This window comes from Strongylocentrotus purpuratus, unplaced genomic scaffold (genome assembly GCF_000002235.5).
Source record: "Strongylocentrotus purpuratus isolate Spur 01 unplaced genomic scaffold, Spur_5.0 spur5_scaffold_21, whole genome shotgun sequence".
Classification (NCBI taxonomy): Eukaryota; Metazoa; Echinodermata; class Echinoidea; order Camarodonta; family Strongylocentrotidae; genus Strongylocentrotus; species Strongylocentrotus purpuratus.
This window is the reverse complement of record NW_022145607.1, coordinates 26039721-26111809: the sequence shown is the minus strand read 5'-3', so window position 1 is coordinate 26111809 and position 72089 is coordinate 26039721. Positions and strand designations below refer to the sequence as shown.

Sequence of the window (72089 nt, the reverse complement as noted above, 5' to 3'; positions counted from 1 at the left end):
ACCTGTACCATAGTCTTCTTCTCCTCATGGGTGTCAATGATTCCAGTCTTCCTGGCGGCTACAGTCGATCACTGGTGCGAGGTAAGTTTGGATTCTTTGTCCCTTACAAATCGGGCACATCTTCCATAAAATTTCAAGCTAATTATCAAAGAGGTCAACATTTGATTCAAATGCAGAAATAAAGAATCTCTGTCTTGTAAAAAATTACATCTATAGTTTTGGTGTTTTGGAAACGCGGTATAAGATTCGAGGTATCATCTTCATTTGGCCGTTGGTATCGTAGTCGTGAGCTATCTTGATAGTACTTATAAGTCAGTTCGAAAGAAATATTATAGAACAAAAGTATTCCTGAAAATAAACAACTAAAAAGTTTGGAACAAACTACCATGCCATATGCCGTAGTGTCTACGATTTGAAACCCATTCGGCTGGTATTAGTTTAAATGCATTTAAATTCCGGTTGTTAGCATTCTGATCATTATTAAGAACCTAATTCAGGAAGATGATGTTTGTTTAGATTTCTATATCTAATATAATTGTAAATTTCTTCGAAAATAGGATCGCATTATAAAGATATTTTTTAGTGTGCGGAAGGCTTTAGATATATCATATCTTTATCTATATCCACCTTCAACAGACCCCCGAATGGACTCCTGGATGTGAGCAATACGGGTTGTCAGAGGAAGCTTGTGCACTAGCCCAGAAGGAAGGTAGCATCCCATCAAACTACACATCAGATGGTGAGCTGGAGTACGCACAATGTGAGAAGTATAACGTGTCAGGAGTGGGATTCTGGCCTGGGATCGATCCATCCAATTACAGCAGCGAAACGATGTCATGTGACAGTGGATGGGTGTATGATGACTGCAAATACGACACGACAACAGTGACGGAAGAAAGATCTTTCATTAAACATAATTCCTCCCCCATACACACCTTTCATGAATATGTGAATATATTAATCAAATTGAACAATAATTGAATACACTCTAGTATGTTACACTAATCTCCAGATGATAGTTCTTTGCTTATTCGTACAATACAGAAGTACTTTTAATATCCGTTATATTGATTGTATTGTATTGTATGGAATTAATTCAAACATTCAGTAAAAACAAAATATGTCTGGGGATGCAGCAAAAAGGTTTGAAAGGTTTGTGACCCAATTAAATGATAGGCTAATAGTAATCAAATATAACGAGATACATGATCATACAACCGAGATAAAACAAAGAAATACATAGGTTAAATAGTAAACACACACAATCGAAATTTAATAGAATGTTAACTTTAAGCTGATGACAGCAAATTATTAAAAATAAGTTATCAGAGATTTGAATATTAAATTGCACGAAGGTGTCATATTAGGTATTATTATTTCAAACAGTTTATGAGTAGATAAATGGAAAACTGACAATATGAATACATTATGAGAGACAAAATAATAATATTATTACTTATACCAATATCTCGTTTTATATGGGGATGGATCTTTAGTGAGGTTCTAAAAGTTGGGCTATTGATTACATTGCATGCATGTTCCAATCGTTGGCAGTTCTTACATAAAATATTTGTTTGTAATAATCGGTCTTTACAACAGGTACGAATTGATGAATGAAGAATAATGATAATTTGTTTTACATTGCAATTACTTAATGATTTGTTTTGGTTCATCAGTGTGCATAAATTCCATTCATAACACAGTGATGGTAGTAGTAGACTTTATTGGATAACTTCTTTAGCACAATGCTAACATGCCATCACAAAGTCCATGATTTATAAATATTTCTTGAAATGTTTTGTGTTTCTGTCGTAATACGGAGTAAGTAAGGCACCATGCATGCAGCTTGAATGTGAAGGGTGGGTGATGAGCCTATTTATTTGTGAACAGCAATATACATCAGCATGAAGAAAACCCCGGCCTGCAAATCAATCAGATGTGCCAAACATAAATACAAGACAAGTATAGATTCTTATCAACATATATCTGATAGTATACAACAATGTGGGCGAGGTAAACAGACAGTAAATTATCACACTGTTGGTTTTAACTGTGGCATCATGCATCAATGACAATATAATAATTAAGACAATATCATTGTCTTTAATTAACACATATTATATGAAAGTACATATTCAAAATGCATCAATAAACAACATTACACCAATTAAACAATGTATGTATATTAAATCATATCCTACCCAAGGTCTCTGAGATACAAGCCGGAGCAGCTGCCGGCTCCCAAAAGACAAGACAGTCCCAGCTAGACCACACTAAGACAGCTCCCAGCAAACCTCGCTAGCATGTCATCTATAACAAATCGTTAAAACATCCTTATAGTATACTAATAACACATTACATAAAGTAACCCATCAATTAAATTATCAGACAAAGATTCCATGGGCGCCGCCATCTTTATCACAATATTAACATCATACGCCCTCAACGGCGAAATCATTACAATCAATAATTCACGCACTAAATACAGGTAGGCGTTAACCACTAACCATTTAAATGACAATTTATCTAAACATCATATAGAATAAATGTAATAACATTTATTTAAACGATCAATGTAATTTGATTAACTGGATACCATGTCCCTATGAAGACATACTATTCTGACTAACGGAAGTTGTCAAGTACAAAATCAAATACATTCTCCTTCCAAAATAATCCTTATTTTCCTCTCCTGAAGGACATAAAAACATTTCATAGACATGTATCAAAGCTTACAATCTTTACTATCAAACTGACTTTTAAAGAAAACAACTTACTTCTTTCAAAGGTGTAAAACGTAACAAGGGCGCTGCACACTAATAGACGGCCCGACACACGCACAACCTCCTTCGCCCATGACAAGATGCAATGTGTGCCTACGTATCTGCTATGTCAGGCAGATTCCCGCGCCCACATATAAAGACCTATCACAGTTCTATAAACAAAATATCCCTCCTTATTTCGCTATTCTTATACAAACACCTTTTGAATGAAGTAAAAATTAGTTATTACACATTATATGCAATCTTATTCCTTTTTTACATAAACTCACAATATAACAATTCTTCCTTAAGATAACAAAACAAACTTATAAATCGAGGAACTACATTTCATTCACCGTATTTTTAACAGCAGTTTTATGCAAATTATACAAAGTCATTTGGATAAGAAAAACACGTATAAATCCAATTTCCTACATTTCGGTCAGACAAGTCATGAGTATTTGCTTTAATAGATTACAGGATTGGGTCCTTCATCCAGCGGGATACGCAAATATCTCTGCAAGGTGTTAACCATATAAAGATCCGATAAAAGTATATATACATTGTTAATAGAAGTGTTTTTCGAGACTAGACCATTGCCTAACCTTGCTTATTTGTTCTCTCGCACACACGCACACACGCGTTGGTATCTTAGTTTTATACCTATCTAAGGATTGCTGTATCTAATGTTATTATAGGTATAATTATTATACTACGATATTGTTATTGCAATTGCTTTTATCAAAATTATTATTATTTGTATCATTATTATTATACTCATTGTTATTATTGTTTATGATGTTATCTATCTATATCTACCAATCTATTTACGTATCCAACCTTCTATGCCCCTCTTCCTATCTGTCTGCTTGTTTTCGTTGTTTTTCTTCTCTTCCTCCCTCCTTCTCTCTCTATCTCTCTCTCTCTCTCTCTCTCTCTCATTCTTCTCTCTCTGTTCTGTACAGTTTGATCTTGTATGTGGCAATGGTGAACTAACCTAAGTATATCAATCTATATACTACGGGGGATTCTTAGCAGGATCTATCTTCTTTGGTATCCTATCTGACGTGTTAGTAATCATTTTATATGAAAAAGTATTGATAAGAAAGAAAAAAAATGTTATCTACCCAGGGAAGCCTAATCGGCTTGAATGCTCTTCTTCCTGATGGACCCTCAATTATCATTACCCAAGCGATTGCCACATATCCGTTAACACGTGGGTCGAGAAAGGTTAAAGATATACTTGAGTTCTGGTAAAAAAAAAAAATGAATTCTCACACAATCAAACGAAACTTACACTGAATGTTCAAGATAACAAATAAATGTCATGTGCCAGACAATTTTGGTAGAAAATGTATGCTGGTTAAGTAATGAGCATAGAAAGATAAGGGAATCAAGGTAAGTAGCCCAGACACCATTAATGTAGTCCCATATACATCTTTCTGTGTACAGTGCTTATTACTTTACCAAGACTGGGCCAATTTTGTTATGATTTTGATGACTCCAGAACCTTGCAGTACACACCAATACTTACAAGCAATGCTTATGTCGTGGTTTTTCTTTCGCTGCAGGATTGGACGCTGGTGGACTCACCTGCTCGCTAACCTCGTTTCGCTTGTTTCTGGAGTTGCGATTGTCTTTTCACCCAACTGGTGGTTCTTTGCCACTATGCGTTTCTTCATTGGTTCTGGAAGCATTTCGTTCAACATCACTTTGTTCGTTATAGGTGAGCATATTGCCACACCACTTTAGGTCACATGCCGTGTGCATCATTCATTCAAATGATTTTGTTTATATATTTTGTATTTCTCATGCAAAACATAATACAATGAATAATTATATCATAGAAATATGCAATGAAACGACAAATATAGTGGAAAAAAGCACGAGAAAAATTATCAGGGCTTTACGAGTTTTCAATAAAGGCATGTCTTTCGAGTGATGATCCACTATCTGACTATTTATATACATGTCTTTAAAAACCAATTAAACACGCATCTGAACCCCACCTTACCCTTCTCTCTGTCTCGCCCTGTCTCTCTCTCTCTCTCTCTCTGTCTCTCTCTTTCTCTCACTCATGTGGTCTCCCCTTTTCCCTTAGGTCAAAGTATTTGAACCACATTTGTATAACTCCCGGCGTATATCAACGACTTTGCAATTAGATATTTTGATATTACTCACTGGCAAACAAAATGACAGTCTATTTATTATTTCATTTCAATATTTGACCTTGTCTTTCTATTTGGCTGACCTGTGACCGAGCTGTACACCAGGCACTGTTATCATTTAGCTTCTATGTGATTTATTCCTTTATTAAAAGATTTCCGTTATCACCCAATTTTTGCTATCGTCGCCTTGAATTTTAAATGGTATCTTTATTCACAATGTGAGTATTAAAGTCGATAAATCGTAGATATAAACATAAAAATTGAGCATAAGGCCAATAAGAGGATACTTATCGATATATTCATGTCATGTTCCTTGTACTTTGGGTTCAACAGGGACGGAGTATATTGGGCCATCAAAACGATCCTTGGTGATTGTTATCTCAATCAGCTACGCTGTAGGCTACATGTTTCTCGCTCTACCGGCCTATTACATTCGCTCCTGGCGCCTTCTAACGCTAACCATGACACTGCCTCTCCTGTTTCTATTCATATTTTTCATGTAAGAACCAACTTTGTTTAAAACTTTCTTCTTACATTGTGTTTGATAAAAACATATATACAGATGTAATTCTGATAAACTATTCTTCGAATATATTGTTGATAAAACGATATCATAATTATCTGTAATAATTATGTAAAAACCAACTAAAATAATATAACCAAACACAAATTTGAAAGGGAAGGTTTCGAAGTTTTAACTCTTTCCTCTGTCTGAATTTTGCAGAAAAACTGCTGAAAATTAAACTCACAACAAATCTCTATTTACTATTCCTTATTTACAACGTATCATCAACTCTTAAAGCTGGCCACCTGAGTCTGCAAGATGGCTTATCTCCGTGGGGAAATTCGACAAGGCCGAAAAAGTTATCACCAAGGTAGCCGAAGTTAACAAGGCCGAACTGCAGAAGCCCCTGTTTACCAAAGAATTCATGGTAGAGCAGGTAAACAAAAATAAAGCCCTTTAAATTACTAAAATTGTTGCCATTTTCAATTTTCAATGGTTTTATTCGGTCGATAATACCACATCGAGCATGACAAGCACATTGTAATTAGCGATTGCTTAACATTTTTCACACTTCACACTTTTGAACATTTTCAATTCTCATTATGCAAGTCGAACCTAATGATGTCAATCGAAAATTTATTATGGAAAATGATAGCGTAAGTAGGAACAGTACAGCCTGAGGTTATTTCAAGGAAGATTAAACAATTTGCGATTGATTCTATTGTATCTATTTCGAAGGGCTGTATAATGACAGTCGGTCATTTAAATATATCATTAATGCTGCATAACGTAGGTCGAACGGGATTCTGGTCAAATTAACATATCATGGTCTTCGTTTTTTAATTGGGAATAAGAGGTTGGCCAACATTGGAGGCTTTTTTTTTGCCAAGGTTTCGTTTCATAGATCATGTCATAAACTCTCTACCTCTTTATTTCCCACTCACTCCTTACCCCATTTCTCTCCCGTCATCTTTTTTCCGGGTTTTTGTTCTTTTCTTTCTCACTACCCCAGGAACGAATCCGCAAGGAACATAGGCCCACAGGTCTCGATTTGATCCGCACACCCAGGATGAGAATGCGAACCATCAACCTTGTCTTTATATGGTAGGCCTAATGACTCTCAAGGATCCTTCAAATATGACGCGGCAAACCGCGGCGGTATGTTTAAATTTTCCTTATTATGATGATGACATAAAGTGTACTACGCTTTTAATACAATTCTGTGTATATATCATAACATAGAGCTCAGTGTGAATTCGCGAAAGTCCTTCGTTGCGCGCAAATGACATTCATTGTACGTTTTTTTTTAAAGGCGGCTGTTTTTTTTTTGCGGCGGTTAACCGCACCATACCTGAATCATTTCGATAACGTTAAACCAGGGACGTGATTGAGAAGGACTGCAATCAAGCCGCTCTCCTTAGACCCCATGCTCCAAGCCGCCGAAAAAGTTATGCGCTAATCTGCAACTGTTGACCAGGTGGTGAGATAAAAGAGCGAATGAAATTTCAGGACTTAGAATTCCTACATCAGAAAATAGTATCACAGCAACTGTTCGCTGTCCCTTTTAATGATTTATCATCCATTGTTAAATGTGTAAATAGTAGAACAAGCGAACACAAACTTGTGTAATATCATCCTTTTTTCGAACTACAAAAATAAAAAAAGACACGCGAAATCACGGATTAGCAAAGTAACTTAAAGTTATCGAAGATTGTAAATCATGGATTACATGAAGTGACATTCTCTTACCATGCCACAGGGCTAATCCCCATTGTGCCAAGCCCCAAACCCCCCAGTGCCATGTTGTTTTGGAGATAATCTGATTAACGAGATGGTTCTATGAATAGCGCTTGCGAAACAAAAGCACAGTCCAATAAGCATGAACAATAACTGCTATTACGAATGCGCCCTTGCACGCACATGGCAGTGTATCAATGGTTAGCTTGCATGTGCAAAGCACTATAACAGTAGCGTGCATGCAGTATCATGGCATGCTATGAGTTAAAACATGCACACATTAGCGCATTATCCTAAAATATTTGTTTTTCTTTTCAGGATCTAATTTTTCTTTTACCAAGGGCGGAGTCCAAAATGTGACAAATTATTTGATGCACTATATCAAAACAATCCCCATATAAAGTATATAATTTACACTGAAATTTTGCTGGTAATTTAATATTTTGTAATAAATGTGAAACTCATGCCTGGCCTCCGAAAATCCCCGCAGTGGAAGCGCGGCTCGGAGCATGGAACTTCATAGCCAAGTTGAATGTTACACATCCCATTGTTACGCTTTAGAACTCATGAATGCGTTTGAATAAATCGCAAGAGTTTCGACTCCTTTCTTTCACCTCCCTGGTTAAACTAACAATACCAAGCTTACATAACCATGATAAAAGCAGAAAAAAAACAATAAAGTGCCGTTAATATCCGCAATATAAATGTCAATTATTATTAAATTATCATGATCATTAGTATTATGATCATCACAATTTTATAATTATTATTATTATTATTATTATTATCATTATTAATATGATCATTATTATTCGTTTACCTAACATGCGATTTAAATTGTCCAAGAATGCGAACATCGATTTTTAAAAACATATGTACCTCGTGATACCTCTCTTACTCTCTCCCATCTCCCATCCCAACCTCTGTCTTTCATTGTCTCCTCTTTGTTAGGATGGTGAACTCCATGGTATATCACGGCCTGTCTTTGAATAGCTCAAATCTCGGCACCAACGACTACGTCGCTTTTGCCATTACGGGTGGTATCGAGATCCCGGCCTACATCATGGATATTTTCATCGTCGAGTTCTTTGGCCGGAGGTTAAGTCTTTTCTTCTGTTTGATGCTAGGTGGGGTAGCTTGCTTGTCAACTGCATTTATACATAAGTTGCTTTGTTTTCTTCAATAGGCCATTAAACTACATGTGGACCCCTAAGAAAGAAAAAAATCGTGCTAATCAGGGTGTGCAAACCCATAATAATATAAATAAAATAAATATGACAAAATGCTTGTCAAGAGCCATTGCTCAAACACAAATTAAGCCAAAATTATATAACCTTTTGAAACTACTTTAATTCATTGGAGCAAGCACTGGCAGCAAGTTTACCATAAGATGGCGCTGTGCATTATGCAATAAACAGTACGTTAGGGTAGAAAGTTCATCATCGTTTTAACATGTATCTCCTTTGATATTAATCGCATCTCTTAATGAGACGGGTCCTAGAACAAATAAAGGTAGTACTTATCATGTTTAATCATGTTTACGAGAGATAGACAATTGTATGGTTGCATTTAACTTAGATTCATGCGATTGCAACTCATTATAATGCAGGGCCCTGAATTCACCTTGCTTAATTATATAAACCTTTAATAGTTCTGTATACACCAAATGTTATGTAAGAAATTAATGTTATATCTGCTTCTGATGATTTCATATTATCCTAACCCACGCTTGCCATAATAGTACTGTCTGAATATCATTGTAGCCACCGGCGTTGCCCTGACAACTGTTTCTATGATAGGAAAGTTCGGGATCGCAGGCTCGTTTGCAATCATATATCTCTACACCGTGGAGCTTTATCCAACAAATATAAGGTAACCAAGGATCAAAGGTTTTTAGAATATACCTCAGTTTACGAGTAATATGCAGATTATTTATTATAGATGGTGTTCATCACATATAGTTTCAACTGTACTGTATTTAATTAAATCAGGTATTGAACAACAATTACCGGATAGCAATGCTTCATGCCTATGACTGAAATACAGACATAATTTTAGACGAACATCCAAAAAGGATAAAGAACTATAAATATATAACATTTGTTTATTGCATAAAGTTTGAATTGTCGAAATTCCTGTCAAACTGATCATTTCAATTGACCATTTGTATCGTAGAAAAATGAAATAAACGCATTTTTCATGTATCCCTAGCGTCGTTTCTCTCTTAATCCTGTCTCTTATAAAGGGGCGTTGCCATAGGCAGCTGCTCTATGTTTTCCCGGGTAGCGACAATATCAGCACCTCTTGTCCTCATCCTCGCAAAATATTGGGATCCACTTCCTCTTGTCATCTACGGTTCGCTATCCGTCATCGCTTCACTGTCTGCTCTTGCATTGCCCGAGACTCGAGGCAAGAAACTCCCAGAGACACTGGAAGAAGGAGAACAGTTTGGTTTGAAGTAAATTATATCCCTTATTTTACAAACACATTAAAACGCTATATATACAATTTGCAAATTGGATAATACTAAAGATTAATGAGTGAAAACAAATCTTAAAGTCCCTCTCTGCTCAGAAAAAAGGATTTTCAAGTTTAGTCTAAGCCAAAGCACATTCCTCCATGCTTGGTATAATGTTGCAGTTCTTTCTATATACTGCTAAAATTATTAGATTGATTTTCGACTGCTTACGTCCTCGATAATAATAATGATTTCATCGGTGTCATAGATATTGTTTGATACCAACGAAATCATAAAATGCAAATGCGTAAACATATATACTATAGCAAGCATCAGCAACAGCGCTAGCTACGACAAAGTTCTGAATAAGCTGACAGGACTGCAGTGTAAAGCTCCCCCATATGGTTGAACGTCTACTGGCTATAAACAAAAAAAGAAACGTTTCTAATTGTATATCTATTACATCTCGTACATTTGAAACAAAATACCTGTGACGTGATTAACTCCAATCGTTATTATTGTTATATTGAAGTACGCTTATTTTAAATCCATATCATTTCTTGTGTCTATTCATTTAAGTGATGGAGAGAAGGGCGAAACCACAGCTGAGACCGTTCACGACAACCCAGCATTCAGCATGAAAGACGAGAAATGATGACAATATGTAGGCTTACACTTTTACAAGTTAAAATTCTTTCATGTTTAAACCTTCAAGGGTTCCAAATGGAACGCCAAGAGGGCAGTCATAGTTGATGGATCAAACCTAATTGATAATCTAGGGTGTGGCGGCAGCTGTCATGAAGTTTGTTTTATGTCGTCATCATTTACTTTTAAACCATCAACTATAATCGGCCTTTTTGGTGTTCCATAGTTCCAAACCTTGTGTCGCATTACAAATCCCAAGAGGTTATTTCAGTGGAATCGTTGAAAGAAGTTTTTTGAGGGAATCCATCAGCAGTTTTCCTCGATATCATTGGGCAGCCCAGAATAATGAAGAGGATCTAAAGTCGCATTTGTATTATTGTGATAATAAGAATGAATAATTAAAGAATTAGAGAATTGTGACTGGCGAATTGTCGCTGACCAAGACATGAAGATATGCAATAATTTTGGCCTTTATTCTTAAGCGTGTGTATATATAAGCTATTTTTAAACAATAGGTCATGAAGAAACACTATCCCCAAATACCGAGGTTCGTAGAAGAACCATTGTGCCACTAAGAACATTTTGTATTGTTTCGGGAACCTGTGCTGATACTTGCACAACCTTGAGAGGAGTCTGATTCTTTTAGACTACTGCTCCATTTCCAGAACCTTTCAGGGATTATTTAGTTATCTCAGATTGTATTACATAGAGCAAATATAGGAAGGTGTTCCTTGAATGCTTGAGCACCGTTTTATGGTAGCTCAGCTAAAGCAGGAGGTAATGGTATGAGTACAGGAACCTCAGGAGCACGGTTTGAATACTGATAAGGCTACCTTTGGTACTTTGGTAAACAGATTATTATCATTATTAGCATTATTAGCATTATTATTATTATTATATTTAAATAACATTCGTTATGCAACAAATATGAGGTTCTTTTTTACATTTTGTGTCAGAATATTTACATCCCTTTTGTACGGAATTTGATACATAATTGATTTTTGCCCATGTGAAATCATTTAAGAATGGTATATTCGTGTATATGTTTGTGAAATAGGGAAACATTGGTTGTCAAGAAATTATTAGATGTTTTCATCTCAGCTTGAACATTGAGTACTTGTTTAACCTTTAAAAAAGTCACCGTCGGTGCAGTCACCAGCTAAATTACAAATGTAATGGATGCGACAGATAGATTCGCATGACAAAATGTCTGATCAGGAAAGGTCCATTTTTTTAACGATGTTCGGGCAAGGAGGTGGTGGGTGTGGCCATGTGATGGCGTTTGTGTCGTGAAGATCGTAGGAAACGGGATATTGCGTGTGTGCGCGTAATTGAAGACATGTATGTCGACAAACCAGAGAGCAAATTTCAGCCAAAGCTAGACAGCAAATATCAAGTGACGGAGTTATTGTCTTTCTTATTAGTGGTTTTTGTTATTATTGTTCATTGGCTCGTTCCTTTATCGTAATCCCATGACCTAATGAAAATATTTGTTTTAAGAAATCTTCATTACAATATCTGAACCTAATGAGCCTGATGTATAATGTTGTCTGTGCTCGATATTCGATGTGAGAATAAAATATAATGAATTCAGTCGACGTGACCTAAAAGAGAAATTATTCCGCATTCTAACAGGAGGTGGGTGGTGGTGCTTCTTCGAATAACTTATTATGGAGCAGGATTTACCTTCTGTTTTGGCATAATGGAAATGAACTACTCATGAAGGGATGAACCAAATCCGCATCCAATGGGTATGCAAGACTGCATATTACTTAAAGTACGGATTTACGTGTATAATCTTTGCAACATTTTCCCCTTATCCCTGATCGAAATTTTGTCAAATTAAGATGATATAATACATATGGCACTGGTTTTTTTAACTATGACCAAATAGCTTAATGACCCTTTGACAGCCTGAAACTGTACAAAGATAAAGAATTAGAAATCAGTTACAACTTTTTCTTGTAGCATGGACCTAGGTTAACCTCCCATAGCTTAACAAAAAAATTCAGCGTTGCTTTATGTGCATGAGGTATCCCTGAACAGCCAATTGTTTACGGAATTTTGTAACTAAATTGACATACCTTTTTGGTTGGAGCCGAAAAAATATATACCCACAAGCAATATGTTTTTTTTCTATTGATGATTAATGAGCATGGGTGGATCTTAAAGAAAGTTAACAGTAATCTGAATTAACTCCTGTATTTTGATAGAACAGTGCAATTGAAAATGGTGTTTCGGACGTTACATTTTCCGTAAACAATGTAGGCTCTCATTTAACTCACTAGAACAATCATTTAATGAGATTGTTTATAGTTTGAATAAGCTTATTAGTTACTCCAAGTCATTAAATTAAAAGAAAATATAATTTAATTGTAGTAGCGCTTATATAATAAATATATTCAAAATTTGAAAAAGTTGTCTCATTTTCCGTAAACAATTTTGTAACGTCCGAAACAACTTTCAATTTGAAGTAGCAGATAATACATGAACTGCAGGACCTATCTTTCGTAACATTTTTTAAACATTTCATGGCGGCTATCCACCAAAAAAAAGAAATTTGCAATACATCATTACAATACTATTTTATAGTTAAAACCAATTTTCCGTTAACTGTTGTAACGTCCGAAACAAAAAATACCAAATAAATGATGATAATCCATATTTGAGGGGATCTGGAGTGAATAAGTCATTATGAAATAAGTTATTATAAGTCTTCACACAAGTCAAAACACAAATCAGGTCTTTCAAATCCAATAATTTTGTGTAAACTCAAGAAGGGTGTTTCGGACGTTACACTATTTGATTGTTAACACATAGTTTGCAAATTTCGACTAATTTTCGATCATATGTGCAAGTTACGATTTCACAATGCACACTCCTGTTAAAAACACTATTTTGATAATTTCATTTAGATCTAAATATAAAATATGAAGAAATATGATGCAAAAAATCAAATTTTCCGTAAAATATCTAGATTTTCTGCAAAATTGACTTATAAAACATAAATATTGAAATCACACTTTGTGGTGCAAGGCATTCCTGGCTGCTTTAGTATATCCTTAATTGTAATTTATCAGAAAAAATCCCAATAAAAGTGACTCATAACAATTATTCAGCCGGCATTTTAACAGCACTTTCTGTTATGCTGTTAGCACGTTTCGGATGTTACATTAAACTGTTAACAGACATTTTCATACTTTAACTAGTTCAAATGAGGGGCAAAGATAGATGTGAGAATAGCAAATTTAAATTGTTCAACCTCTCCTCTTGCTATTTACATTGCTGTGTGTTTGCAAATCTACACATTTTCACTTTTACAAAGGTTGTTCCAAATTATGTCATATAACCAAAGATTGTATGGTCAATCTAAACTATTTGGTAGGTTACAAAAGCTCAAAATCACCCACTTAATTTAAGCAATACCTAGTGTACATGTACATGACACGGGTATGATACAGGTATATAGAGTTGATAAAATCAAGCAAATTGAAATGTTTTTCTAAAAATTTATGGGAAATATGGATTTTCATTTGAAAATACCTTTTAAAAAGGGCACTCGGTACACGTAACTAATCTGTGTAGAAAGTACAAACATGTATAAAAGAAAAGGGCATTACCAGTAATAACTTATTTAATGATCCTAAACATAATTATACATGTAGTATCTTCCTCAAATGTATGCATACATACAAAATGTATAAGCTAAAGTGTAGGGATTTATTTTGAACTTCTGAAACTCCCCTTCATATCCATGATTCATCCCTTTCATATAGGTCATTCCTCATTCACATTCACCCTTTTCATCCACCATCCTTTCCTGTCTATCTCTCTCTCTCTCTCATTGGTTTCAATGTTTACCTGATGCAGTCAAGCTTATATAGTATAATTTACATATACTATGAATATTCAATATATACCCTTTGTTTATGTTTGAATATTCAAGAATACTTTGTGATGTTGATTTATACTTGTATGGGACTATATGAATATTTATTGCTTTATTCTACTTTGCATGGAATGTATGTGGAATGCTACATAGAATGCTGTAATGCCTTTACAAATTAAAACCTGGTCAGTTAGCTAGTAGTTATCAATCCTACAACATGTCTGCTGGGCTGCCTCTGTGTTAAGAGTGCTAGGAATTATCTGTTAGAACCGCAACCCTACACGAGTGTGAAATATAAATGGGCTGTCCGTTTTTGTTTTTTTTCCTCTACGAAATGTCAAAGTTGGGGGTGCGGCGCTGCGGCCTTATCGCCGGCAAATACGGTACATGTTTAACCTACACTGTATATTTTTTTTAACCGTAATATAGGCACATCAAGAGTTCAGATCTATCAACCAACCAACAGACCAATCAATCCATCCATTCATTAATCAGTCATCAATTAAATAAATAAATAAATACTTATTTAAGAGCATTAAAACATATTGTCGTTTGAAACAGCCTCCTAATACAAATAGTGGTAAAGGATGATTGTTACTACAGTAGTATTATAACCTAAAACATACACAATTTTAAAATACATCAAAAATGTCTCATTCTCGAGATGTGCATACATTAGGATTCACCTATTTCTTATAACCGTACTTACATGACTGGGGGTACTGTTTTATAATTTTATTTTTTAAAAGATGTGTCAATGTTTTGCTTACATACATGTATGTGTTAGTGATATTATTGAATGACACACTATATAGTTGAAGGCAAAGAACATCAGCAAGCTGATTAAACATCTATATTGTAGAGCTTGTAGAAATTGATGATCTCATTGAAATGTTAACATCGTGTAACATCCGAAACAAACCATAGTATACATTTCACACTGTTGTTCATAACATGCAATAAAGAGTATGTTTCTAAGTGAATTTTCTAAGGAGTTTTGATGACTACAATTGCTATTAGCTTCATATTTCACTCTGTTAGATCACATAAGCATATTTAACTACCAGTACACGTTCTTGAAATGAATAATAAACCTTACATAAATTGAGTGGTCGATGAAGACAAACTTGGTATACATGTATGTGCTAAACTAATACAAACTGCACAATTTTTTTCCAAAATGTTACAGAAGTATTTTTCTGCAAACAATTAATGTAACTGAGGTCAATAATACCTAAAGAAAAGCAATTAACTTGAATAAAGTTATAATGTTAACGGTGTGTAACGTCCGAAACATCAGTGGTGTGCCATATGAACATTATTAGGCAATGCACTGGTTCCCATTTTTTTTTTGCCTGTATTTACCTTATATCATCAGTTGTTATAATAAAATAAGTTTGACTTAAGAAAAAAGCATTTTACCTATTGAAATAAAAACTTGTTATTGTCAAAACCCTAATTTAGACCTATTTGTCACTTTCAAGGGATACAAAATCTGTATTTTTCAAGATAGAAACTCAACAATTTGCATGAATAATCTCTGAAACATATTCTTATAGACCCAACATATTTAAAGGTGTAGTTAATAGCAAATGAGTTTTATATCACAGTTATTAGATATGCTATAGTTCACAATAAAATTGTAAAAACTCAAAGTATTCATATCTGGTGAATAAATAAGGAGATAGATTAAGGTCCAGAATTTGCATTTCTCAAAAATATGATTAGTCCTGATCCTACAAATACAAGTTTGAAGTGAGTAAACACAATTTCATTTTGGACCCATTTGTGGACACATTTGGTATAAGTTAAAAAAACAGTGCCATATATATAACTGCTAGCATGACGACCCAAAAACATAACAGAGATAAGACAAAAAGAAATCAAGTGACAACATATTTTTTCTTCTGAGTCAGCATTTAAATCACATGTTGCAATTTTTCATGGCAGAACAAGGATGAATATGTCAAACACAAAACATGGTATATGGGCATATGAGCTATTTCAGTTGCACATGCCCAAGATTTGCTGTGAATCATCTGAAAGATATCAAAGCATTACATATCAATTAAACATTTTTTTCGGATTGGGTCGTCAGATAAAACGCTTTACATGTGAACAATTTGGATTGTGGTCAAAGTTTAATAATGAACAAAAATGCATGAACTAAACTGAGCACGATAAAAAGTAGCATTCAATAATGACAATGACCGTATTCAAAGCAAGAAATATGCCATTTCTGATTAAGCTTCTAATGATCTGACATTACATTAACGATTTTATGTTCCGAGAATTATTTGTTTTTCCAAATTAGTTTTAATCTTTTTGTAATTGACTACTTAGTAGCATATTCTGTAAAAGAAATAAATAAAAAAATAACTACAAATTTATGATATGAATCAGACAAAAATCAATAATATATTTTGTTCTTCTTCGACACTATCAATCCATATCATAACATTTAATTATGTTTTCTAGGACGGTCTAATTGTGAAGATCTACAATTTATAATTCCTTTTTATATACTAAGTTAAAGTTTAAGAACATAATGAATCGAATATATTATGGGACAAGAGGACATTGATGATAATTGCTCTTGTTCAACTTCTCCCCCTCTTTCTCTATCACTCTCTCTCTCTCCCTCTCTCTCTCTCTCTCTCTCTCTCTCACACACCTCTCTCTCCCCATTCCTTTCTTTCCATGTCTTTCATCTCTCTCATGTTCTATCCTTCATCTGTGTGCGATGTTTCCTTTTCCTCCCTTTCTGGTATACTCCCGTTTGAGCACAAGGGTATGCCACTCTGCTTTTTATCCTCCATTGTAAATGTTGAGTTATCATAAACTATTTCCCCCGAGATGTATTTAATGTTTCCATTTTCGTCATCTTCGTCCAGTATCCTGTGTATTGTGAATTCTCGATTGCTAGGGGTAGCTCCATTTGCAATGCCGTCCCTCTGACTTTTCTCATCCTCCTCAGTAAATACATGATTTTCCAGAGTCGTTCCATTTACAAATTTCACATTATTTACATGTTCGTCCTCTATGGTAAATGTAGGGTTTACATGGGTGGTATCAGTTGATGTGTCATTCAATATATTTGTTACTTTGTCCTTCTCCTCAACTGTGTTAGGTCCATGCTGTGACGTCATGACTTTGAGCTCCTTGGCTTCCTTGGAGCTTCTGTATGAGAGAGAGAGAGAGAGAGAGAGAAGGAGAAGTGGAAAAAGCGAGGGTTATTATCGTAGCCCTTAGAGAACCACAACGCATCTATCATATTATGAAAACGTATACCATTATACTTCTCTAAAAAAAATCTCTACATAATTAGGCCAATCATATTTTTTTTCTCTAGCAGAGCAAAATGATTACCGATATTACTATTTTTATCGTTATAATCCGATCGGGTTCAGCCCCCGAGACCTACGATTTCGCTCTAGCTAACCTTCTCAAAATAATGTTAGTCAGAACCATTGCAAAACCGACGGCCTCTGAGTCCGACAACCAACGATACCGAAATGTGGTTCTCATGTGGGTCTATGTTCCAGTTGTGCTCCAATTATAATCAATCAGTCTGAATCAATTTCGTAAAAATTCAAGTACAAATCGTTATAAAGACACAAGTTAATTTCAAATATGGCTAAAAATTCGATATGTTTTTCCCAAATCACGTTATATCTACTTTGTCATAATTATCTTCGTAACGAATTTAATCGATCGTCTTCACCAAAAAACATCACGAAGCGTTTAGAAAATATTCTTACGAGCCAAATTGTTCTACTTCTTCCACCGTCTCGGGGAGTTTCTCGCCTCTTGTCTCGGGCAAGGCTAGGGCAGACAGTGCAGCGATGACGGAAAAAGACCCATAAATGACGAGGGGAAGAGAATCCCAATACTTGCTGAGTATGAGGATGAGAGGGGCCAATATACCTGCTATGTTTGAGAACATTGAACAGTTGCCAACGGCAATCCCCCTGTCAAAGAGAAGATTAAGAAAATACCATAAACATAGTTCATCGCAACGAATTGTATTGTGATGATATTTAGAATATGTAATAAAATCAAGGTTCTCGCCTATCTTAATCAACTTATGACAAATATCACTGCCCTGTAAACAATGGTGTACACGAATTTTAGACGCCCTCATATCGTAGCAAATTTTAATATCATTTTGAAAATATATTCGGAAATATATATCTCTTTCAAGAAGTATAGATAAATTCAGATAATTGAAACGCTATCATACGACCTATTGTTACGATTCGGATGAAACTTTCAATTCATAAGGAAAATATAAAAACACAAGAAATAAAAAAATGTGAAATGTACAAAGTGAACTCAATAACTGTTATAAATTATTTAACACAGTTTTTTCGATGCCCGACCATGAAGTTTTTGCTGTGGATCCATACTCCAACCAAATAGATATATTACACACAAATAATTAATAAGTAAATGAATAAATAGATAAACAAACAAATGAAAAAGATGAAAAATTAAACAGAAAGTAATAAGTTTAGTGAGAAATACTTTGTGTTCAATATGGATTGTGATCTACCTTATATTCGTAGGGTAAAGCTCGACAGTGTAGAGATAGATGATGTTAGATGAGGCTGAAATCCCAAACTTTCCAATCATGGCGACACTCGTCAAAGCAATGCCGTGTTCTGTAGGTTAAATTTTATCAGAGAAATGTTGGAGACATTGTATTCACTCAGAAAAAATTGAAACATACAAGACCTAGAAAGATTTCAAACATGAAGTATATACAGAGAACTGAAAATTGTGTACATATGACTCACCTTAAATAATTTCAAAGTTATCAACGACAACATATCTATGGTGAATATCTCAGTAGATGAAAAAAGGAATAACTATTTCGTATTATGATAAGGAAGAAAAGACAGCTTTGCATTTATCTATCAGATTTTTTAAAATCAATTATCTTTCCAAAATAACCCTACATCCATTATAACAGTTTCCATATGACTAATGTATAGCTTATAATAAATCAATCACACAAACACTTTTGAAGAAAAATATCAACCTTAATCAATTTAAACAGTCAAATTTATTATACTATTAATTCCTTTCATCATTATCATTAATATCACTATCATCCTAACTGTTTTTCGAAAATTCGACACAATTAATACGAGCAGCATGGCCGCCGTGATCATACCTATAAAAGCAGTCGACACGCAAGCCAGCCCGCCCAACATCATACAGCCGAAGACACTAAGCTTGCGACCGAAGAACTCGACGATGACGAAGGCCAGAAGGTAGGCAGGAATTTCGACAGCGGCCGAGAGAGCAAAAGCGAGATAGACGTCGACACCCAGATTTGAACTATTGAGCGAAAGGCCGTGGTATACCAGTGAGTTCACCATCCTATGATATACAAATGTTTTATTAGGAGAAAGAAAAAGTATACAAATAGCATGAGAGAGGGAAAGAGAAAAAAAAAGAGAGAGAGAGAGAAGGTGTTATAATTATAATTATGTAAGAATACTATATTTTATATTTTCTTCAGTAGCCTCTCTTTAATTGTGATAAAAGGATCCTTGAAACGACAAAACAAATGATGATCTTTAGGTAATAGTTATATGAATGTTGATTTTTTTTTTAAAGAAAGGATTTTTTTTTCTTCTAAATCATGGCATGGTACGCATAACATTTAAACTAAAATTAATTTGTGCCATAGTACTTAAAGTCTGTAATAGACGATGAATTTCAGGGAATAAGAAATATTTCAATGTCTATAACCTTTTGAGTATTGTAGGCCTACTGGTTTTACATAAAATTGTTGACAAAGTATAGTGTTGCATATTCTAGATAATACAACGGAATTTACCAATGTCAAACCTTCCCTTTCTATGACATATTGTACTATAGGCTGTGTTTAGATTTATTGACCGAGACTAAACAGTCTTCTATCTAAAAGTGCATTTATAAAAAAATAGAAAGAATTATGATGTCTCTACTGTCATGTAAATATAGGCTTACTGCAATCAATTGGGTTTTCTGACATATTCAAATGCATAGATGTTTCTTTCCTTAAAGTAATTCGTGAAGAGGTATTCCATTAAAGTTAAACCTATTATTAATGAATGATCTACAATACTTGGAATCCAGTCTGAACACATTACTTGTTGTCGGACAAGCCTCCAAAAATATTAGGGCGTCAAGAACAACCTTTCTTTAAACGGTATCCATAACATTTGAAAATGTTAGTAAACTGGTCTATTGATTAATGAGTGATGAATGATGAGCTGCCCAAGTGGCTTACCATATACAGACAAGGTTGATAGTCCGTAGTCTCATCCTAGGCGTCCGAATTAAATCAAGGCCCGTAGGTTTGCGTGCCCTGCGTATTTGGTCCTGGAAAAGTAATTACAAAGGAAAACAAAAGAGAAATGTAAATAACAGACTAGGCTGGAGTTTGCGAGTTTTAAAGGGGAAAGTGAGGTTTCAGGAAATTGTAATCGAGCTTGCAGTTTTAAAAAAAATCCCTCTGTCTCAAATGACACTAAGGATAATGTATTCAACGTATTTTGTAGAATATCAACATTTGTATTAATTTTTTAAAGCTTTCAGCTACTCTTTGTTTAAAAAAATTTCATGACAATAACTTGAAAAAGAGGAATCAGGAACTTAGGATTGAAGTCTTGGTCATAGATTAAGAAAATAAATGCATACGACGGTGATGTCTACAAAGGACTGAAATAATAATGTAGGCAAAGTAAAATTTACACTTGCAGTTCAATAAAAGTCTATTCTCACCTGTTCTTCCATAAATTCTTTAGTGAAGAGAGGGTTTGGCAATGTCACTTCATTGACGTCAGCAAACTTTTCAATCACCTTCTCCGCCTTGTCGTATTTCCCCATTGATATCAGCCATCTTGGTGATTCTGGGAGCCATCTTGGATTTCAATAAAGAGAGATACTAGGATACTTATCACAAATATTTATCTAAATACATTCTAAATAAATAAATAAAGGCGACGCGTGAGTAGATTAACTGACACAACCGTACGCAATCCCAGAGCACAGGGCGTGAACGATTAGATTTGTTATCCTGTAATTTTATTGTTAAAGCACAATAATTCTCCGATTTCAAATTTCCGGTGGCTCTATTTATTCTTTAAAATTCTACGGTTTAGAATCGCAAACCGTGACTGATCATTTTTCTGTGCCAATGTAAAAATGGTTTCCAATCAGCTACCATTAAGAGCAGAACTGGGCAGTCGTGCAAAGCTTATACCATGCACAAAGCAAATCTTCTTTCGATTGATGCATATTGTTTTGTGCATATCGGTTCGCATGGCAAACGTGACGAATAAGCGCTTGTGCAAATTGGCACTTCTGGCAATTGAAAGGTTAATATTGCACTCTAATAAAAAAAAAAATTAAAAAATCCAACAGTTGATGAGTTTCTTACATGAAGAAGATGAAGAGGATGGAGAGAGGTGCAGTCATAACTAGCTGTAAGGTACGCCAGGAGCGAATGTAGTATGCCGGTAGGGTGAGTAACATGTATCCGAGTGCATAGCTAATCGATGCTAGTATTATGACGTTCCTCTTCGATGGTCCAATGTACTCAATACCTAAGAGTGCAAATGTTGAAAAGAGTGGATGATTAATTTATTTGATTCGTCAGAAAGGGCGAGAGTGGGAAGAGGGGAGAAGAAGTTACGGGAATGGTATTGGAATAGGAAATAGGGAACTTGGGATGAGAGTGAAAAGACCAGGCCATTTGAGAGGGAAATGGCGATATTATGATATGAGAGAGAAAGGTGGGGGAAGAGCCTAATCCGGGAATAGCAAGTTCTTTTGTGAAATATCTGTCACAATAGTCATGGTAATAAATGTGTACGATAACAAATATCAATAGTACTAATGATAATAATATATAGGATTTATAAGGCGCCAAATGCACTTTAGAAATAAATGCTCAAGGCGCACCAGTGCAAAACATGAAAATACATAAATATAGCACAACAAGAAGAAAAATCAGATCAAACTAGAAATTTAATTCGTAATGGGGACGAATTAGGTGGTCTGTTTTCAATTTTATAATCATTGAAAAGTCAAAAAAGAAAAAAAATGAAGAAAACAAATTGTTGGAGACTCCCGGACTCGAACCAGGGATCTCGAGGTCCGAAGTCGAGTTGTGCGTTACCGATATACCAAAACATTTCCCATAGCGATTACACGTAAACGGAAAATGAAATTCTCAAATCCCACTTTGCAAGTGAAATATGAGCATGATCCCGGCATCTGATCGAGAAATAAATGGCACATTTGTGATAGCTTATTGTCTCAGCTACAACATACTCGATGCTCAGCCAAAACAAAGTTAAGACGACGGAGATATTGCTCGTGAAAGACGGGAATGTAGAATCCAGTTTTGAGAAAAAGTCATGTCCCTTAGAGAATACACGCAAAATGTAAAAAATTGACATGCCTCCTTTAATCGCAAAAATACGCCATGATGCTTTCGTCAAATCGAAAATTTGTGGTAATTTATCTGTAGAGAATTGTCTCAGCTAAAACATATCAAAATTTGGATGAAAATTAATCAATATTTACAGAGATACAATAAATTTTCAAAAAATATGCTGACGTCATAATATGCAAATTGAAATTTTGAGTTCGGAGGCCATTATGATGACGTCGTGAGTTAATTGAGGGTCAAATGAGACATGAAATCATATCTCCAATTCATACTCTATCAAAATATGAAAACAAAATTGGGTTTTTCTTGCATCCTAAAGCGCTACAATGGATTTTGTATAGGCATGTTTTTGCCCATGTATGCTATGTATTACAAGACCTCGCACGCACGGACATTATCTTAAACGGACGCTCATTCCGTTATTAATGGGCAGAAAAAGGTGAACAAGGTATCAAAATGCTTGGGAAAATGTGCCAAATATGATGACAGAGAAAATTTGGCGATTCTATGTTGAAAAATACCAGTACGCGCGAAAACGCGCGCGCATGTTCGTGCGCGCGTTTTTTTGCAAAATGCTTAAAATGGCCTGAAACGTATGCAAAATGAATTTGAGACGATTTTGAGCATTTTTATTTTTTGCGCGCGCGCTGACGCGCGGAAGTACGCATGCGCGCGCGATTTCTGACCTATAATTGACCGGACGGATATTGACCTTAATCATGATAAATATGAATGAGAAATGCCTTTCCGTTATGAAGATATGATCATGAGTAAAAAGTACCAAAAATAACACAAAATGGCGCCTGGATGACGTCATGAAGACCTCATGACCTTGAAAATGTTACTGTCACGTCTTATGACAAGGACCAATGACTGCGCCAAAATTGAACGAAATTGACTTAACCGATCTTGAGTTATCCCGTAAACAAAAAAGAGGGTACAATAAATAAAAATAAAGAAATAATAATAAGAAAGAAAATTTGAACAAAAACAATAGGTGATCTGTCGAAAACGACAGACCACCTAATAAAAGTAAAGTGCAAAAGATGTTTATATCTTAGATGAATGAGTGCTCTCACCTATAATATACAATACGGTGTTGAGAGCGATGTTGCCGAATCCCATGAAGAAACGCATGATGGCAAAGAAGCACCAATTTGGCGAAAAGGCAAGAGCAAGCCCCGAAACAAGCGAGATGATGTTGCTCACAAAAAGCGCCCACCAGCGCCCAACTCTGTGGAAATTATAACAATGGTGATTATAGTGGTGAGTTAAGATGAAAATGTCACTCTCTGTATGGCCATGCATATTTTACTTTGCTAGAGCAAAGCAACTTATCTATCAAGCGAAACGGTTATCGGCATTTGCTTTTCATACATAATTCTCGACAACTTCCCGCGTTTATATATGCCATGGTCTAAGTTTCATTAAACTTGTATTTTTTTATTTTTTTAAAGAATATTGAACATGATTTTTTTTAATTTATTTTTGTAAGTATCAACATGATACCTGTTTCTTCAATAATGAACATAGAACAGAGTAGTAAATTGCTATTTTACACCAAAATAATGAGAAAAAGGTCCGATCATTATTAACCTAAACCTGAACATTGAGACCAAGTAAAACAACAAAAACAAATTTCTAACCACCAATATAAATGTTGCGTAAAGTATTCGAATGTGTATATATATTTTTTTTTCTTGTTTTCTTGTTTGTTTTTGGGGTTTTTTTTTTCTTCTTTTTTTTGGGGGGGGGGGGGAGGATTAGATTCCTCCGCAATCAAAATCGTTTAACCTTATAGATCTTTGTATTTTAGCACAACTTATAACAATATAATTATGCACTTATACCAAACAACAGCTATTTTAATTTATATTTAAACAAATATTTCAATCTGTAAACAAATATTGAACATCAAAGCAAAATCGAATTAATTACGAAATCCCCAATATATTTCAATTTCATAAAGCATAACAAGAGTAAATTTCATCTTGAACGGACGAAAGCATTTAGAACTCTAACTGTAGTGCCATTGCTTTGGATAATTCCATTCATTAAGAGAGGTTTTGAGGCAATGAAATTATTTTGTTTACCAACTCACCTGTCTGACATTATGCCAAAGAAAATGGATCCTGCTACGATTCCTATATAGAAGATGGATTGGGACAGTTCAGTCATATCATGATCGCCACAAACGAGATCAAACTGGAATAAAGAAACAGAGAGAGAGAGAAACGAAGAGAGAAAGTTGATTAGTTATTTTCATTTTTCAATACAAATTATTATTGTTCCCATTGTTTGAATAATGATAATGATGATTGGAACCACTATTGTTGTTTTATACTATTGCATTTCTTTTTTTTAATTGATTTATTTGCAATTGTTTTCTTTTTTTATCTTTTTAATTAGCACAAATTGATTTGAATTATACGGATATAATTTTAAGATTTCTAAACGATACTGTGTAATAGTTCTTCTCTAACATTCCTGGAATAACTACGCAAATTTGTATATTTCCTTTAATGTGTTCTTTCGTACTCTAATTCGTTACCTATCAAATTTCCCCTTCTTGATATAATTCGCCATATATCTTTGATAACAAAATTAGTTTTAAGATCATTCAAGTAATCGTCTATTATAATTGATTAATTTTATTTATAAACATTCACTTTTGGTATTATTAAATTATGCTTTCATTGGCAATATAACAATGTGAATGAATTTGAAATTTATATTTGAAATTTATATTTGGAATATGTTTTCATTTGCTCGGTTAGAATAATCTGATTAATGACAAATTATTACTTATATTATATAATGTGTTAATGATCGTTAATCAAATTCTAATTTTGTGTCAGTGTTATATGTCTTATGTTTATGTTCGGCATTATATTCCACATACTAAGAATCTTGCTCTACGATTGATCAAAAGTAAATCACGTGATGACAGATAGTTCGCCCATTATTGATGGGAGAAGTAAAAATTTCGTTACACTGTGTAGATAGTACTACTATCTACAAAGTGCAACGCACTTTCACTGAAGATAGAGGTACTATCTACACAGGGCAACGCACTGTCACTGAAGATTATCCAAAAGCGCACTAAAACAGGCGTAATTAAGCGCGCATTACCATTGAGCGCAATTAAATAAAACACATGCGCGCACCGTACCCTCAAGGGGTTGGGTTAAACTTAAACTTTTTTGGTGTGAATTTGGGCCTAGGTGTCTTGTATGTTAATGCATACACGTCCTTTTCTTTTTGTAGTTAAATTGTTTTCACCAACGGTAATTATTTGCTTACTAGCCAGTAAGTAGAGCCCTCGACAGGATTCTCATTCCTTCTAGGCAATCCACAGGCACTGGCTGATACCCATTATCTTTTCTTTGTCTTGTTTATACTTATGTCTGTTTTTCATTGCATTCTCCTGGATTTTAAATAAATAAATAGATAAATAAATAAACAAGGACCTTGCTTTATCTAATGAACCACACATGCAATGACATCGGTCTAATCTTTTCAGGTACAACAAATAGCAACCGACGAATATATTTACATGCTCAAAACTAGCAGGAACCCTTGCATATAGGCGGACCTGTTTGTTTTAAAAGTTCAAGTCTAAGGAAAAGACATTAGATGCAAATATCTGACTCTTAATCCGTTGAACAAAGTACAAATGAGTTGTCACTTTGCCAGCAGTTAGCGATAATAAGGGAAAATTGGTAAAAATACCTTTGATGCTAAAAATATATATTTATCTCCGAAAGGTTCGCTTTAGGAGGTATAACAACAACAAAGGATAATATTGTCCAAATTAGCTTGAATAATAAAGGTAGAAATCCTCATCTACGATATGTTTCATATGGCTGAGCCTACATAGGAAATATTCTTGTGAAGCAGTTTCCAGAACCACTGGTATAAATATCAATATTTCCTTGGTTTTATCATTATTGTACAATAATTTCTAATACAAATACTCATGCGCCAAGCTAATCCTGCTTTCGTGTATTGTTTTCAAAAGTTACCAAATGATGGATTCAAGTGTTGGTCTTTGCTAAAACAATTGACGAAGAAAGAAAGAGAAAAAAGAAAAATAAATAGGGCGTCTAAACATACTTGGCTTAACTATGTTATGTACCTAACTATATATATATAATTTATTCCTGAAGACCAGCACTTGATAGGTCAATGGGCTCTGCTGGCTTCACCACAGTCTCAAGTATTTATTCTAGGGGCTATCAATTCATTAAATATTGTTGTACTATTTTCTTGTTTTGTTGTGTTTATCAGATATTGTATGTAAATTTGTACATGTTATTTTATGAGAAGTGGAGATAAATAAAATGAAAAGAAGAAAAAAAGGAACTCATAAACCACAACATTAATGGCGGTTTAAATTGAAAAGGGTTTGATCGCCCACAATTGATCACCACTTGAAGGATTTTAAGCACACTTTCAGGTGAAATTTCGACCTTGCTGTGTTTTTCAGTCCCAAACGTTTGCAGATACTATATAGACAGACGAGGCAAATATGATATTTGCGGCTTTAAAAGGAATCAGAGCCTCTTACATAACTGTGTTTACATTTTTGGCACATTAGTACACAATGAACGATTCGAAGGATTATTTAGAATGACGGTCACCATGGACATACAGGCAGATTCAAAATATGACATGACTAAGGGCTATTTTCACTACTGTCATTGAGAAGATGAGTCAGCTGGTTTAGGGATAGGATAGTAGTAGCGTAAATAGATCAGATCAGGACGAGCTAGGGAGGGGGGTTACCGCTTTGCTATGGAGGAGGGGACACTAGAAAATTGTGTTTTTTTCTGTTATGGGTGAAAATATTCGTTTGTATATCATTTTGCGAAATACTGCAGCTTTTGCAGTGCTTCTACGAATAATATCATAATTAAAGGCTCTAGTCTGTCTTCACACTGTCCAGGGAGGCATCTCAAAGGAGCGAAATAAGATTTTGGAAGTAAAACAAAAATCACCCTTTCCTCTTTCAGCGACAAATAAGTCTCTAACAATGCTCGATTTTCTCGTTAATATGTATTCATTTATATTTCATAATTATACCATTTTGTATTCATCTAAAATAAAAACATTAATTAACTTGGTGAACTTCGTAGCGCAAAGGCGAGCGGTCAATGGAACCAAACAAATAAAATGGGACTTGTGAACATTCATGATACTCGTGCTCCGAAAGAACATTTGATAATTGTCATACATTTCAACTAGATGCTGCTGATTCTATTCATTTTCCATGAAGTTATATCACAAAAGAGCAATGACTTCTTATGATTACCTGTTTTTCTTTGTAAATATCCCAACATTCAAAAAGATTTAGGTCAGGAATATTTCCACATTTAAAAGAGATCAAAGATTTTGTTTAAAGATGCAAGATTTTGCAAGACGCAAGTCAAATCGTACACTTTAATACATATTAGTGTAGGATCAACTTTTTGTATAATATAAAGAGTTAAGTTGCAAATTCACGATTACAATGATATCATTCAATTCCTTACATCTGTCACTGTCGTCGTCTTGTATTGGCTGTCATCATAGACCCATCCACTGTCACATGACATCATTTCGCTGCTGTAATTGGATGGAACACTCCCAGGCCAGAATCCCACTCCTGACACGTTGTATTTCTTACATTGTGCGTACTCCAGCTCACCATCTGACGTGTAGTTAGATGGGATGCTACCTTCCTTCTGGGCTAGTGCACAAGCTTCCTTGGACATTTCATGTTGGTCACAGAAAGAGTCCAACTCGGGGGTCTAAACAAAAATAGTAAATACAAAAATACCAAAAATACAAATAAAAGTAGACATTGAATTCGTCACGGCGACGAATTAGGCACTTGATCGAGACATGACTCATGTAGAAACTCAATGGAAGATTTGGTCTTTAAAACAAATTCCACCCTCCACTTATACAGTGTGAGTCAAAAAAAAGTTTACACCTAGAAAATTGCTAATTATTTAAAGAAATCATCGATGAACATTAAATTGTTATTTGTCTTATGAAAGAGTGTTTTATCCCAAATCATTTGGTACCATATTTGTGTGGTATGTGTTCACGCTTGGATGAACAGGAGACATTGTTTGCAAGACTGCAAAAATCGACTTGCGCCAAAGTTGCTTATGTGATGTTTGAATAAAACAATTGGGATTTGGGTATTAAATATCCAAATAACATCCCTAACAAAATTGATCATGCCACACATATCAAATATCAAATATCAAATATCAACAAACATTTGTGCGCGTGTGTGTGGGTGTGTGTGACTTTGCCCTTAGCAAAAAACATATGCAATGCATTTCATTTGATACATTCAATTCATTCTCTCACTCTGTTAATCCCAACATGATACATACTATAGGCATCACTTTGGCGCAAGTCGATTTTGCACTCTCGCAAACAATGTCACCTATTTATCCAAGCGTGAACACATACCACACAAAAATGGTACCAAATGATTTGGGATAAAACACTCTTTCATAAGATGTATAATAATGTTACTGTTCATATATGATTTAAAAAATAATTAGCAATTTTCCAGGTGTAAACTTTTTTGACTCACACGGTATAACACGCCTATGCTCAAGCTCATTTAGTAATCAAGGATATAGAAACAATAGTAATAAGAGGAGCTGAAGAAGAAACAACCAAATAACACGTCGTTCATAAAGCACAAGTAACAATTATTTATTATACAAATATGTAGAATCGTACAGAGCAGCAAGAAAAACGATGTTGGCGGTCGAGAATCGCGAGGACAACATGTGCAGGTGAGCATTGTATGAGATATAAAGTATCAAAGGAGAAAACTAAGAACCATGAGTCCAAAAGGCTGGACTTGATGTTTAGATTTATGACCCAGCCAGATATTATGTTTTGAGTTTTGACAGTGGCTTTGGTGGGTCGGTGTAAACGATACCGAGTAGAAGGAGCGTTAATCCTAACCAGAATTTTTGTTGTGGTCGGCGAAAGCAAAACGAGAAGAGGGCAACGAAAAGTTATGTGGTTGTGAGATATCGATAGATCGAGATATAGACAGAAAGAGAGAGAGAGAGAGAGATATATATATATATATAGAATGTTGAAAGACTACACTCATTAGGTGATTTGCTACACTCCGCAGCTTATCACCTAAGAACACAGAGACAGAGAGAAATTCAGACTTTGCAAAATAATCCCATCCTCCATTCGTATAACACGTACAAGTAAGGTCTGAAACGTGTAGAGTAGACCATCCATGGCGAAAATATAACACAAACTCAATAGAAGATAGCACGTACATGTAAAAACAATAATGGCGGGTTTGCAGTCTTCACCATAAATATGAATTTCGACCACGAAACAGTCTTCTGATCAAAAATTAATTCATTATATATTTGTAGAATTAGGTCTCAGTTGCAATATAACAAAATATGGGAGACATCATATTAGCGATAGACGAGATATATACAAAAGAACAACAGCAAATATTACCTTATTTGAAACTATATGTATGTCCCTTTTGCAGCCAAAATCAAGTTGTGTAGAACTTTGCAGGAACTATGAATTTGTCTTATATGTCCTATCTGTGAACTTTAGCAGTGTCCTAATATCAAATTATGCAAGGAAATCCGTTTACCTTCTTAACTTCGCTAGCTGTCAGACACTATTGAGTGACTCACTGACATCTTTTTTTCTTTGGTAATAACATCATAAAATGAGCTGTAACAGGTACATGAGCATTTGTCTACATCAATAACCCACTACCTAATGGCAAAAACTAAACTGATAGAATCTTTGTGCAGTACAAAACGTACGACTATTCGGTACAAGGTTTTGAAAATCCGACTATTACTTTAGCAATGGCAATCGCTAAAGTCAATTCGACAACTAATGGTAATTAAAAATTTCCCACTTAAAGACATTTTCAAGACCTTTCGTTTTGAGGGAATTTCTAATTAATATTAACATTCAAATGCCGTTGGAATTGAACCTTTTCAGTTTTTTCGTCTGCATAATATGGGACATAGTACCTTAAAGTGGCACTATGTTAAAGAGAAGGTTCATTGAAATTTGAAGAAAAAAATAATTATACTTTTACAGATTTCTTTTACAGATCACCTAATTCGTGTCGGTTTCGAAATCCATGTCTTGTTTCTACTTAACATTAGTCAAATGGGAAACAGAAGAGTAAAGAACTATGAGTCGGGTTTCTTTTCTTTTTTGGGCAATGATTTTCATGCAGTAATTATATTAAACATGCAATGTTTTGTATTATTACAGAGGATGACAGATTTCGTAAGACTTTGGTACGCAACATTCTGAAATATCCGAAATGGTTAAAGAAGTGGAGACATTTGGAAAGTAAGGATCGTTCATATTTTCGTAAACTCTCGAAACAAACAAAAAGATCCCCGTTGCACATCAAGAGTTGATAAATTGAAGTTGTTTTGATACTTACCGCGCACCAGTGGTTGACGGGAGCCTCGATAAAGATATATATCAACTCAGCCCACGAAATCGTAAACTTGAAAACATCAAGAATAAAGTAAAGACGGTGTTGATATTTTCCAAACTCGCCAACAGTCGTCAAAATGTCGTCGAACTTCATTGCGATATTAAAAAGGAAAAAAAAACATAAACATAAAGGAACTCGAAGTCAACTGCTAGGAGCAAACGTCAGATTAGTTTATCAACACATTCTCAGTGGATCTTCGCTCAATTGTTATTTCATGCTTATCTGCTTTTGAATGGCGATCGGATTCTTAATCAATGGTGCTAATTTCCCGCATCCCCGAATGAAACCACCTAGAAGTAGGATGCTATGTTGTCGCGTGGTTTTATTTATACAGAGTGGCGTAGGTCCAGACATTAGGCGCGCGCCCTGGTTTCATGGATGAGAGGTGGTGGTGGTAGGGGGGGGGGTTGGTCTTAATGGTTTCCGAGGAGAAGGGTGTTGATCGTAATCTGGTGCCGAGTTTCCTTTTTGTATTACTTCCGTTTGTTTGTGCTGCTGTTGTTGTTTGTCGTTGTTTTTGTTTTCATTGCGCGTGAACATACACATGGACACAGGCACAAAATCACACGCGCACATGCTAACGAAATCGACTCATTACAGAATATTCTAAATTTATTTTTAGTATACTAATAGTGTCTGAAAAAACAGTTTCACTACTGTAAGAGACACTTATATACATTTTGTAAAAATATATGATTGATTTTACAAATAATTTTCGTCCTAGAGACTGTGGGGGTATATTTGTACAGGCCGTCCCCTCGCCTTAAATCTAGATCTTTAAATAGAGGGATAATCAATCTCTCTCTCTGTCTCTCTTTATCTTCTCGTTTTCTTTCTGTTTTCGCTCGTTAATATTGGTTAAGGGCCATGCCCTGCCTGCATGTGCCCCCTTTCTTATCTACTGGTTTCCATTTCCCTTTGTATTGACATGACTCCAAATCCTTGTTTACATAAGTTCTTGCGATATTTCTCATGATGTTTGCATCATGTTCTGTAATAGGATTAGGATGACCCCGTCTCCCTTCTCTTTCCCTTTTGGTGTCTGCAATTGCTAAAGTAAATATTTTAATAGCTTGCGAAATCTTCATGTGAGAGAATACGTTTGAAGATTCGTATTCTGCGTTTTTTATGTTAGAAATCAAAGCTTGAAAAATCAAATATTGTTTAATGAAGGATTTATATGCTATAAATCCAATGCAAAATGACTTTCGTTCGTTTTTGCTGCTGCTGTTGTTGTTTGTCGTTGTTATTATTTTATTTGCGTTAATTAACACACACACGGGCACAGATACAAAATCACACGCACACATGCCAACGAAATTGACTCATTACAGGATATTCTAAACAAGGTCCGCGGTTCGAGTCCCGCCGTGGCACTAATGTCCTTTGGCAAGACATTGATCTACATTTGCCACACTCAACCCAGGTGTAAATTGGTACCTGGCAGGAATTAATTCCTTGAAATGCTTGAGCGCTGTAATGGCAGGTGGGCTAAATCCGGGGTAATAATTTTTTAAAAATGCGCATCGGAATAGAATTTCTAGAGAGACGGCGCTATAGAAATGCCTATTATTATTGTTATTATTATTATTATTATTTATATCATCTGAAAGAAACATTTTCACTACTGTAAGAGACACTTATATGAATTTTATCACAATATATATAATTGATTTTACAAATAATTATCGTCCTTCGAGGCTGTGGGATACATTTTGTTCAAACCATTCCTACGCGCTAAAATAAATGTGGGGGAGGGGGGGTGAAGATCCCAATTCCCAAGAATGTTTGCCCGTGGGGGAAAAAACAATCAAGATCATTAAATAAGGGGATTATCTCTCTCTCTCTCTCTCTCTTTATCTTCTCGTTTTCTTTCTTTTTTCGCCCTTTAATATTTGTTAAGGGCCGTGTCCTGCCTGCATGTGCCCCCATTACTACGCTACTGGTTATGAAATCCCCTACCCTGTTTTTATTGACATTACTCCACATCCTTGTTTATAAATGTTCTTGCGATAGCTCTCATGATGTTTGCATCATATTCTGAGAAAGAATTAGGATGACCCCGTCTCCCTTCTCTTTCACTATTGGTGTATGCAATTGCTAAATTAAATATTTTAATAGCTTGCGCAATCTACGTGTCAGAGAATAATACGCCTCGGAATAGAATTATCTAGACAGACGGCGCTATAGAAATGACTATTATTATTATTATTATTATTATAAATACGTTTGAAGATTCGTATTCTGCATTTGTTATGTTAGAAATCAAAGCTTGAAATTATTAAATATTGTTTTATAAAGGATTTATATGCTATAATTCCAATGCAAAATGTCTTCTTTCATCCTCTTTAATGCTCAATGACCTTAAAGCACACATGCATTATCGGAGTGTTTTTTTAGATTATATCTAGTATTCATGTCTTTTTTGTTTGCTTGATTTAAACTGAATTATTAATGTATACTGTTATCGGTTAATGGGGAAAGCGTCATACAGTTAGTTGTTTTCTTTTAGTAATCCCATGCATTTGATGACGGTTTTTGTTTCAATTTGTTATTGTAATTTTTAGTATTCCTTGTTTATAGGTTTACTCCTTTGTGTTCGTTGAAATAGAATTTTCCAAAATGGAAAAAGTGATGGGATTCGTGCAAAGTCATCCTCCGTCCAGATTTCCAGGCAGGACAACTGCACCGTAAGAGAGTGTGGGCTCAGCTATAAAGGAGTCACTTCCATCTCGGGGGAAGCGGAGGGGGGGGGGGAGGTTTGGGGGCTTTAAGTATAACTGCAAGTTTGTAGTCAAGCCTCTGGACCGTTTTTTTTTTAAAATTATATTTGTGTGGACCGTTTTTCTGTCGCGCACCCAATCAGCTGATATGTTGACAGTAGACCTTGCCATTCCTCTCATGCTGTACCGTTTCCGTGTCGCGCGCCCTTTCAACTGATCAAATAACACACCCTCAACGTTGACAGTAGACCTTGCCATGTTGATGTGTACCCAGACCAGAAATATCACATCTTCCTGTCCAGACGGTACTTTTGGCGACGGGAGATGAATAAAGACACCACGCTTTGTGTGGATCGATGCATGTGATAGATGAATAAAAATTAAAAAACGGACAGAAGTTGGACCAACAAGTTTGATGAAATGTGAATTTACAAGGACACCGATAGAGGAAATATTTAATCAAGTCCTACCTTTTTCTTTTTCTTTTCGTCGTCGTCCCCCCCCCCCAAAAAAAAAAAATATATATATATATAATTATATACAAAATAATAATAATCTCTCTCTCTTTCCTCTTCTAGCATCTTTCTCTCTCTCTCTCTCCGTTTTTTTCTTCTCGCCTCTCCCTCTCTCTCTCTCTTTCTCTGTCTCTCTCCCTATATTGTCTACCTGTCTTTCCCCGTATCTCTCTCTGCCCTGACGCTCCTGGCACTCTTACATTAAACATTATTATCCTGGTCCATGGCCCTGATCATAGCCAGTGGCCGAATATGTAGTGCTCTGGTATATCGGGTACCCATTTACACCTGGGTGGAGAGTGGCAAATGCAAATAAACGGCTTACCCAATGATGAATGCGCCAGGCTGGTATTCGAACCCTTAACCCTTGGAATGAGAGTCAAATAAATGTATTACGACATCATTATTATTATATGCGACATCTTTAGTAGTGGCAACAGTCGGTAGTTGTGTTCCCGGAACTAAAGACGACATGAGAGAACACAAAAATTACCGGACCAATGAAAGTCAGGCTGAGAACATGTTGGAGAAGTAAGCAAGTAATTTAATTTTAATTAATGCCATTCTGTTTTACCATAGAGGGGACAAACCGAGATACGTACCACCTTTTCACACCGTTAGTGGCGATTCAAGGAATCTGTAGGAGAAAGACACAATAAGAAAGACAATTTTTTTTTTTACAAAAGACAAATGAAAGTTGAGCACGAGAACACGACTCGTTTTGTATATGAATGGTATGCCATATTTGTAGTTAAAAGGTTGAACAAGGGCCAGTTGGTCACCCCCTCACATTTCAGTCTTTAAGTGGACATATGACAATAAATAATGATGATAATGATGGTGGCCAAATATAGCGTACATGTCCGTCACATCGTGACGTTCCTGGCGCTCCAATGTTATTACCCCGGTCAGTACAGGCGACCAAGTAGCGCTCTGGCATATCGGGTACCCATTTAGACCTGGACGGAGAGTGACAAACGAGGATTGATGCTTTACCAAAGGTTGTTAGTGCCAGGCTGGGATTCGCACCCTCAACCCTTGGATCGAGAGTTAAGTGAATGAACCACTTTACCATATTACACTGCTTCTTTTTCTTCCCAGCTCAAAAACATCGTAAGAAACAAACAATCACTAGAGGGTTTACCGCTATATTTCACCATATATCTTTCCTAATAAGAAACATTCCGAGGAATCCTACTTTTTTAATGAACATCATTTTGCACCCCTCCCTCCCCATTCGTGAACATGGTTTTTGTTAATTTCCCAAGCCTTTGGATAAGCAAACAATAGGGTGTTCGGATCTTTCCTTCCCTCTCGCCTCCACGTGATTGCATTTCCGTATAACGATATCATGATATCTTCACCATTATGCATTTTTGACGGTTGCATTCTTATCAATCTCTATTATTAATTATAAGAAAAGTAATTTGCTTTTATTGATACAGTATCGGTTAATCTTAATCATAATTGTATGTGTTGACTTGGTTCACAGAGTAAAGTCCAAGGGTTGAGTGTATTACATGATAGACCAATTCACACATGCCATACATTTCTGGAAGAATGGACGACCCAAGAATCAGGCAGAGGTTTACCGCAGAAAGCAAATCCTAAAGCAATCCCAATGTAACATGCATGTATTACAATACTAACTCGTGAGTAATACCCGACTAGTCACACCAACAACACCACCACCAGACCGACACCAGATCGAACAGAATAACGTTACTCCTGTGGCCAACAGTCAGTCCCCATGTATAATTTCAGTGTGACTTGGGCATAACTTGTGATCTTGTTCACTCCTACCGTAGTCACACCAACGGCAACGACACTAGAGCGAAAAAAGGATTCATGATAAAATATACATGTATGAACTGGCCTATTGACTAATATACATATTGCGTATACGCCACTAATTAGAGTTATCTTCAATAGCTTCACTCAAGGGAACATAAATATCAGAAGTGGATCATTGGCGACTTCTGTGTAGGCGCACCCTGTGCTTCAGCTCCGATCTCATTCCTGCAGTTATGTTTAAACTTGACGATCTCCTCAAGGAGCTAGGTGAGTTTGGTCCCTACCAGCGCAGGGTGTTCGCCATCACCTGTACCATAGTCTTCTTCTCCTCATGGTTGTCAATGATTCCAGTCTTCCTGGCGGCTACCGTCGATCACTGGTGCGAGGTAAGTTTGGATTCTTTGTCCCTTACAAATCGGGCACATCTTCCATTAAATGCCAAGCTCATTATCGAAGAGGTCACTATTTATTTCAAATGCATAAATAAAGAATATCTGTCTTGTAAAAGTTATATCTATAGTTTTGGTGTTTTTGAAACGCGGTTTATGATTCGAGGTATCATCTTTATTTGGCCGTTGGTATCGTAATCGTGAGCTATCTTGATAGTTTTATGTCAGTTTGAAAGAATACTATAGAAAAATATTTCCTGAAAAGAAACAACTAATATTAAAGCTTGGAACAAACTGCCATGCCACACGCGGGATTGTCTACAAATCGAAGCCCATTCGGCATGTATTATGTCTATAACGTTTAAATGCACTTATATTCCGGTTGTTAGCATTCTGATCATTATTGGGAACCTAAATCAGGAAGATGATGTTTGTTAAGATTTCTATATCTAATATAATTGTAATTACTTCGAAAATTGGATCGCATGAAGATCTTTGGTGAGCGGAAGGCTTTAGATATATCATATCATACCTTCATCTCTATCCCCCTTCTACAGACCCCCGAATGGACTCCCGGATGTGAGCAGTATGGACTTTCAGAGGAAGCTTGCGCACTAGCCCAGAAGGAAGGAAGTATCCCTTCCAACTACACGTCAGATGGTGAGCTGGAGTACGCACAATGTGAGAAATACAACGTGTCAGGAGAGGAATTCTGGCCTGGGATCGATCCATCCAACTACAGCAGCGGATCACTACCAGTCATTGAGTGTGACCAGGGATGGGCCTACGATACCAGTCAGTACAAATCTTCTATAGTTACAGAAGTGAGTATTTATATTTTTGTTTGTATATATTATACATCAAAGTAAAAAAAAGAAATCTAAAAAGATCTCTCACACAGTCACGCAAACACCAAGCCTCCACTTTTCAACTACTCGCTCCCTCTATTTCTGTCTCTCTTGAATATTAATTGCTGATTTCTTTCTTTCCTTCCTTCTTTCTCTCTCTCTCTCTCTATCACTTTAATGTTCTTTGGAGGTTTAACAATAAAAGTACTTTTTTGTGATGGGATTTGTACAAAATGTGTAGATTGCTTAAAATCATGTTCATCCCTAGATGAAAATAACAATATTCATCACACTTTCCCATCTATCTGGATTGATACAAAACAACAATTATGCCCCAATTATACTCACCAAATGCTTTGACACTGTTCGGACTACGGCACTAATCAAGTACGCGATGCGATAAATAATGATAATTATATTAGTTCTAAACATATTAAAGTATGAGATATGACCCAAAATCAATTCAAATTCATCGTCAATTTGTATCTTAACCCTACTAGATTGACCTGGTCTATCGAAAGCAAGATCTAACCCATGTGTCTTGGAATATGTTTCATTAATAAACCACCCCACCCCACAAATCGCTCAGTAGATTAAGTTTTAGATTTCATTATTAATGTATTTCTTGTCTCCGTTAGTTCGACCTGGTGTGTGGAAAGGAAGATCTCACACAGGTGTCCCAATCGCTATACTTCGGAGGCTATCTGCTCGGATCCGTCGTGTTCGGATCTCTTGCTGACGTGTAAGTTATCTTCCCTAGTACATATAATAGAATATATGAGTTCTCCTCGTGCACGAGAGGTATGGAGGGGTGACAAGCCCCCCCCCCCCCCCCCCCCCTCCTCCTCCTTCCAATTTTATGTGTGCAGATTTAGAATTTGTATAACCAGTAAGTAAATCGTGATATCAAGAAATAGGAATTAATGTTAAAACGGCTTGCCATATAAACGCACATCATTACAGGGACTTGGTAACACTGTTCAGATGAGAGGAAATGGTGCTAAGGTAGTTACGTCAATGCTAGATATACAATTAAAGATAATCTGAAATTTTGAGTGAAAACAGACCATTATTAATGATACAAATTGGGAAAAACTGATCTGATGAATTTCTTAATCCTCCCAACTATATTATAGGTTTTCCCGCCCAATTTCATCAGAGTTGCATCCGATTTGACGATGCGATCATTCAATTTCGAGCGAATTTGAATGATCACCGAGATCAACATTCAAAAAGCTAATTAGTTCATTCAATTTAATTGTATAAGCATGCGATTTCATGATTTTCTCACATAAACGTGTAAAAAGCGCGTTCAAATTAAAAATGCACGTAAATGCATTCAATTTCGTACCTGCACCGCCCTGATGAACGTTAAGGTATTCAAATTGACGAATAGGCAAGCATTTACAGCATTTGGGCAGTCCTTTTCTCTTATATACTGTTAAAGTTTTTTGCAATCTGCTTCTGTTTGAATAAATTATGCAAACTTTATGTACCTTGAAATGGGACCTTTCCCTTATAATATCTCATTCTTCTGACAAACCGTCATGTACAAAATAATTATTATAACCATTCTGTAAGTGTTATGTCTATACTGCTAGGGAATACAGTGAAACTGGAAGAAAAGATCAGAAAGAAAAGAAATATATAGAATATGATTAAAATAAACATTGTGAAACTTTAAGAAAGAAAATTAAGTATTTAATTACAAATAGTGAAAAAATCAAATATGACGTAAACAAATTGCGGTAAGAATTACACAGAACTACATAACTTGTTTATGTTGATTTAATTCGAACGTTCAAAGTGCGAAGGTGTGTGCCTATAAATGAAAATTGAAATTGGTATTAAGTACGAAATTGAACGTCTATCCAGCTGACAACTTCGCGTCACTAAATTGAATGGATTTCTCTCTAAATTGAACGAAATATAATTTAAAAGGAATGATATCAAATGAAATTGAATGCTCAAAGAATTAAAATGAACCATGAGAGCAGAGAGTTGACGAAAACCGTTCGAACTTGAACGCCTATTCATGAAGTCGAATGCACCTCTGATGAAATTGGGCGGGAAAACCTATATTACAATTTAATTACATTTTAGGTGAATGAAAATCTACAAAAAGCAAAGAATTTGCTTTATATACCATTCAGATATTTAAGTGAGGCCTGTTTTATATTTTATTTTCATGGAAAAAACGCTTGGGAAAATTCAAAAGGGTTGGGAGAATTTACTGTAAGAGGGTGTAGCACAGTGATGCCTTCAAAGAAAACCATAAATATCTGTGTGGTTTGAAAAGAGCAGTTTTTTCATCAACCTTCAACAATGTTCCCGAGTCACTTTAAGTGTACATTTTGTTTAAAGGGATCCGGTAACTTTGTCTCAGATTCTGAAACAAAATCCTGGATTTAGCTCATGCTGCAATGATAGGTCAGTCAGGAACCCCATGACTTTTACAAGCCGATCGCATGTCTGATTATCAAGATATTTATGATTGGAATTACAAATTTTGAAAACCGTTTGCCAAACGATTTTCATAACACTACAGTCTATTGGGGAAAAAGAGTATGGTAAAACCGGTCACTCAAACATTTTTACTTTTTGGAGGCACTTCTTGATCATTTTGAAGCGCAATTTTTTTAGGGCTTCAATATAAGATCATATCACAGACACCGATAACACATAGGGCCGTGCATCTCAGATTTAACATTGTTAAACGATCTCTTTAAACCTAAAACTGTAGAATCGGACGATGGTGGTCTTTGATGATCTGCATGGTCATCCGTCTCATTGCCGGGTTCGCCCTTGCCTTCTCCCCGTCATGGTGGGTGTTCTCTACCATTCGATTTATTCAAGGATTCGTCGCCATCCCAATTTACATCATTTCCTTCGTATTAGGTAAGTCAAATACACTAGCACAAACTTGGCAAATGCTTATTTGTGTCTGGGTTTTCTTGGGGGGGGGTGCGTCTTTTTCCTTGTTTTGTTGTTGTTTATTTTTCAAATAAAGATGCATGCAAAAACCGAGATGATTATTGTTTGCATATTACTTAAGGCATACTCTGTAGTAAGAATGGGATAAAATATTTCCCCACCTATCGAATTTACAAAAAAGGTAACGTGTCTTCAGGTAAAGGTTTATTCAACATGGGTAAAAAAAAATGTGGTGGCCTGGTGTATATCTACATCAGATTTCGTATCATCATGGTGTGCACAAATCTAATTAAGTCACGTCTCTAACGTCATGTATAATAATTAACAAGAACAGAATAATGTTAATCTTCAATTTACCACTCTCGAGCCTTGAGAGAACTCCTACTGTTTGCAAAACATGCATACGTCCTCAATACTTATTCCACCCTAGTTCGGCTATGATTACTTTTCATCTTAGTTTTTAAATAAAATATCAATTTCAGCAAATGAGTTTGCGGGCACTTCAAAACGAAACATCACCGGGATACTTTTCGCTGTCCCCTTTGCCACGGGGTACGTATGCCTTGCTCTGGTTGCCTACTTCATTCGCTACTGGAAGACTCTAGAGATCGTTGCTACTGTTCCTACTCTCGTCCTGATGGCAATTATGATGTAAGAAACAAATTAGATCAACTTTATTTTCTCAATGTTTTATTTGCTTCAGTATTCCGAATTTCGAAAAGTGACAAGGGATGCCTTTTTTTTAGACATCTCTTGTCGAAAATGTTGCCGATGTTTCTGAGATTTGTTTGTAGTTGTAATTTCCCTACCTGACGTTAAACATCATTCGGTAGAAATGGTTATAAACGCAAGTTCAAGCTGTTCCAAAATGGTCCAAGTAACATGAATAAGGGTTATAAATCACATTAAGTTGAGGTAATATTCGATTTATTTTCTTGTTCACATTTAACATTACCCTTTTTTTAGTTTTGTTTACAAGAAGAAAAAAAGGATAATACAAAAGATTTATGTATTTACTATTCTTTCATTGCAACCTAAAGATTTGATTTCAAATACGAATATATATGCAAAGAGATACGGAACAATGGTATAAATAATTGGCACGATGAAAATGTAGGGCCTGATATATAAATACATGAATATCTATGTGGTTTCTATAATAAAGTTATTACACGATAATATATGAGACGGTATTAGCATATGAGTACATGCAATATTGCATATAACTGTGTGAAACATCAGACGTAGATCAGCTAGGTATGTCTATGATAGATACACCAGTTCAAAATGCAATTGATATGAAAAGGGAAAAAATATAGGATTAAAAAAAAGAACAATGCAGATATACAGGCCAAAGAAAATGATAATACAAACATATTTTGAATTTCATAACCAAAACGTAAATTTAACAAATGGTTTCCTTGTAGTTACTTAATTTTGGAATTAAGGAAAACGAAAATGAGGATATGTAAAAAAAAAAAAAAAGGAACCCAACTGCAAAGCTTCTTGGTGGATGGTCCTATAAAGGGAATAACGACTATACGCCTAACATAGTAGTGGGAACCAGGCGCGTACGCAGGGGGGGGGGGAGTTGGGGTTGAACCCCCCCTTCAGTTTTATTATGTGTGTATTTTCGGGTTAAACCCCCCCCCCTTTTTTGGGGGGGGGGGTGTCCTCTTACCCCCTCCGCTTTGTCGTATCTGTGTCCTCTTACCTCCCCCCCCCCCCTTTGGAAAAACCTGCGTACGCTACTGGTGGGAACCAACAAGTAACAATGTCAAGCAAATAAATAAGTTTCAAAGGAAACTCATATCATTGGGCCTATCTCGACGAAGAGAACTAAATACAAACTTAAGGAAGAAGTTACGAACTCAGTTCTTTCCTCATTATACCCCTTTACGTCCATCTTTGCTAGGTTCCTACCCGAGTCGGTAAGGTGGCAAATATCTAGCGGTAGATACGACAAAGCGGAGAAGACACTTGCAACAATGGCTAAATCCAACAAGAAGACACTTCCATCACCGCTCTTTACTGAGCAATTCAAAGAGCAAAGGGTAAGATTGGAAACAGTTCGGGTTGCCCTCAGGATCAGAGGAAGACCGTTACTGCAATTGGCAGTACATAACTGTGACGGCCTTCTTGGAATACGGACACCTGATGGAGTGTGTGTGGGATGATTGTGTATGAGTGCGTGTGCGTGGCTTGGTCGAGTGTCTGGTAGGGCTAAAGCCCTAGAGATCGACATTCCACCAGACCGACAACCAACGAGGCCGACAGTCCACAAAACCGACAACATTCTAGATCAATAGCCCATAAGACCACGGGCAACTGGTCCCATGAGCCTCACCACTTTTAGAAAGAGGGCCCAAAAGGGACTAGATTTCTATAATCGTCCCTTTTTGTCGGTATCGTGGGCTGTCTGTCTTCAGATAACCCCGCCGGGGTGGGCGGTGCGTGGAAAATAGAAGAAGAAAGAAGATTATATATAACCAATCCGATCATCTCTATATCACTGTATCATTTGTTTAGAAGCCTCATTGTCATTTCAAATGTATACTCACTGCAAATGATAACACTGCGTCCAATATCTAGATAAACAATCTTATTGTTTCTCTTCAGAGTTGGATTGACCAATTATTTATTGATAACATGAATCAATCTACTTTTGTCTAGAAATCAGAAGGAGCGGGACATCAAGCATCTGCCTTGGACCTCTTCCGAACTCCTAAGATGCGAATGCGAAGCATTAATCTCACCTTTAACTGGTTGGTATCTCCTCAAAGTGGTTTTATTTGAATAGTTAGTGACAGTTTGGTAATTAAAAGTAATTTAAACAACGATAATTTGAGAATATAGTAATCATCTTCACATTAATCTGTATTCTTCCACCAATGACGATGGTGATGATGATTCATAGCATAACAATGACACAATAACTATGTTTTATATTTTGAAATTCACTACTTCCCGCAATGAGATTGATATTAACACTTTACATCTTTATACATTCATACATATGTTTTGCCCTCTTGCATCAGGATGGTTAACGCAGTCGTTTACCATGGATTGTCTTTGAACACATCCAACCTCGGGGTCAACGATTACCTTGCCTTTGCAATCGCAGGAGCCGTCGAGATCCCAGCCTACCTCTTCTCATCTGTACTCGTCGAAGTTATCGGGAGACCTCGATGTCTCTGCGGTCTGCTCCTCCTCAGCGGAGCCTCGCTACTCTCTTCAGCCATATTTCGTAAGTCGAACACCGTAAGCTGGCTCCCGGCAAGAAGGCCCTGAGTTCTATGTATTGTCAATGGCAGGAAGGTCCTTCTTGCAGGCAGTTAACGCCCAATTTTCTATGTAGCGACAATATTGTAGGACCCAAGGAATTGTGTTTTTCGAGTCTTCCAATGCGACTGTTACGGTTAAACAACGTAGATTGCCACACTGTTTAGAATAATTATTTAAAAAACATACAACATACACATCATGTGCGACAAACATCGACTGCAGCAGGCCAGTATGTGTTCAATTTACTTTACCCTTGGTTATAAAGATTTAAAATCCGAATAAACATTAGTCATTGATTCCTATTTGACTGTCCAATTAATCAATGACAATAACACAGAGTCACCGGCTACTATATTTGACATGTTTAACTGGTCTGTACAACTTATATCGCCCCTGGTCAAGCAGTTCACGGCATAAAACGTATTATTTCAAAATTGCGGTTTAATAGTCTTAGCCCCATTTTACAAACGTTTTGATCATGAGACATTTACTATGTTGTATTCATAGAATCCATGTTGCTTCATAACTTCTTCTTGAATCCATGCTTTAGTTTCTACTTTAAAATTACCTTTTGTTCAACAGCACCGGGAAGGACATCACTTTTCATTATTTACCTATCCTGTTGTTAGGAATAATGATAATGATGATGATGATGATGATGATAATGATGATGACGATGATGATGATAATGATAATGATGATAATGATGATGGTGATGATGATGATAATGATGATGATGATGATGATGGTGATGATGATGATGATGATAATGATGGTGATGATGATGATAATGATGATGATGATGGTGACGATGATGATAATGATGGTGATGATGATAATGATGGTGATGATGATGATGATGATAATGGTGATGATGATGATAATGATGATGATGATGGTGAAGATGAAGATAATGATGGTGATGATGATGGTGATGATGATAATGATGATTATGATAATGATGGTGATGATGGTGATGATGATGGCGATGATGATGATGATAATGACGATGATGATGATGATGATGGTGATGATGATGATAATGATAATTATGATAATGATGGTGATAATGATGGTGATGATGATGGCGATGATGATGATGATGATGATTATAATGGTGATGATGATGATGATCTTCAGTTTTTATATTGCGCCATAGTTCTGTTGACAAAACAAAACAAATCAAAGGCGCAGAATATTAATCCTATAACTTTTGACCTTTATACATGAAGCCCCTGGAACGGCACTTACAGTCTTTGCTATGATAGGCAAGTTTGGTATATCTGCTGCCTATGCAGTCCTCTTCCTGTATACTGTTGAACTCTACCCAACGTCAATCAGGTAATTTAATTTGGCAATATATGTACACGATACTCTTAAATGCATTCAAAATCATAATTGCGTATATTTATTAAAATATATTGTATATGTTTCAAAAAATTACAATTAGCCTACTTAAAATTAAAGCACTAATGAAATATTGGTACATACATACATGCAAACCAATGTTCCCATCAACACATATTAAAGGTCGGGTGGCATGTGGCAGACAATGTCTTACAAAATTGGAAATTTGGGACATTCAAATGTAATGACATTGCATTACATTCTATTTTTCTGCTCGGGTCAGGTTTTTATATAGAAATGCCTTCCAAGCTGTCCCCATTCACTATTAGCATGTTGTTGTTATCATTGATGTGTCATTGTACTGAGTTTATATGTCCTGTATTTCCCAATGAATCACCCTACCTCGACACCTAAAAGTCGAAATCGTATCCGGATCATTCTGTATACTGTGCAACCGTATAGTTTTATGTTGGTATTTTTCTTTATAATTCTACCTTTACTTTTTTGTGCGACACATTTCCCGATAACACAGGAGCTCCGCGATGGGCCTATTCTCGACCTTTAGTACAGGAGCCAGGGGGGGTCAACCTAGCTGGGAAGGAAACCAATTTTCATGTGCACAGATGTAAATATCGCATACCTTCACATAACAAATTGACCATCTGGCATGTTGTAAGTGGTGGGTGTGGCCAGGGGGACGCCCCAAACCAAAAAAGTGGCCCTTTTGACGACAAAATAGTATTTTGTAAATAATATTTTAAGGAAACCTTGAACCACCATGAGTTTGGTGTCATATGAAAGAGAGTTAAATTATCTACATTTTGATATCAATTCTAAAGAATTTGGGATTAATTATCATCGCAAATTTAAGTAAAAAACATGATTTTTGTGATTTTTTTCGAAAAATTGAATTTTACCAAAAAACATTATTTTCCATATATCAAAATTGAAAAATTATTTTTTTTAATAACTTTCCAGGAATTTGCTTATGTACAACGACAATATCCTGTGCGAGGGAGAGGTTTATATATCATTTCTATAAAAAGTTATAGCAATCCAAAGTTATTGATTTGATTTCCACAAAAACAACATTTTTGCCAACATGTGTATTAACTGTATGCATATACGTGCATTAGTGTATTAAGGACCTGTTTGGTGTGTTTACATCAAGTTTTAAAGATAACTTTGAACTAAAACCTCTAATCACCATGTATTTGGTGTCAAAAGATGGATAATTAAAATACCTTCATTCTGATATCAATTTCAATGAGTGATGTAATGTGTGAAATATAAATTTTGAGCCAAAAAGGTGCTTTATTGTAGATATTCCTCTGATTTTGGCCAGTATATCGGTATATTACTGTAACTGGACAAAAGTGAAAAGACATTTAGTAGTGCAGAAAGTCCAAAGGATTTGGAGCACTGAGTGCAATTGATAAGGTTCTTCTTCTGTACTCTGGGATGTGGAAATGTGGACATTGGCAGTTGCCTCTCCCCCTCCCCCCCTCCCACCCGGCAACCCACCCTATTCCAGCCGCTTGTCATAATCTTGCCCATGCCCAAGATAAGTTAGTGCATCGATCAATGTGAATATAATATAATATTGCCATATTTGGTTAATGCCCTTGCCTCTCCCTCCCCCCCCCCCAACCCGCCCCCAAAATGGGGGGAGGAAGGGAAAGGGAAAGAGGAGAGCTAAAAGGGAACAAAAACAGGAAGAAGAAAAGAAAAGGGTGAAAAGAAGGGGGAACAGTTGTGATTAATCCCGCCAAAAACGTGTGGATCGAAGGGGGGAGGCGAAAAACTCTTTCCCCCCCCCCCCATCAAACTTAAAACAGAGAGAAGAATGGGAAGGGAAAGGAAAAGAGTGGAGAAAGGGAAAGAAAAAAAAGAGAAAAAAGAAAGGTAGGGGGATCAGTTGCGATTTTCCCCGCCAACAAGGTGTAGATCGGGGGGCCAGGGGGAGGGCCAATGGCGTACTGATGGGGGAGGGGGCTTGGGGGAGACAGATCCTCCCAAGTATAATTCAAACATGGTTTATTTCTTAATCGATACCGCAGATTTACAAATGTTGCTGAAATAAAGAAAAAAATCAGAAATTTGTACTCATTATGTAGTACATTATCATTTTTTATGCGTTTGTTGGAAAATGGCAAATTCCTAAAGAAAGAAAGAAAATATAATAACCTGCCTTTCTCACAAAATAATGAGGTGTCAAAATTTGCTCATCTGACCGTGAATAAATGCATAAAAACCCCAGAGCTTTCGGGGGCTCTGCCCCCTGGATTTAGCCTAGTGCCCTAAGGCAGGCACCTGGATGTTCATCAGACGGTAATTTAATGCTTAAAACCCCTGAGCTTCTGGGGTCTCCGCCCCTGGACCTCACGCCAATTAGTGTCCTGCCAGTGTCACAAATAAAGTATCAAAATTTGCTCATCTGACGGTAATTTAATGTATAAAACCCCTGAACTTCTGTGGGTTCCGCCCCTTGGACCCCACACGCATTTGTGTCCTGCCAGTGTCACAAATAAGGTATCAAAATATGCTCATCTGACCGTAATTTATTGCCCAAAACCCCTAAGCTTCCGGGGGCTCCACCCCTGGAACCCCACACCAATTAGTGACCTGCCAGTGTCACAAATAAGGTATCAAAATATGCTCATCTGACCTTAATGTATTTCCCAAAACCCCTAAGCTTCTGGGGGCTCCACCCCTTGACCCCCGCCGCAACGTTCAGCGGGGCCTGCATGTAAGAGTGGGGTGATGGGGATTTGTTTTTGGTCTACCCCTCCCCCCTCCCCCAAACGTTTTTGCCACTGCCGGTGTCACCATTACGTACCAATATTTGGCTCGCATCATTTCAAATTTGGCCCCCCCCCCCTAAGAAATCTTGGATCCGCGCCTAGGGTATATAGCTCTTATTTTTTTAAATATTATTCATATCAGGAAGGAGTGCTGGAAAGGGACGTTGAAAGTACAATTTGCATTTAACATTAGTCAAGCAAGGTTTCTCTCGACAATCTATATCTATATGGCAGTCACTCCCCACCATTTAAATCGTCTGGCAATGGCCATTTGTGTATCGTTGACCTGTGGCGAATCTTTTCATATAGGTTCCATTTGGGTTTCCTTTAAAGCTGATCTAGCTCGATATTGAGGTTGGGGTATTTTAAAGACATCTGACAGACACCCCCACCAGGCGCGCCGGAAGCAGTTTGGGATTGGAGGGAGGGGGCAAACATTCCAGGGGCTCACCTTTTAGGGGCAGTGGTGTAATGAGCAAAAACGTTCTTGGGGGGCAGAAGAAAAATCTGCACCACCACCACTCTTACACGTTACATGCCGGCCCCGCTGAACGTCTTTCAAAGTAGAGTATTAACGATCAGGTAGAGCGGAGCGAGTGCAGCGTAAATTGAAGTAGGGTCCAGGGGGCTGTGTCCCATGAAGCTCAGCGTTTAAGGCATTTAATTATGGTCAGATGAGCATCCAGGGACCCGTCTAAGGGCCCTTGGTGAGGTCCAGGGTGCGGAGCCCACAAATGCTCAGGGGTTTTAGGTATTTAATTACGGTCAGAAGAGCATACTTTGATACCTCATTTGTGACACTGGCAGGTCACTCATTCTTTCTTTCTCTCTTTCTTTCTGTTTCTCTTTAACATACTTTTTTTTTAAAGTGAGGGGGTGCTCGAGCCCTACCCTTCTGCAGGCCCTGACATGAAGGCTTCTAAATAAGCATATTTTTTTGCCTAACTGTAAATTTGGGAGACTTGTCATTTTCCAACAAAAGTATAATTTACCCCCCAAATGAGAAAAATTCACAGAAAATCATGTCATTTCAGCAACATGTTCAAAAAGACCATATGATTTATGCAACGGGCATGATAGAACTCTAATGTAGACGGTGGTGTGCTATCAAAATTATAAGCTTGTACCTTATGACATTTTCCAATCATCAAATTGTGAGATCCTTAGAAGTTCAAGGAGTTAGTAACGATTTTAAATTATTCATGGCTAAGCAGAAAAGATTTCAAATTGAAGTTGTCGAACCTTCTATTTGAAACACACAAAAAACTTAAACTGAGATTCAATCGAATCAAGTAGTTTCATAATGTTCCTTCAATTTTTGTACCGAATTACTAGTAATCGAGAGAAAAAATAACTTTGCATACCTAGCCGAAACTATTTTATGAAAAAAGTTTATGTCATTCTAATCTAATCACAATAGGAATTATGCGGATTATTGGTTGCTTACAAGCATACACGTGTTTTCTTAGTAGTCGGGCAAAATAAACCATTAAACCAAATATGGCAATAGTTGATCGATGCACTAACTTGGCTGGGGCATGGGCAAGATTATGGCAAGCGGCTGGAAAGGGCGGGGTGGGGATGGGGGAGGGGAGAGGCAACTGCCAATGCCCACATTTCCTCAAACAACAGAAGAAGAATTTGCCATTTTCCAACAAACGCATAAAAAATGATAATGTACTACATATTGAGTAAAAATTTCGGATTTTTTTCTTTATTTCAACAACATTTGTAAATCAGCGGTATCGATTTAGAAATAAACCATGTTTGAATTATACTTAGGAGGATCTGTCTCCCCCAAGCCCCCTCCCCCATCAGTACGCCATTGGCCCTCCCCCTGGCCCCCCGATCTACACCTTGTTGGCGGGGAAAATCGCAACTGATCCCCCCTACCTTTCTTTTTTCTCTTTTTTTTCTTTCCCTTTCTCCACTCTTTTCCTTTCCCTTCCCATTCTTCTCTCTGTTTTAAGTTTGATGGGGGGGGGGGAAGAGTTTTTCGCCTCCCCCTTCAATCCACACGTTTTTGGCGGGATTAATCACAACTGTTCCCCCTTCTTTTTACCCTTTTCTTTTCTTCTTCCTGTTTTTGTTCCCTTTTAGCTCTCCTCTTTCCCTTTCCCTTCCTCCCCCCTTTTGGGGGCGGGTTGGGGGGGGGGGGTGGAGGGAGAGGCAAGGGCATTAACCAAATATGGCAATATTATATTATATTCATGTTGATCGATGCACTAACTTATCTTGGGCATGGGCAAGATTATGACAAGCGGCTGGAAGGGGGCGGGGTGCCGGGTGGGGGGGGGGGGAGAGGCAACTGCCAATGTCCACATTTCCTCAAACATCCCAGAGTACAGAAGAAGAACCTTATCAATTGCACTCAGTGCTCCAAATCCTTTGAACTTTCTGCACTACTAAATGTCTTTTCACTTTTGTCCAGTTACAGTAATATACCGATATACTGGCCAAAATCAGAGGAATATCTACAATAAAGCACCTTTTTGGCTCAAAATTTATATTTCACACATTACATCACTCATTGAAATTGATATCAGAATGAAGGTATTTTAATTATCCATCTTTTGACACCAAATACATGGTGATTAGAGGTTTTAGTTCAAAGTTATCTTTAAAACTTGATGTAAACACACCAAACAGGTCCTTAATACACTAATGCACGTATATGCATACAGTTAATACACATGTGGGCAAAAATGTTGTTTTTGTGGAAATCAGATCAATAAATTTGGATTGCTATAACTTTTTATAGAAATGATATATAAACCTCTCCCTCGCACAGGATATTGTCGTTGTACATAAGCAAATTCCTGGAAAGTAATTAAAAAAATTAATTTTTCAATTTTGATATATGGAAAATAATGTTTTTTGGTAAAATTCAATTTTTCGAAAAAAATCACAAAAATCATGTTTTTTACTTAAATTTGCGATGTTAATTAATCCCAAATTCTTTAGAATTGATATCAAAATGTAGATAATTTAACTCTCTTTCATATGACACCAAACTCATGGTGGTTCAAGGTTTCCTTAAAATATTATTTACAAAATACTATTTTGTCGTCAAAAGGGCCACTTTTTTGGTTGGGGGCGTCCCCCTGGCCACACCCACCACTTACAACATGCCAGACGGTCAATTTGTTATGTGAAGGTATGCGATATTTACATCTGTGCACATGAAAATTGGTTTCCTTCCCAGCTAGGTTGACCCCCCCTGGCTCCCGGTCTACTTCTCCCGCGTGGCAGGTATCATCTCTCCCCTCATTCTCACACTATCCAAGTACTGGCGCCCCCTCCCCATGGTGATCTATGGTGCAGCAGGGGTAGCCGTCGGGTTCTCCACCCTCCTCCTCCCCGAAACCCGAGGGAGGAAACTCCCTGACACGCTGGAAGAGGGCGAGAACTTTGGAATGTAAGTGGAATTTGATTGCAATGACTTTTAAGAAATCAGCGCAACTTGCAAGGGCAATTTCAGTACCCTGTTTAATGTATCAAATTTAACGCTTTAGAAATCATAGATTCGGATTTCAAAATGCGACGTGTGCATAACAATACCGCATATATATCGAAAGTGTAATATGGCCGGTTTTTATGAAAGCCTTTGCGATTGTGATGTACCAATTAATTTATCTTTTTACTCCATTTTATTATACGGATTTTCTTCAAAGGGGGGGGGGGGGTAAACATTTTGAAATCGGGCCGAAAATTTCGCAACGACTCAGCTAGCCGCTGAATAAGCGGGGGGGGGGGGAGGGTAAGAAGACATATTATTACTTAACCAGCCGCTGAATAAGCGGGGGGGGGGGGTAAGAGGGTTTTTTTTTTGGGGGGGGGCCGAAGCCCGAAATTTGAAAATTTGACCGATCGACATTCCGTTCCGTTGGGGAGGGGGGGGGGGGGTAAGGTCATCTTTTTGAAGTCATCCAAAATGTGGGTTCTTGCATAGCGCTCATGTCTTTCAAAACATGACACTCCTGGAGTCCTGGCGCTCCACAGGCATTTAGTTGAACTAACAGAAAATGTACTCTATTATCTGAAGTAATCATGATAAAATCCAAGTCTGATAAGAGACCGAAATCCATTCAGTACTAGCGCAAGATGGGGTTGTGTGTCCGGACATTTAACAAACATATAGCCTTCTCTTTTGCCTTCGTATTTAATGAACAATATTCATGAACAAGCACTAACCATCATTAATATTTGTCCTGTATAATATTGTCGAACATAATTCTTAAAAGAGTTAAGAAAATTTGCTTGTAAACTTCTTCAAATTGCTGTTTTAAAGCAGCCGTCCGGATGCAAAAGCCTGTCTGGACACACGACGTATAGGTATATTTTTTGGTAATCTTTGTGCTTATACATAATTTTTTAAAATTTTTTAAATCATTATCATTCTACTTATTATTATTATTATCATTATCATTATCATTATTATTATTATTATTATTATTATTATTATTATTATTATTATTATCGCACATGTTTCGCCAATACAGGAAAAGCCTAGAAGAGGAGAAGGTGAATGTAACATCGAAGACGAGGTCTGTTCAAATAAACTGTTCCGAGGAGGAAAAAGGAGTTGCAGTTTAAATTTACCAATATGCAATTTAAAAGAGATTGTAAGATGATCGGGGCTAGTTAATTATATTTTAAGTTTCCAAAGATAATGAAAATATGATAATCTTTAAAACATCACAATGAATATTCAAAATTAAAAAGGGAAAGAAAACGAAAGGAAAGAGATTAGCGCCTTCGTTACATTCTTAAATTTTCTCTCAGCCCCAACCACTCCCCATCTCTCTCTCCTCTTATCCTTCTCTCTCACCTTCACACACACGCATTCACGCACAACACACGCACGCGCCCACAACCCCCCCCCCCTCTCTCTCTCTCTCTCTCTTTCTTCCTTGTCGCTTTTCCATTTTTCTTCTATTAGTGTTGTATCATATTCGTTTTTATCTCTCTCGTTATGTCTCCTTTTCCGTTTTCCATTTTCTTTATTAGTTTTTTCTTACATTTTCTTTTATCCCTCTCTTTCTTACATGCTTTATACCTTCCTCTCTCATTATTCATTCGTCCTCCTATCCTTTACATTTTCATATTTACAATCTTTGTTTCCTCTTGAGCTCAGTTCCGTTTGCTTTTGAATCCCCTCCCTTTTCCACCTCCAACCAACCATTGTCTAGTAAATAAACGTACTGGAGAACGGACAACGACAAAAAAATGACTATTTTGTGTCAAACTTGTCCATTAATTAACAGAAAGACAACAAAGTAAACACAACATTATGATTATGCTAGAGATGTTTCAATCGTCGTTTATTGTTTAACAAATAATTTCAGAGGGGGTGGTGTAATTCATTACCAAGGAATGCAAAATTAAAAAGCGTTACTTTTAACATTATTTTGAAATACTTAGTCCAGTACTACACCATAGCTAATACCAACAATAATAAGATTTAATTCTAATACAAATTCAAAGAGTAAAAACAGCAACGTTTCCAATGCTTAATATTATTGCGAAGAAATAGTGTTACTACTGTTTATTCAATCTGAGTTACACTGCTATATCATTATTAATATATCAATGAAATAAATTTGTGATGGTGAAGTGATGAAACATTTATTCTGCCAATTCCTTCTATTTCTTGTTTATTTGTTTGTTTGTTATTTTTGTCTGCAACATACCACTTGATAGAGATACTTAAACCCTCCTCTCCCAACCACTCCGATCAAAAGAAAGGAATAGATCAACAAGTTAACACCTATAAAATTACAAAGACCTACACCTTAATAATAAAGGCTGTTAGAAATTGTTAAAATATGAACAGGAAATGAGGTCCATACTTTCTCGTAGAGAGGTTTGAACAATAATGGCTTTGCCCATTAACCTTTGTATGTATTCCATTAAGAAATGACAGACAGTGAAATGTATTAGGAAGTTATAATCAGAGCAGTAAGTCAGCCACCATACGGCCTACAAAGTCACCCTTGAATCAAAAGATGATATAATAAGCAAAATTACGATGACCAAACATGACAAGATACCAGAGACACCCCCTCCCCTCCGCTCATTTTAGGAAGACTCTTTGAAACGCCATTTAGCAACCCTCTTCGGGCAATCCGATGTTGCAGAACTCCCAACGGACACTGGGGTCGGTTGTGTAGCACCAGGCGAATTCCTCGCCATCGGGGTTGCGGCAGAGGTTGTGGTCCCCGAGACCAGAGGTAGGGTAGTTATCTGGCGTGCGGCTGTGACCATGGGGCGACTGGGAGGTCCAGTTTTGGCACTCACGACCGTTCCGGGTAGTCGAGACTTCTCCTCGGTAGTCAGCGCCAGGGGATTGGTGGTAGCATTCGGGATCTAATTCAATGTGGAGTAAGTAGAAGTTTCGAAGTCGATTGGTTTAAACGCTTAACTGGATACAGAAGAAGGTCGTGGGTTCGGCAAGTCACTCATGTCCTCAATCAAAGCACCTTAGCTAAATTCGCTCTCTCCACCCATAGGTACCCGGTAGGATGCGATTTTAATTATTTTCTTTCAGAGACTAATTAATTGTTTAATGACTATGCTAACTCATGCATGAGTGTTATAAATCAAATTCCATATCATCTAAGAGAGGGTTATTTTATGTTATTATGAAATATGAAAAATAACTCGAATTCAATATTCTATTTAAATATCTTTAATATGAATAGCGTCCACTGTATGTTTTGTGCTGAATGTATTCGCATACATATACAATACTTACTCGTGCATTCGGGGCTGAAATCACCAATGGTACAATACTCCCATCGGGTATCAGGATCGGTGGTGTAACACCAAGCGGTGAATGCACCGTCGGGGTTTCTGCAGTAGTTGTGATCTCCAAGGCCCGCATTAGGGTAGTTGGCGGGTGTCCGGGAATGCCCCTGTGGGGTCTGTGAGTTCCAGGATTGGCATGTTTTACCGGAAAATGTCTGGGCCAACTCTCCCCTGTAGATGGTCCCGTTTGGATCGTCCGTGCCTAAACAATGATTAATGTAGGCTTACGCATTGTTTTATTCATTTAAGAGAGAATGAAATTAAAATTGAAATTAAGTATTTATTGTCCATTCGGAAATTTGTTTTTAACTGCTAAAATTTTACAGAGATCAATTTTCAACAAAAAAAATGATCATAATGATACAGTAATGGTAAACTAGATTCATAACAGCTTTAGTTGGGTAAGTTAAAAGAAATAAGTTTCTTACGATGAGGATGCCGAAAGAGCATGGTATTAATAAAGGTATCTGATAAATATGAGTGCTTTTGAAATGCCCTCCTAGACTACTTTCCTGTTCTGCATGGTCCTTCATTTAATACATACATGTATGGTTCAATTTTCTTCCTTTAAAAAAATATCTCCAAAGCAACTAAGTGAAAGTGCCAAGGCGTTTATTAATCCACTAACATGTTTTGGTCTGCAAATCTGTCGGCTTATTTTCTTTAATCGAGATTTCACTTATATATATATATATATATATATACACACACATATAAAATGTATTTTGTCTGTCTGATTGGGGGGAGGTTAAAGACTTTGAATAATCCACTTAACATGCTTAAGAGTCATGTTTTTCAAAGCATGCAATATATCCTAACTTGAAATAGTGAGACTGTATAAAAATCACTCTTAAATATTTGTAATATTATTATTGATATATTGGTACATTTAAAAGAAAAATGTATACTTACAATCGGGGATGCTTGAAACAAGCACTAAGATAGCAGCGAGTGCCATGTACAAGAAAAGTTTAGCCATGTTCAAGACGTTTTGTCGAACTCAAAGAAGAACTAAGGATACCAAAAAATAAGAAAAGAAATAATCGGATGGCTGTAGGAATGACGCGGAGAATAAGATAATGATTAAGATAGTGACTGTGGTATTTTACTGAATATCAACACAAAAGGAAGTAAGCCAACAGTTTGTGGATAAAGCTACCTGCTAATTTGGAGGTCTGTGGTAACCAGAACAGAAATAATGATGGGCCATGATATTCAAATAGTTGTAATGTTGGCGCATACGTAGAGTCATCCGAGTATCCTTAAAACTATAATTAACACCATAATTTCTATTGTTATCATTTTCATTAATCTTTGGTGTAAGTAGATGCACCTGACATATCATTTATAACTTAAATTGAATTGAACTCGTATCAAACTGAAGTTTGCACATTGTCAAGTAGAAGTTTTGTCAAAAATATTTGGAAATAATTAATAATGCTTCGTATTGTAAATTCTTCGGAATATTGCTTGATCTGTTTGATTCGATTTCACATAATGACAAATCAAAGTCCTAAGGTCATCGTAATAAATTCAGAACACATCAATACCGATAGAAAAAAAACTTTATGGTATTTATTGGAAAGAAATATTCTCTTCATTTCAAGTTCTCCGTCTCTCAAAAAAACACTAAAAGGTGGCAAAATGTTACTACTTCTATTTCACCCTTCCATGATGCAACAGGAATGAATAGCTAAGCAACTTATTCCTTACAGGCCAACTGTTTCTGGTATAGAAACATAATGCGGCCAAAATACTATGAATGTTATTTGATGGAGATACTTTGAGGAAGAGAGGAAATATAGTCACCCTGCTCACAATATGAAAAGCTTTCGAAGATTTGCTGTCCTTCCAATCTTGTTGTGCAACTGCCTGCTGGATCCTCGATATGAAGCTGGAAGGATTGGATGCCCACATTTATAGTATTACAAGTAGAAGACATCCCCACAGTATATCAAACTTGGGTTTTGGAAAGGACAATTTTCACCCATCCCATCAGTAATGATCAAAAGGAAAATAATTTAAATACGTGTCGTAGGCCAATCTGATTGGTCCAAAATATCATCAGGCCACAACCGAATTTCGAAGGACATAAAACAATCTTCTAAAAATGCGTGACTGTCAGGTTATGTTTGGTCGAAGGAAAGAATGGAACCCCGCCCATCGCTGCTTTTCTTTGGAAAATGATATAGGGCTATTCTTCCTTGAATACACGAAGGCGAGCACTGAAGTTTTTCTAAAGCTTTTTTCTAAAGCCCCGCCCATGGCGCCATGCTGATCAAGAGAAAGTGATAACGCCAAGACAGGAATACAGTTTTTTGACTTTGACTGAGAAGTTCCGTTACCACTAAGCCCCTTCCATCGATACCGACAATGGGGAAATGTTTATGCCAACCCTTGAAAACAAGTTAATTTTAAGACTTTGACTGAATGCACTGTTACTATTTAACCAGTGGCGGATCCAGGGCGCCCGGGGGACCGGCCCCCTCCCTAGGAAATATAACGTGTAAAAACACGCTAATTTTACCCTTTTTTCGGAGATGGCTCCCCCCCCCCCCCCCCACACACACACACAGCGAATTTTCGGCCGGTCCGATTTTCAAATTTTCGGGAGCAAAAACAATTTTAAAAATGCCCCTTCCCCCTAGAAAAATCCTGGATCCGCGCCTGATTTGTTCTGTTTTGAAATATATTTTATTGTTCAACAACAGAATGATAATATATATCATTTAATATAATATTACAAGATATTGAAGCTACATTTCTTCAACACAAATGAAATATATGATAACATTTCGGGGGCTAGGGTACGGGGCAGTGCCCAAAAATAAAAAAAACCCAAAGAAAATGCCCTAAATAATTAATAATTCATTGCATTCTACCCCGGTCCCCAACATAAACAAAAATCCATGCATTATGGCTCAAGGCATGGGCACACAGAAGATTTTTTTCTGTTGGGGATCGTGGGGGGGGGGGGATTCTATGAATTATTGATAATTTATTGCATTTTCTTTGTCTTTATTTTATTTGTGGGAACTGCCCCGTACCCTAGCCCCCGCTGCGTACAATCATGGTTCAGTGGCAAAGCAATGGCCTCGTAACTGTGAGGTCCCAGGATCAAAACCGTGTCGATGTGCTATATTAGTGCCCTTTTGTGAGGCATTAATTCTCATTATATTCCAACTATATGAGCGACAGTGCACATTTATTGTTGCTAGGTAGGACAAACAGTATCGCCTGTCCTACCTATCAATATGAAATGTATGCAATTCGCATTCTGACTTTTGAAAAACAATTATTTGTAACAGGTGGATGAAATAATTTGTAAGGAGGTACATTAGAAAGATTTGCGCATTAAATTTGATTACATTACACAAATGGCCCATTGAACTAAACTATTCCTTAACATTTGGCAAGGTGTCAATGGATGGATATACGTCTATTGTTTGCAATGTACTGTAATTCATTCGCATGATCCTTAAATTTACCTTGGCTCTTCTAATAGTAATAATGATAATAATAACAAAAATAATAATAATAATAATAATAATAATAATAATATAATAATAATAATAATAATAATAATAATAATAATAATAATATAAATAATAATCACATCTGTATACCGCATAATGCTGTTTCTAAGCGCTTTATGATTTAAAAAACAAAATCATTCTTTAAAACTTATTGACAACAAAAACCACCATAAATTATGAACATTATAAGGAGGACTGTCGTACTGGTCCCGTGGCGTACATATGAAATTATTTTCTTTTTAATATAAAAAATCGTTCTGTCGTACCGTAATGCCCACCACCGCCCCCCCCCTCCCAAAATACACCATCCCACTCCCTCTATCTCTCCCTCTCTCTCCTCTCTCTTTCTCTCTCTCTCTCTCTCTCTCTCTCACACACACTCAAACAACACACACACACACACTCATTTCACTTTCTATATCCCTTCATGTCTTGAAGAGGTCTGAAATATGAGGTCCAATGGCAACGTCCGAAGTTTTATCTGGATTTCAGTAAAGTGGATTTTCTTGACAAGTAAACCAGCATATTTTCAAAGCAGTTAGTAATATGACAAGTTTGATGAAGAGGGTCGAATTTAAAAATTGACGAGTGTTTCGTGAAAACAACCAGACATTGTACAAGGTCAGTTACATACACTGTCTTAATTCTTGAAGCGGATAATAGGAGCAGAGTTGCGCTTAAAGGAACATCCAAAATTTGATACCATTAAACTATGAAATCACCACTGAAATTGTGCATGTTCGTGGTTCGTCAAATGCGACCACGTTTCTTTGGCATAATAATATGTAAAATATTATACAGAAGCAAATTTGCCATGTTGCCCACCTTCACACTTGCTCTCGAACTCAAAATTGTAAGAAATATCACCCGAAACTGTTCTATCGATTTCACCGACAAGTCTGCCTTTCAGCCTGGAGCTTAGCAAGTTTGAAAAACAAATATTTTAAAAAATATTTAAAAATCTGTGAAACAAATTCAAAAGTTTATATATCAAAATATGAGATGTATGCAGGACTGCACACCAACAGGAATACACTTGTATTTCGATGTCATGGGCCCTTTCATGGCAAGCATGGATTAGGCGTCGTCATCAACGGGTTCCGACAAAAAAGCGACATTATTATTTTCCTTTAATTGGCACTTTGATTATTAAAGATTATTTGTTTGAATGATATAATTTAAATGTATCATTTTGATCTTATGTAGTGTAACTCTATAATGGACTATACACTGGTTGTTTATCAACCTTCAAAAAACTGATTGGAATATGCCAAACTTAAAGAGAAGTTGCTTAATATGATATCTGCTGCTACATGTAGTTTTTCATGAGCATATGAACTTTCATTTGTTAACAGTTCTGATTACATAATATGTTTCATAAAGCATTTTGAAAACCATTTGAACACTTTATCCTGTGTCATTATGATGCCATGCTTGTTTATTATCGCTAAAATTCGACAAGCTTGGGTATACCATGCAAACATTGACTCAGTCATGCTCTTGTACTTCCTCTCTACAAAGAAGTGAATTGATGCATTTCGGAACCTACTGATTTAAATATAAGATGCTTATCATTCTAGGGCGGGTTCCTAGAAACCGTCATAAGTCTAACTTCTTGACTATCCCATTGAAACCCGTGTTAATTCTATAACACACGTTTCAATGGGATAGTCAAGAAGTTAGACTTATGACGGCTTCTAGGAACCCGCCCCAAATAACTAAGGATAATGTGAGAAGTTGTTGTTACAAAGAACTCAATAAGTTTGTGTATCATTTTTAACCATCATACGATGATAGTAGGTTTGATATTTCAGAAATTAAAGTCCATGTTTTGAAATGGAGATATTTTTATAAAATTAGGATCAATCTATAATAAAACCAGCACTCTGTTTTGTTTTGTTTTTCCCTGCTACATAGAATGCTCAGTTTGATTAAGTAAAGAATTTTCAAATTGGTGTCATAAAAACCCATGATTAAAACAATGCAATGTACCTGTTTACATTTGATGGATTCTCTTGACAATTATGTACGTCGTTAGATTTCAAGGTGAACGAACCAAAATCATGTGTCAACATTTTGATTTCATTCTTCAATGAACCTTGGAAGAAATATCTGAATGGCATTGGTGAAATGTATGTCTGTGGCTTTGATATCGATGAATGGTAACAAACTTTGTTTATTTTTGTATTCATATGAGTGTGCATGTGAAGTGGCGTAGCTTGGATCCAGCTATTGATGGTAATCAGTCTTATAATGTAGATAAACTGTTAGAGAACAAGGCTATGAAGTAAAAGAAGGATGTCATATCGGTTCTATGTTGCCTGGCCCTTTTATGTTTTCTATCTTTTACTATCTTTCACTCTTAATTTTTCTCAAGTTTTGCTTTTCAATGTGGGTAAGGGAGAGAAAGGGTGTATTTACCTGAGCTCGTCCATTTTTGATGGTAGGTACGCCGTTGCTGATTGATTATTAAACTGTAGTTGCATATGTATTGGAATGTATGTACTGTGTAATTTCTGTTATGGTTGTTGCTATTCTGCGAATGAATATGCTCATCCATTGTGTTTATGTTGCAGGATCATTTGGAGGATAATTTTCTTTTTTTCCTTTATAACCCGTGGCAGAGGTGCTGGGGGGGGGGGGTTCCTCTCCCCTCTTGATAAGCAAAATTTTGAATAAATCAGAGGGACAACAAAGATATGATAGGACATAAGGAAATAAGCTATGTATCTGGTTGCGATGCACTTGCATTTAATTGAAATGCTAAGGGAAAACAATACAAAATGATATTGCTGATTGACACCTTTTTATTTTATTTTTAAATACCAAGAGCGTAAGAGAACATACACAAAATCTGACAATGTTTGAACATAAATAACAATAACTCACCAAACTATGATGGTTGCAATGAAGCATTTCTCCTTTTTTTTCCCTTTTTTTTAATAGCTAGGACCCTCATTATTCCTTATATTTCTTTTATATTTGTACAGTTAGTTTGTTTACATCACAATATCACAATGAACTTTAAGTATATGAAAGGAAATTTGACTTAATCTCAAGGAAAAGCCACAAGGATAATGTTAGAAGAAGTGAGAATTGTTGTTTATCCATTTCAGGGATTTTCATTAAAAAACATGCCCTCTCCTAACCCCCCCCCCCCCCCCCCCCCCCCCTCCTCACCCCGGCTACAAAATTCTTAACCCACCACTACTTCTTGACAGTACCGGGATTGGACAAAAACACACTCACCCTTGAAATATTTGGTTCTTGTGTGGTTGCAGGAGGTGACCCACGAAAATGGGGAAAAAAATTCATATCCATGGTTTACTTGTCCGGATTAAACAAATTAAAAGATGAATTATAAATCAGATGAGGGCTTACAGGCCATATATTTAAATAATATACTATTTCAGTATCTGTCAAAGGAGTAACAGCTCTATGAAAACTCGAAATCAAAAGCTTTGAAAATCGGATGTTGTCGCCCTAAAAAAAAAAAGGCTATCGATTTCATGACATCATCATCATCCATGGTCCGGTGACATATGCACTAGGCCACGACACCTCGACGCTATGTTATGCTGGTTAAATTCCCAAGAAATTGTTACTTATATCAACTTTTATTCAAGTATTATATTTTTTTAATTCGTATTCATCAATGTTCCATATTAAACCATCATTGAAATCTACTCAAAATATTTTGTTGAAAGATATTAAAAGCTGATATGTCAGAAAGGATACATTTAAATATCAGAATGTATACACAGTGGATAACATATTAAACAAATTGTTCACAAGAGTTAAGCTAATTCCATCTTCCAATTACGTATCGCGTTGAAATCATTTTATTCAGGTAGATAATTTTAATCGAATTACCCCAGATAATTTTCATGAAAATATATGTAATCATATCTGGATTATTAGAAGAAAAAAATAAAATAAAAAGAAGAATTATAAATGATATTAAAGAGAAAATTAAGTTCTATTTTCAGACCACAAATGCCTTCAAAGTGCATGGTTATTGCTCTTATTCTTATTTATGACCTTTCTAGTGCTCTTTAAGGACCTAAAATTGCTATGAAGGTAATTTTAGACCCCCATAATGTGTGAAATTTTGCCAATACGGTCATACCAATTCAGCTCCACTTTTTAGAAATTAAGGTGACCTTTAATTAATTAATTGATTTTAAAAAAAATACATGAGCCGGCTGGTTGTGCGTAATATAACCAACACGAAAAAACACCAACATCGGCATTGGCTGAAATACGACGTAAAAGGCGCTATTTCGTTTTTCCAACGGCTTTTTCAAATTATCTTATATTTGTGGTGGTACAAAAGTATTAGAAATCATTATATTTATGGATATTTCAGCCGTCTTTGAACCGATTTTGATCAAACAAAGATGATTTTGTCATTTAAATTGTATGTTCTTTCAAATTTGACACTCAGATTTTCATTATCTCACTAAAATAAAAATATTTTGTGTAGCGCTTTCTGCAACAGAACTCAACTATTCATGAAAATATATATATTCATGTCTGGATTATTATTTTTAAAAAATTCTTTTTTAAACATGAATTATAAATGATATCAATTATAATCGATTGCATTACCCGAGATATTTTTTATGAAAATATATATAATCATGTCTGGGTTATTAAAAAAAAAACATGAATTATAAATGATATTAATATATTGTCGTCCGGTGCTGCCTATTTACCATCCCCCTCCTCACATACTTTTTTTTTTATTGATTCCAAACAATACAAATTAATTTTAGAAATAAAATACAGTTATTTTTCCTTGACAAGAATTCAAAACATTTTCATTACATTATAACGAAAATGAAATCAGTTGTAACATAAAACAAACAACCCCATTCAACCAAACACACTACTACCCCCCCCCCCTCCCCACCATACGACACACACACCACCGACCACACTTCCACCACACACTGTTCCTAGCCTCCTCAGAATACCCTAAATTGGAGCGACAGACAAACAGAAACAATCTATTTAAAACATGTTTTGTTAATCATTTAAACGAGGCTACAATAGCCACAATAGCCCAGTGTTAAAATTTCATGAAAACTTTACTTGTTCTCATTTCTGTAAATGTAAGGCCAATTTACCTGCCCTCCCTGCAATATTCTTTTCTTCTTTCAATATATATCCAATACTTCATTGCAAAAATAATTGTATTACAAATCTTTATTCGTGGGGAGTTACCGGACAACCCTAAATGAATATCTATCCAGTCGATAGACCTTAATTCCCTTAGCTCAAACTTTTTCCCCCTTCCACAGGGTTCTTTATTTCAAAACAAATTCCATCATATACAGTTTATCCATATATTATATACAAATAATTAAAGAAATAATTTCCATACATAATGGCTTGACACAGATAATAATCATTTAGCTCAAACTTAGCTATTACATTTTGCCATAATCTTTGAACATGTACACACTCCCAGAACAAGTGTAAATATTTTTATCTCTGTCTCTCACAAATACACACCCACACTTCCCGTTCTCTCACTCTATCATCTCTTCATGTCTCGGAGAGATCTGAAAACTGAGATGCGATGGCAACCGTGACGTCCGAAGTTATATCTGGATTTCAGTTAAAGAGGATTTTCGTAACGAGTAGACCAGCATATTTTTAAATCAGTCACTCTTATATGACAAGTTTGATGAAGAGGGTCGAAGTCAATTTTAAAGTGAGAGAGTGTTTCGTGCAAACAACCAGACATTGTACAAGGTCAGTTTAGTGCGCTGAGTTGCACTTAAAGGAAAATCCAACATTAAAGCCCAAGTCCACTCGAAAAAAAAACTTAATTTCAATAGAAGCAGAAAGATCAGACTAACCAATCAAAAAAAATCTGAGCAAAACCAGATAACTAATAAGAAAGTTATGAATTTAATGACATTAAAAACTTTGAAAATCACTAGACAAATTGGCAACTCACTCATGAGTCTGTGACGTGTTGTCCTCACTATCCCCTAATTATTTTCTTTATATGGATGATATAAATTTCCTATTTTCTCCTCAAGAATCTTATTTCTTCACACCAGCATCCAAGTTACATTAATAGTAATATGTTTTGTGTGGATGCACTAATATGGGGTAGTTGAAATATGTGAATTTTGATAAACTATTAATATAAAAATCAATAAATTATGAATATACAATATTCAGAAATAGTAGAAATTCTTCAAAGTTCATAAAAGATTTTGTGAAATGTCATGCCCGCAATATGATACAAATCATATAACCTGGGCAAAGGCATGGAGAAATCAAGTTTTGGGTAATAAAAAGGGACATTAATGGGATTAAACCATAAAGAGCATTTAATAAATAGTGAGGACATGTCGCAAACTAATAACCACCTTGGCAATTTGTATTGTCATTCTCATTGTTCCATAGTTTACATACTTTTTTTCAAAACTTCATAACTTTCTTATTAATTATCCGATTTTGCTCACACTTTTTTTGATTGGTTTGTCAGATTTTTCTGCTTTTATTAAAAGTAAGTTATTTTCGAGTGGACTTGTCCTTTAAAGACCATGTTGAAATAATGAATTATATACCAACTGAACGGTTATGAGTCATGAATTACAATAATTTCAATTATATACTAATTTAGTATCTGTCAGAAGACTAGCAGCTCTCTGGAAACTCGAAATCAATAGCTTTGTAAATCGGAATTGTCTACTTTAAAACCAGCTATCGACTTCATGACATCATGTTATGTGGAGTACGCATATGCACAATTCACTGTGCATTAAGTAAGCACGCCTCATCGCCTCAGCTATAGACGAGCCGATTAGGTCCATATGTTATGTCATCTCCGTAACTGCGGCAAATCCGACCCTTGTTAACCCGTGATTTGGAGGGATGCAGAAAACGAGGTTTCAATTTGCTTTTGTGCAACATTTAAAGGGGAAATATTCTTTATTCCTTTATAATTTGTATTCAACCTTCATCCAGTCTTTCATTGATTTTAACTAATATTTTCATCGGATAGGCTTCTCGATAGACAACTTCCCTAAAAGAATAAAAGACAACTCATACATGTACAAGCAGACTGTTGAACGGTCAAACGAGTACCGGACTAAGATTAGAAAGTAGAATAGTTAAAAGTGTTCATTACTATAGGTACTTTATATTGGCTGAATCGGCCATGGAACTGTCACGTAGTGCTGGAAAAATTTCAAATTATTTTGTCCTAACACACGAAATGATGAAAGTGTCGTTTTTGTTTCAAAGCGTAAGACTCAGGAGGGTCTTTTCTTTTTAGAGAACATATACGCACGATCAGAATATGTTATTAATATTGCACTTTTAGAAGGGCCCCATGGATGAAGGCACTTCGGAGAGAAACAATTTATCTTGCACACGACAAACGGGAGAGTCACAATCTACTGACCATATTGCAAAATTGAGATTCGCTCAGATTATTAGTGATTTCATATTTTACAAATTCAAAACTCTCTCTCTCTCTCATTGGTCCGATTTATTTCATGCTGTGTCCATTCTGTTTCTCTTATTTTTGTTTTGCCGCCATACGAATGAACTTATCAGTATCAAGGTTGGATCGTTCTTTAATATTATGACCCGACATTTGCTTTAACAAAAATTGTTCCGAGCCGTATTTCGTCAAAGGGGTAGTAGGGGTATGGTTACACTTTAGGTTAAATCTTAAGCTAATAACTTACTGGGCTGTGACAGCTCGAGAGGAATTGGAGACACAAAATGGCAAACAAATATACGCAAATTAGTTACACTTTTGCGTAAGTCTCATAATCTCTCGGAAAAATTTTGCTAAAGGTTTGCCTGAAGTTTACAAACTTGTCTTACGACTGTTGCACGACATTTGCGCGACAATATATTTTCAAATAATTCGCAATTTTGTCGCGCTCCCAGGTGTCCCAGGGCAGCTCGGGCATATCTCCCCCCAGAAAGTCAGATTCTTATTTTTGTCCCCAATCAGTCACAATGACAATGTAGTTTCATAAAGTCTCCACCCCTCGCAAAGTTGTCTGACATTTCTCGCACTTTCTGACTCTCGGAATTAAGATTGAAACAAAATTGAAAAGGGTACGCAAGATATGGGTATGATATTCTATTTCGATTGTATAGTAAATTGTTTCTGGTAATCTCTGTGATTATACACTGTGAAAAAATTGGGCAATATTATTTCAACACGTAACCCAGCGTTGTGCCATAGTCAACCCAACCATCTATGGGGCAATATTTGCATAATTTGTTAGTATTTTGCCCAACAGCTGGTCAAGATTTTCACAACAAGTGGGCTGCCGTAGTTGGGCAGTTGAAGGGTGATATGTTAGCCCAAATGTTGGTCAAAATACGAAACAATTATGCACGTGTGAAGTCGGGTACTTTTACCAATACCACTGGGAAAATTATTGCCCAATAGATGGTTGGGTTGACTATGGCACAACGTTGGGCAAAGTGTGGAAATAATATTGCCCACATTTTTCACAGTGTACTTGATTATTTGTATTATTACTATATTATCATTAGTAGTAGTAGTAGTAGTAGTATTATCATCATCATCGTTATCCTCACTATTGTCGTTGTGAATCGCACATGTTTCGCAAATTCAGGAAAAGCCTATAGAGGAGAAGAAGAGGGATGTAACATCGAAGACAATGTCTGTTCAAATCAACTGTTCCGAGGAGAAAAAAGGGAATTGCAGTTTAGATTTACCAAGATGCAAGTTACAAGAATGTGTAAGATGTTTGGGGCTAGTTCATTATATTTTTATTTTCCAAAGTTAATGAAAATGTGATATTAAACCTTTTAAACATTACAATGAATATTCAAAATTAAAGGGATCCGGTAACTTTGTCCCAGATTCTGAAACAAAATCCTGGATTTAGCTCATGCTGCAATGGTAATTACAAACCTTTAGGTCAGTCAGGAACCCAATGACTTTTACAAGCCGATCACCTGTCTGATTCACTACAGTCTATTGGGGAAAACAGGTATGGTAAAACCGGTCACTCAAAAAAAATTTGAGGCACTTCTTGATCATTTTGAAGCGCAATTCCTTTAGTGCTTCAATATTACACTATTTCACAGACCCTGATAACACATATAGGGTCGTGCATCTCAGATTTAACATTTTTAAACGACGCCTTTAAAAGGGAAAGAAAACGAAAGGGAAAAGATTCGCGCCTTCGTGTGTTTAAATATTTTCTCTCAACCCCAACCCCTCCCCATCTCTATCTCTCTATCTCTCTATCTCTCTCTCTCTCTCTCTCTCTCACTCACTCACTCTGTCTCTCATACTCTCCATATATATATATCCTTCTCTCTCACCTTCACACACACAAGCATGCACACACACACGCACGCATACACAGACACACGCACGCGCACACATTACAATGAATATTCAAAATTAAAATGGAAAGAAAACTCTCTCTCTCTCGCTCTTTCAATCTCTCTCTCTCTCTCTCGCTCTTTCAATCTCTCTCTCTTTCTCTCTCCCTCTCTTTCGATATCTCTCTCGCTCTCTCTCTCTCTCTCTCTCTGTTTGTTCCTTGTCCATTAAACGGAAATACAACAAAGCAAACACAACATTGTGAGTGTGCTAGAGATGTTTCAATCGTCTTTTATTGTTCAACAAATGATTGCACAGGGGGTGGTGTGACTCATTATCAAGGAATGCAATATTGATACATCAAACAATATATGAAGTATTTAATCCAGTACTACACCTTATAGCCAATACAACACAATGCTAAGATTTAATTCTAAGACTAATACAAATTCAAAGAGTAAAAAAAGCAATGTTTCCATTGCTTAATATTATTGCGAATAAATAGTGTAACTACTGTTTATTCAATCTGAGTTACACTGCTATATCATTATCAATATATCAATGAGATAAATTTGTAACGGTGAAGTAATGAAACATTTATTCTTCTATTTCCCTCTATTTCTTGTCTAGTTTTCGTTTGTTATTTCTTTCTGAAACACACCACTTGATATAAATAGTTGACCCCTTCCCTCCCAACCACCCCATCAAAAGAAAGTACTAGCAGAACAACACCTAAAGAATGTTAGCAATTGTTAAAATATGAACAGGAAATTAGATCCATACTTTCTCGTAGAGAGGTTTGAACAATAATATTCCATCAAAGAAATGACAGACAGTGAAATCAATATAGGAGGTTGTATCATAGCAGTAAGCAGCCACCATATGGCCTACAAAGTCACCCTGTTTCCAAAGATGATAAATATTAAAAAGCAAAATTACGATAACGAAACATGATAAGATTCAAGAAATACCCCTTCCTCCTCCGCTCATTTTAAGAAGACATTGAACGCCATTTAGCAACTTTCTTCGGGCAATCCGATGTTGCAGAACTCCCAACGGACACTGGGGTCGGTTGTGTAGCACCAGGCGAAATCCTCGCCGTCGGGGTTGCGGCAGAGGTTGTGGTCCCCGAGACCAGAGGTAGGGTAGTTCTCTGGGGTGCGGCTGTGACCATGGGGCGACTGGGAGGTCCAGTTTTGGCACTCACGACCGTTCCGGGTAGTCGAGACCTTTCCTCGGTAGTCAGCGCCAGGGGATTGTTGGTAGCATTCGGGATCTAATTCAATGTGGAATAAGTAGAAGTTTCGTAGTCGATTGCAACACTTGACTGGATATAGAAGAAGGTCGTGGGTTCGATCCCCGGCAAGTCACCCATGTCCTCAATCAAGCTAAATTGGCTCTCTCCACCCATAGGTACCCGGTAGGATGCGATTTTAATTATTTTCTTTCAGAGACTAATTAATTGTTTAAGGACTATGCTAACTCATGCATGAGTGGTACGAATCAAATTTCATATCATCTTAGAGAGGGTTATTTTATGGTATTATGATACTTGAAAAATAACTCGAATTCAATATTCTATTTAAATATCTTTAATACAAATAGCGTCCACTATATTTTTTGTTCTGAATGTATACGCATACATATACAATACTTACTCGTGCATTCCTGGCTGAAATCACCAATGGTACAATACTCCCATCGGGTATCAGGATCGGTGGTGTAACACCAGGCGGTGAATGCACTGTCGGGGTTTCTGCAGTAGTTGTGATCCCCAAGGCCCGCATCAGGGTAGTTGCCGGGTGTCCGGGAGTGCCTCTGTGGGTTCTGGGAGTTCCAGGATTGGCATGTTTTACCGGAAAAGGTCTGAGCCAACTCTCCTCTGTAGATGGTCCCGTTTGGATCGTCCGTGCCTAAAAAAATGATTAATGTGGGCTTACGCATTCTTTTATACATTTAAGAGAGAATAAATTTTAACGTGTCATGGTCTGCAAAACTGTTGGCATATTTGTTTTTAAATCTAGATCTCACTTATATATATACATATATATATATATATATATATCATGTATTTTTCCTGTCTGGTTAATAGAGGGCGTGGAAGGCTTTGAATAATTCACTTAACATGCTTAACAGTCATGTTTTTCAAAGCAATGCAATTATCTTAACTTTAAGTTGTGAGACTGTGTAAAAATTACTCTTACATATTTGTAATATTATTATTTATATATTGGTACATTATACTTACAATCCGGTTGGCTTGAAACAAGCACGAAGGTAGCAGCGAGTGCCATGTACAAGAAAAGTTGGGCCATGTTCAAGACGTTTTGTCGGACTCAAAGAAGAACTAAAAATACAAACAAAAATATGAAAGGGAATATTCAGCTTGCTGTTGGAATAACGAGGAGGATAAACGAAATGACCATGGTTACTGCTTACTGACACAATACAAAATACGGCGATGGTTTATAGACAAAGCTACTTAGAACTGGTAGGTCGGTGGTACCAAGATCAGAAATAATGATGAACCATGATATTCAAATAGTCGTAATGTTGGCGTATTATTAAATTCGTCCAACTATCCTTAAAGTCAAAATTATAACCATCATTTCTATTGTAATCTCTCAAAATATCACTCAAAGGTGTCAAATAATACTACTTCTATTTCACCCTTCCATGGTGCAACAGGAATAGCTAAGCAACTTATTCCTTACAGGCCAACTGTTTCTGGTATAGAAACATATATGCGGCCAACATTTTATGAATGTTATTAGATAGAGATACTTTGAGGAAGAGAGGAAATATACTCACCCTGCTCACAATATCCAAAGCTTTCGAAGATTTGCTGTCCTTCAAATCTAGTTGTGCAACTGCCTGCTGGATCCTCGATATGAAGCTGGAAGGATTGGATGCCCACATTTATAGTATTACAAGTAGAAGACATCCCCACAGTATATCAAACTTGGGTTTTGATTGGTGGAAAGGACAATTTTCACCCATCCCATCAGTAATGATCAAAAGGAAAATAATTTAAATACGTGTCGTAGGCCAATCTGATTGGTCCAAAATATTACGAGGCCCCACCCAAATTTCGAAGGACATAAAACGATCATCTAAAATGCGTGACTGGTAAGTTATGTTTGGTCGAAGGAAAGAATGGAACCCCGCCCATCGCTGCTTTTCTGGGGGAAATGAAATAGGCATATTCGTCCTTGAATACACGAAGGCGAGCTCTGAAGTTGCTTTTAAAGCTGTTTTTTTAAGCCCCCCCCATGACGCCATGCTGATTAAGAGAAATTGGTCAAACCAAGACAGGAAAAAAGTTTACAAGCTAATGATATGACTTTGTGAATGCACTGTTACTGTTTTTTGTTTTGAAAGATATTTTATTGTTTATTCAATGAACAACAAATAACAACAGAATGATAATATATATATATAATTTGTCATAATATTATAAGATAAGATATTGAAGCTAAATTACTTCAACATAAATTAAAGGGATAGTTAAGTTCTGTTGCAGAGGGCGCTACACAAAATATTTTTGTGTGAGATAATGAAAAACTAAGTTTGAAAGAACTAAATATTTAAATGACAAAATCATCTTTGTTTGATCAAAATCGGTTCAGAGACGGCTGAAATATAACGATCTCTAATACTTGTGTACCACCACAAATATTAGATATTTTGACAAATTTGAAAAAAAACACGAAATAACGCCTTTTACGTCGTATTTCAGCCAATGCCAATGATGGGTTTTTTCTTGGCATTTTCGTGTTGCTTATATTACCCACAATTAGCCCGATCATGTATTGTTATTTTAATAATAAATTAACGGTCACCGTGTTTTTTTTTAAGTGGAGCTGAATTGGTATGCTCGTATTGGCTAAATTTCACACATTTTGGGGTCTAAAATTACCTTCATAGCAATTTTAGGTTCTAAAAGAGCACTAGAAATGTCATAGATAAGAATAAGAACAATAGCTATGCACTTTGAAGGCATTTGCGGTCTAAAAACAGAACTCAACTATCCCTTTAAATATGATAACAAATCGCACCTTTTCACTCTAACATCTCGTTATCAAACTATTACAAATGCATAAAGCATATATACGTTATGTTACTAACTACCACAGAGACTTAACAGAATCATATACAGTTAGAAGTCATCACTCATCTATAACATAATGACAATATAAATATAATTTAACATTTAACGAGGCACGTAACACAGATCTGTGCATTAAATTTTATTACATTTCGAAAAATGGACTATTGAATTGAATCATTTAATTTAATGCTCCCAGGAAGCATTACATTTATTTATAAAAAAAATAAATTGAATTAATCCTCAACATTTGGCAAGGTGTCAATGGATGAATATAGGTCTATTGTTTGCAATCTAATTTATTCTCAAATCCTTAAGTTGACCTCGGCTCCTTTTATATACATGTACAATTCCTATTTTTATACTACTACTACTAATAATAATGATAATAGTGATAATATGAATGATAAGAATAATAATGATAATAATAACAATCACATTTGTAAAGCGCTTAATACTTTGTTTCTAAACGCTTTACATTGTAATTAT

General features: G+C 36.2%; 6 protein-coding genes across 6 annotated transcripts in view; 3 read left to right on the top strand and 3 right to left on the bottom strand.

The window, feature by feature from the left end:
• Positions 1–6571, top strand: part of LOC105447013 (solute carrier family 22 member 5-like) — a 6819-nt gene extending 248 nt beyond the window's left edge. Inside the window, exons 1-4 of the mRNA XM_030994274.1 lie at positions 1–114; positions 637–854; positions 5733–5871; positions 6448–6571. The exon at positions 1–114 is cut by the window's left edge and continues 248 nt beyond it. Coding sequence (XP_030850134.1) covers positions 1–114; positions 637–854; positions 5733–5871; positions 6448–6543 — 567 coding nt within the window. The 3' untranslated portion in view covers positions 6544–6571. The remainder of the gene's footprint in view (positions 115–636; positions 855–5732; positions 5872–6447) is intronic.
• Positions 6572–8124: 1553 nt separating this feature from the next.
• Positions 8125–10285, top strand: LOC105447012 (organic cation transporter protein-like). The gene is made up of 4 exons (XM_030994273.1): positions 8125–8304; positions 8914–9044; positions 9418–9630; positions 10210–10285. The coding sequence occupies exons 1-4, from the start codon at positions 8125–8127 to the stop codon at positions 10283–10285; spliced, it is 600 nt and encodes a 199-aa protein (XP_030850133.1).
• A 5777-nt stretch (positions 10286–16062) lies between these two features.
• On the bottom strand, positions 16063–28243 carry LOC115928351 (organic cation transporter protein-like). Its single transcript, XM_030995514.1, has 10 exons — positions 28154–28243; positions 24721–24824; positions 23699–23853; positions 21603–21768; positions 20945–21083; positions 20451–20542; positions 19344–19552; positions 18720–18828; positions 17926–18135; positions 16063–17344 (listed from the first exon to the last, which is right to left on the bottom strand). The coding sequence occupies exons 1-10, from the start codon at positions 28217–28219 to the stop codon at positions 16888–16890; spliced, it is 1707 nt and encodes a 568-aa protein (XP_030851374.1). The 5' UTR covers positions 28220–28243; the 3' UTR covers positions 16063–16887.
• Positions 28244–36356: 8113 nt separating this feature from the next.
• Positions 36357–51213, top strand: LOC115927920 (organic cation transporter protein-like). Its single transcript, XM_030994272.1, has 11 exons — positions 36357–36570; positions 37131–37397; positions 38060–38163; positions 40165–40319; positions 40838–41006; positions 42271–42409; positions 43029–43120; positions 43394–43602; positions 44873–44981; positions 45966–46008; positions 51001–51213. The coding sequence occupies exons 1-11, from the start codon at positions 36418–36420 to the stop codon at positions 51211–51213; spliced, it is 1653 nt and encodes a 550-aa protein (XP_030850132.1). The 5' UTR covers positions 36357–36417.
• Positions 51214–53828: 2615 nt separating this feature from the next.
• On the bottom strand, positions 53829–56507 carry LOC105444510 (plasminogen). The gene is made up of 4 exons (XM_011678845.2): positions 56411–56507; positions 55514–55612; positions 54549–54803; positions 53829–54160 (listed from the first exon to the last, which is right to left on the bottom strand). The coding sequence occupies exons 2-4, from the start codon at positions 55578–55580 to the stop codon at positions 53898–53900; spliced, it is 585 nt and encodes a 194-aa protein (XP_011677147.1). The 5' UTR covers positions 55581–55612; positions 56411–56507; the 3' UTR covers positions 53829–53897.
• An 11251-nt stretch (positions 56508–67758) lies between these two features.
• LOC105444511 (plasminogen) lies at positions 67759–70394 on the bottom strand. The gene is made up of 4 exons (XM_011678847.2): positions 70304–70394; positions 69741–69839; positions 69151–69405; positions 67759–68768 (listed from the first exon to the last, which is right to left on the bottom strand). The coding sequence occupies exons 2-4, from the start codon at positions 69805–69807 to the stop codon at positions 68506–68508; spliced, it is 585 nt and encodes a 194-aa protein (XP_011677149.2). The 5' UTR covers positions 69808–69839; positions 70304–70394; the 3' UTR covers positions 67759–68505.
• Positions 70395–72089: the final 1695 nt, after the last annotated feature.

Bases quoted from the DNA above. Each gene is read 5' to 3' on its own strand.
- LOC105447012 (XM_030994273.1), top strand. From the start codon at position 8,125: ATGGTGAACTCCATGGTATATCACGGCCTGTCTTTGAATAGCTCAAAT. The intron at 8,305-8,913 runs GTAGCTTGCTTG...TTGCCATAATAG, and splicing joins TCTGTTTGATGCTAGGTGGG to TACTGTCTGAATATCATTGT. The intron at 9,631-10,209 runs GTAAATTATATC...TATTCATTTAAG, and splicing joins GGAGAACAGTTTGGTTTGAA to TGATGGAGAGAAGGGCGAAA.
- LOC115928351 (XM_030995514.1), bottom strand. From the start codon at position 28,219: ATGATGTCATGTGACAGTGGATGGGTCTATGATGACAGCCAATACAAG. The intron at 20,543-20,944 runs GTGAGAATAGAC...TTACTTTTCCAG, and splicing joins AAGAATTTATGGAAGAACAG to GACCAAATACGCAGGGCACG. The intron at 18,136-18,719 runs GTAGATCACAAT...TCTCTTTGACAG, and splicing joins CTTTACCCTACGAATATAAG to GGGGATTGCCGTTGGCAACT.
- LOC115927920 (XM_030994272.1), top strand. From the start codon at position 36,418: ATGTTTAAACTTGACGATCTCCTCAAGGAGCTAGGTGAGTTTGGTCCC. The intron at 41,007-42,270 runs GTAAGAAACAAA...CATCTTTGCTAG, and splicing joins GTCCTGATGGCAATTATGAT to GTTCCTACCCGAGTCGGTAA. The intron at 44,982-45,965 runs GTAATTTAATTT...ATAACTTTCCAG, and splicing joins CTCTACCCAACGTCAATCAG to GAATTTGCTTATGTACAACG.
- LOC105444510 (XM_011678845.2), bottom strand. From the start codon at position 55,580: ATGGCTAAACTTTTCTTGTACATGGCACTCGCTGCTATCTTAGTGCTT. The intron at 54,804-55,513 runs GTAAGTATACAT...ATCATTGTTTAG, and splicing joins TGTTTCAAGCATCCCCGATT to GCACGGACGATCCAAACGGG. The intron at 54,161-54,548 runs GTAAGTATTGTA...ACATTGAATTAG, and splicing joins TTTCAGCCCCGAATGCACGA to ATCCCGAATGCTACCACCAA.
- LOC105444511 (XM_011678847.2), bottom strand. From the start codon at position 69,807: ATGGCCCAACTTTTCTTGTACATGGCACTCGCTGCTACCTTCGTGCTT. The intron at 69,406-69,740 runs GTAAGTATAATG...TCATTTTTTTAG, and splicing joins TGTTTCAAGCCAACCGGATT to GCACGGACGATCCAAACGGG. The intron at 68,769-69,150 runs GTAAGTATTGTA...ACATTGAATTAG, and splicing joins TTTCAGCCAGGAATGCACGA to ATCCCGAATGCTACCAACAA.